This window comes from Geotrypetes seraphini, chromosome 15 (assembly GCF_902459505.1).
Source record: "Geotrypetes seraphini chromosome 15, aGeoSer1.1, whole genome shotgun sequence".
Classification (NCBI taxonomy): Eukaryota; Metazoa; Chordata; class Amphibia; order Gymnophiona; family Dermophiidae; genus Geotrypetes; species Geotrypetes seraphini.
This window is the reverse complement of record NC_047098.1, coordinates 6,166,204-6,237,680: the sequence shown is the minus strand read 5'-3', so window position 1 is coordinate 6,237,680 and position 71,477 is coordinate 6,166,204. Positions and strand designations below refer to the sequence as shown.

Below are 71,477 nucleotides of genomic sequence, written 5' to 3'. Positions count from 1 at the left end.
AGACGTTTACAATATTCATCCTTAGCTGCAGTAGATGAGAAGAGAGGGACTGGATGGAAGAAATTTGGGGTAAAGAAACCCAACCAAAAGAAGAAGTGGAACATTGCGAACTTACTGCATCTAAAGTCTTCAGTGGTGAAGTTGCAGGACTGCTGGGCACTGCCCATCAGGACCAGGACAGCGCCTGAGAAAGAGGGTCACTCAAATTCCAGGATCTGTAGCCTCGGCCTGCGAAAGATCTGAAATCAGGTGGGGTGACAGCCTTGTCCTCGGATGAGAAGACATCGAGAACCTAGATACCAACAGATGTGATGACAAAACCCCCCAAAGTTCTCCACAAAGAACTACAGTGAAACGTACAAAGGGATGCACTAATGTACTATCTTCAATCGTATGCAAAATATCTTTCTTAATAATTTTTATAAAGTATGTCCTCAGTGTGAAGTCATAAGCTATGACAGTAGCGGACTGAAGGTTACTTTGCATAGCTTCTTTAACCGAATACCACACGCCATCTTAGGTACACACGCGTGTGAATAAATGAAACGTAATATATAGTACATGACCCCTACAGGAAGATTACAATCAATTTTTTTAAAAAAGTGGAGAAAAAGAGACCTCAGAAAACTGACCCCACATTGAATCGTCAATGGGTTTCAGGGGGGGGTCCGTGAAGCTCAGATAACAATTAACATTCGTATTCACTATACAGCCCAGTAGTGTTGATTTTTCTCGCAGATAACGAGAGAATAGACGTACACTTCTCCCTCCGCGGGGGATGCGGGCAGAACATAGCCGTGGATATTGAAAAACCATGAATAACTTTTTGCATGTTACTCGCGGGTTTTCGATAAAATAGACCTGAACAAGACAGTAAACCCGACCTGTGATTTGCTCCTTACAACGCCGGGAGCAGCGATTTCCAATGTGAAACGTCAGGTTCAGTGATGAAAATAAGGGGGCGGAGTCAGCAGCCGAAAAATCGCAAATAAGCGAATCCGTAGATACGGAAACCGTGGATATGGAGGGAGAAGTGTAGTAGTCGTAATAGTGGTCGAAAACATAGTAGGTGGCGAGAGTGACGTAGGTCCTTCCTGTGATTTAATGGATTTCTTTTCAATTTTTTGTATTATTTTTGGTCTTATTTTATGTAAATTAATTGTAAACCCCTTAGGTCTTATCAAAGGTAAGCAGCATATAAAATTTCAAATAAACATCAACATTTCATGAGGGGAGGTTTTTTTAAAAAAATTGTTTCACTATCACCTTCTACCAGTCTCAGCGAACTGGAATTACTCACGCCAAGGATTATTCAAAGTTGCAGACTTGTTCGTTCGGTGCACTTAAGTAACCCGAGCAAAGTGATAACAATCATAAAACTCCATTCTTGGAAAGAGCCCATTCTTCCTGGGGGAGAGTCCTGCCGTCTCCAGCAGGGTTCACTGCCCTAGAATGATCTCAGACCTTTGACCTCCACATGCCTACTAGGTCACCATGAGAAGGGATTCTTCACTGGGCAGTTGGCAGAGCTTGGGGAAAAGAGAGGTAATAGGTGAGGGAGGGGTGAGGGGGGGGGTTTCCATCTAATCCAAGTATGGTTCCGTCCCATGAACAAAACTCCAAAGAATTCACTGTCCAGGGAGGTGCAGTAACCTAAGAAAACAAATAGGCTTTATACAGATTGATAGCTGTATCCTTTCTGTAAAAGGGGTGGGTGGGAGGTGCAGCAAGGGTGATCAGTAGTGAAAGATCAGTTTATAAAGGCAGAAAAAGAGGCGGGGAAGCCCCCAGGGAAAATCGCTTGAATGACAAGATGGATTTATTTGTTTTTAATGAATATACAGAAGGTCAGTTTGTAGACGCTGGCGATCCAGTACCTGCGCGTTTATCTTAAGCACGGGGGAAGGGGAGGGGTGTCCCAAGGTCAGGTCTGTGGTCCTAATTTAAGGGCTCCTTTTACTAAGCTGTGCTAGCATTTTTAGCGCCCGCTAATCCCGCGCTACATGCCAAAAACTAATGCCAGCTCAATGGTGGCATTGGCGTCTAGCGTGGGGGGCAATTTAGCGCACGCTAAGTGCGTGCTAAAACCGCTATCACAGCTTAGTAAAAGGAGCCTTAAGTTGGTATAACGCTTATTATAGATTTTAACGCCTTTTTTTTAAACCCTGCTTCTTTTCTCTCTTTCCGGGTTCTAATTCTACATTCCCGCTAGATGTTGCTTCTGGTGTTTTGGCATTATGTTTATTTGTATTTATATACCGCTGTTCATTATACACTCCTCCCTCTGTATTCGCGGTGGTTAGGGGCGGAACATGACTGTGAATTCGGAAAAACTGTGAATAACTTTTTATATGCTATTCGCGGGTTTTTTTTGTAACAGCCGTCCTTTAATATATTAAAATCGCAAATAATAACAGTGATTGTGCAAGCTGAGAAGCAGCGATTTTCAGGGTGAAAGCTGGTAAGCGCCAAACTTTTTATTGGTACAGTACTTTATTCATGATGTAATTGGGGGAGGAGTCAGCATGCGAAAAATCGCGACTAAGCGAAACCGTGAGCGCTGAAACCAAGAATACAGAGGGAGAAGTGTAACATCAGTGTGGTATACATCAATTAAAAAAAGGAAAAGAACGCCAAATAATCATGATACAGGAATAGAAAGAAGGGGAAAAAAGTCATTTAGTTGCTGTACTGAGAGATGCCTAATTGAGAATTAAAACCAAATCTATGACCTCACAATGCAGATGTAAAGAGCCTTAGCCTATAGGAAGAGGAGATGCAAATGTTAAGAGCCTTAGCCAATAGGGAGAGGAGGAGATAGTGGATGCTGCGGATGGGCCGTTTGGCCTTTATCTGCCATCATGTTTCTATAACCATAAAGCTCTATGACCTCACAATGCAGTTGTAAAGAGCCTTAGCCTATAGGGAGAGGAGATGCAAATGTTAAGAGCCTTAGCCAATAGGGAGGAGGAGTTAGTGGATGCTGTGGATGGGCCATTTGGCCTTTATCTGCCATTATGTTTCTAAAACCATAAAGTTCAATGACATCACAATGCAGGTGTAAAGAGCCTTAGCCTATAGGGAGAGGAGATGCAAATGTTAAGAGCCTTAGCCAATAGGGAGAGGAGGAGATAGTGGATGCTGCGGATGGGCCGTTTGGCCTTTATCTGCCATCATGTTTCTATAACCATAAAGCTCTATGACCTCACAATGCAGTTGTAAAGAGCCTTAGCCTATAGGGAGAGGAGATGCAAATGTTAAGAGCCTTAGCCAATAGGGAGGAGGAGTTAGTGGATGCTGTGGATGGGCCATTTGGCCTTTATCTGCCATTATGTTTCTAAAACCATAAAGTTCAATGACATCACAATGCAGGTGTAAAGAGCCTTAGCCTATAGGGAGAGGAGATGCAAATGTTAATAGCCTTAGCCAATAGGGAGAGGAGGGGATAGTGGATGCTGCGGATGGGCCATTTGGCCTTTATCTGCCATCAGGTTTCTATAACCATAAAGCTCTATGACCTCACAATGCAGGTGGAAAGAGCCTTAGCCTATAGGAAGAGGAGATGCAAATGTTAAGAGCCTTAGCCAATAGGGAGAGGAGGAGATAGTGGATTGTGCGGATGGGCCATTTGGTCTTTATCTGCTGTCATGTATCTATGTTTTTAAGCGTGCAAACTCTGTGGGACCCCCTGGTGCCCTTTCACATGGCCGCTGAACTGCACCAGGAAGCTATTTAAGAACATAAGAATAGCCTTACTGGGTCAGACCAATGGTCCATCAAGCTAACTAGCCCGTTCTCTTGGTGGCCAATCCAGGTCTCTAGTACCTGGCCAAAGCCCAAGGAGTAGCAACGTTCCATGCTAGCGATCCAGGGCAAGCAGTGGCTTCCCCCATGTCTTTCTCAATAACCGACTATGGACTTTTCCTCCAGGAACTTGTCCAAACCCTTCTTAAAATCAGCTACGCTATCCGCTCTTATCACAACCTCTAGCAATGCGTTCCAGAGCTTAACTATTCTCTGCGTGAAATTTTTTTTCCTCCTATTGGTTTTAAAAGTATTTCCCTGTAACTTCATCGAGTGTCCCCTGATCTTTGTAATTTTTGACAGAGTGAAAAATCGATCCACTTGTCCCCGTTCTACTCCACTCAGGATTTTGTAGACTTCGATCCTATCTCCCCTCAGCCGTCTCTTTTCCAAGCTGAAGAGCTCTAACCTTTTTATAAACCTATTTATAACTGGTTTATGATCCTGTTGGCAGAGTGTGTCCTCGTCTCCTTCCTTATCGTGCCTCTGTTTATATTTTGCTTGCCTGTTCCAATTTGGAGCTCTTTGCTGGAGTTCCTGTTTCACAGCATTCGTCATCTGTTCATCTTCCATCCCTTTCTTCATACTCTGTACAGAATTAGCAAATTAAATACCAGCAATGGTTTTATTGATTTATTCAATTTTCTATACCGTTCTCCCTGGGGAGCTCAGAACGGTTTACATGCATTCATTCAGGTACTCAAGCAGTTTTCCCTGTCTGGCCCGGCAGGCTCACAATTTATCTAACGTACCTGGGACAATGGGGGGATTAAGTAACTTGCCCAGGGTTACAAGGAGCAGCCGGGGTTTGAACCCACAACCTCAGGGTGCTGAGGCTGTAGCTTTAACCACTGCGCCACACTCTTCTAGTTGTAACTTAATTTACTTAAAGCAGGGGTGTCCAATGTCGGTCCTCGAGGGCCGCAGTCCAGTCGGGTTTTCAGGATTTCCCCAATGAATATGCATGAGATCTATTAGCATACAATGAAAGCAGTGCATGCAAATAGATCTCATGTATATTCATTGGGGAAATCCTGAAAACCCGACTGGACTGCGGCCCTCGAGGACCGACATTGGACACCCCTGAAAAGCTTTCCCTCTGCTCCTTTGGGCTTGAGGTTCATTTATAACCAGGGCTGGAATCAGACTCCATGAGCCTTCCTTGGAAACTATGCAGGGGTTCCCTCCCACTTTATTACAGACACTCCTCACTTCACCCAGCCCAATCGTCACAGCTACAAATCTCAGGTGTAAAACCTGTCAACACAAAGGGTAGTTTTATAACAGATCAGGGTATCTGGAGAACCACTAGCCAGCCGGGTTTTCAGGCTAGCCCTAATGAATATGCATGAGAGAGATTTGCATTTAGTGGAGGTGATAGGCATGCAAATCTGCCTTATGCATATTCCTTAGGGCTAGCCTGAAAACCTGACTGGCTGGTGGACCTCCAGGACAGGGTTGGGAACCGCTCATCTCGACCAAATAAGACAGTGTCCTTCAATGCAAGGCCCAGGGGCCTAGAGGCGGCCCCTGAAGACCTCTGGGATCTTTCTGTTTTTGCTTCACTCTCTCTGTCTCTCTTCCCAAGCTCATGACAGAAAGCAGGAGTAGATGGGAGGAAGAGTTGCATTCTAGAACAGTGGTAGGGAACTCCGCTCCTCGAGAGCCGTATTCCAGTCGGGTTTTCAGGATTTCCGCAATGAATATGCATTGAAAGCAGTGCATGCACATAGATCTCATGCATATTCATTGGGGAAATCCTGAAAACCCGACTGGAATACGGCTCTCGAGGACCGGAGTTCCCTACCCCTGTTCTAGAAGAACAAAGCATTTCTCAATACAATGAAGAGAGTGCCTTTAGCAAGGTCTGCTTCCTTGAGCAGGGTTAACAGACGTCCGGATTTCCCCAGATGGGTTTTCAAAACCCGGCACTTTATCTAAGGAAGATATGGACATAATTGGTTTTATTTTTGGAAAGTTATTTCTTTGGTCTTTTTTTTTTCTTCTTCTTCTCTGTATTGCTTGAACAATATTTGTGCAATTTTTTGTTAAAAACCGCATAATTATAAAATAAAATACAGTAAATGGTATTGCCCGTGCTCCACACGTGTTTACACCTCTTGCATTCATGCGCTATGTAGATGAACCCTTAGACAGTACACACCCTGCTGGCGCTTGGGACTCACCCAGCCTGTCAAGTTTTCCGAATATCCCCAATGAATGCTTTGCGAATTGAAGAACAGGATCATTGCGAGGACTGAGGGGTTTGCCAGAGGCGCTTAAGGTGATTTCCATTTGTTAGACTACTGTGCAATCTCCGGTCTGAAGTAGAGGTCTGCACGGGAACGGGGATATCAGGAATCCCACAGGTCCTGTGGGGGTCCCGTGGGAATCCTCCCTAATCCACAGGACTCCCACGGGGACCCCCCTCTAGCCAACGGGACTCCCACGGGGATGGAAGGCTTTGGAAGCAGAGTTCGTCCATATAAAATAATGGACACGTCAGCCTTAGTAAAAGAGGGGGTTTATAAGTTAATTACCTGAACAGAAAACAAAAAAAGGGTTCCACCAGATTCCACAAGGAAAACAGCAGCGCAAACACAAAAGAAACTGTGGAATTGATGATCCTGTCAGAAGTAATTGCTGCTTTTTATGGGGACGGGCGGGGATGGAGGTAATTCCTTGCGGGAATGGGTGGGGACGGAGAGGATCCTGACGGGGACGGGTGGGGACGGAGAGGATCCTGGTGGGGACAGAGAGGATCCTGACAGGGACGGGTGGTGATGGAGAGGATCCTGGCAGAGATGGGTGGGGACAGAGAGGATCCTGGAGGGGATGGGCGGGGATGGGTGGCATTTCTGTCCCCATGCAACTCTCTAGTCTGAAGCCTCTCTGATCTGATGATTACGGACTAATGAACTAAGATCCATTTTTGGAGAAAAGTAATCACAATGTCTGTAGTATGTGTGTGAATGTTGAAAAGTGACTATGAGTTGATGGGAATTAGGTTCACTAATTAAATTTTTATAATATTAATTATTGGTACCTTGTGAAAGAATTATATATTAAATATGAAATGAAATATGGTTGATAATATCAAAATAACTGACTTGATTAAGATAATACTTGTTTGTATTTAATAGCTGTTTTAAAGTTTGAGCAATGAATATACATGAGATAAATTTGCATACACTACTTCCTTTCTATGCAAATACCTTTCATGCATATTCATTCTGGGCATTCTGAAAACCTGACAAGGAGGAGGGGTATAAATATGAGCAACTAGATTATAGTTTGTCTGTCTTGGCTGTTTAGATTGTAAGCTCTTTCGAGCAGGGACTGCTTTCTTCTTCTTTGCGACTCTGTGCAGCGTGGCGTGCGTCTGGTAAACATAGAAACATAGAAATTGACGGCAGAAAAGGGCTATAGCCCATCGAGTCTGCCCATACCAATGACCCACTCCCTGATTCTTACTCTCCTAGAGATCCCACATGAATATAGAAATAATTAATAGCAGTAGTAGTGGAACTGACCTTATAGAGGCCGCCAAATGGGAGATGAAAGAGTTAACGCACTCACCTGTCCAGTATCCGTAGCTTTGGCCATACCATACCTCCGAAATCAGGGCTGGCTGAATCCAACAATGGAAACCATATCCGTCAGAGCAGCAGATCCAAGGCACAACCAGGAAACGTGGCCGCGATTAGTGGCCAAATGCAGTTCTGGCAACTGCAAGACAGTCCAAGACTCTTGGCAATAATTTCCATCCAATTAGACAGCAACTGGTATGCAACAAACCATCTTTGGGGAACGGGAGATCTCCTCGCTCTCAGCGCCTTATTCCGATTTCCAAGCCCTGCGTTCTCTGAATGAAAGGCGCCCAACGCCTTTCTCTCCACCTGCCCCTTGTTTGAGCAGAGTTCAAGTCTGCAACACACGTCACCTGATTCACCCTTATCTCATCCTTTCTCCCAGCCTCCAAAGGAGAAACAGCAGAAAAAGTCAACAACTCAGGAGAGCGATAAAACCTGCACGCCAGGAGTGCAGCCCTAACGCTTATTGGACAGGAATCGTTTACACTCTGTTCCGACTATAAATGGTTAAGCTTGGTCCCTTGAGTCCAGGTTTCAAATCTATGTGAACCACTCTTTGGGCAACAACATTTTATGACTTTAATAAAGTTTTCACATCTTGTATATCACTTCTGCAGGGTTTTGGGGTTCGACTTGGATTTTTCTTCGTTTCGCCTTAAGCTTGGTCCCTGCCCTTATATACAAGGACAGATAGGTTCCTATACTTAATATATAGGGTCTGTGTTCTTATAATACATAGATGGCCTGGGTCTGAATTTAGTTTGCAGGTGCAGCTTGGTTCCTGTCCTTATTATACAGAGGCAGCTAGATCGCAGTTTTTAGCGTTGGGAGCAGCACGGGCCATTCAGCGCGGCTCCCCGCGCTAAAAACTGCTATCACAGTTTGATAGAAGAGGCCTTAGTATTTTCCCTATCTGCCCTGGTGGGCTCACAATCTAATTAAGGTACCTAGGACGATGGAGGGTTAAGTGACTAGCACAGGGTCACAAGGAGTGGCACTGGGATTGAACCTGCCACCTCATGGTGCTGAGACAACAGCTCTAGCCACCAGGCCACATCTCCACTCTTTATCTGTATATGTGAATTGCACAAATAAATATTTTAAATAAATGTTTTAAATTATGGTACACAAATATACCAGAGCATCTTCACAAGAAATTTGAGGAGGTACTGAAAACTCTGCCCAATCAACTTCCTATATCTGAGCCTTATTTTATTTTGCAAAGTGCCAATTTGCAGAATCATAATGCTATGCTTTGACATCGTTTCAGATCATTGATTGAGCCATGTCAACAAAAAGCGTGGAATTCTTAGGTGTGGAACTCTGTCATGAAGTTCCTATTCCTGCAGAAGAAAACTCCAAAGGAAATCCCTGAATGTATGATGCACACATTCAGTGACAAATGCGTGCAAACTTTCAGCGTGGAGATTTCGAGACCAAAGTTGCAGCAAGGTCTGGGAGGCCTTAAACGGAGTCAACTCCTGAACGTGTTAACCGTGTCCATGTCCTGATTTTGGCAGATCGGCAAATATTAGCTAAAACAATTGCTGAGAAATGACTAGTTACACTTGTTGAAACATGGTCGCACCACTACAATCCTGAGACAAAATAGTCTATGCCAGGGGTGTCAAAGCCGGTCCTCGAGGGCCGCAATCCAGTTGGGTTTTCAGAATTTCCGCAATGAATATGCAAGAGATCTATTAGCATACAATTAAAGCAGTGCATGCAAATAGATCTCATGCATATTAATTGGGGAAATCCTGAAAATCTGACTGGATTGCGGCTCTCGAGGAACGACTTTGACACCCCTGGTCTATGCAATGGCGGCACTCAGGTTCTCCAAGGCCAAGGAAATTCAAGATCCAAACATCAGCAGGAAATCAGGTCACAGTGTTTTGGCATCAAGAAAGTGTTGCAATGACTGACTCTTCCAAAGGGCCAAATAGTTAATGCAGAATACTACTGTAATTTGTTGGGCCAATTAAAGGAGCCATTGAAAGAAGAAAGGAGAGGGAAGCTGCAGAATGGAGCTTTCTTTTTGCAAGACAATGCATCTGCTCACAAGGCAGGCAAAACGATGGATATTTTGACGCAGTTGGGGCTTCAGTGTATAGACCATCCACCCTACTCATCGGATTTTGCTCCATCTGATTATTTTCTGTTTCCAAACCTTAAAAAGAGTTTGAAAGGGTGACAATTTTCGAGTGATTTAGGGACGATTGCAGCATACTTAGATTTCCAAAAAGCCTTTGACAAGGTACCCCATGAACGCCTACTACGGAAACTGAAGAACCATGGGGTGGAAGGAGTCAAAAATTGGTTGGCGGGTAGGAAGCAAAGGGTAGACTACTGTGACTGGAGTAGGGTCACGAGTGGTGTTCTGCAGGGGTCGGTACTCGGGCTGCTGCTGTTCAATGTATTTATAAATGATCTAGAAACAGGGACGAAGTAATAAAATTCGCAGACGACACCAAACTATTTAGTGGAGTTGGGACTACAGAGGACTGTGAGGATTTACAAAGGGACCTGAACAAGCTAGAAGAGTGGGCGATGAGATGGCAGATGAAGTTTAATGTAGAAAAATGTAAAGTCTTGCATGTAGGAAACGGAAACCCGAAGTACAGCTATACGATGGGAGGGTTGGTAATGGGTGAAAGTCCTGGACCTGTTGGGCCGCCGCGTGAGCGGACTGCTGGGCATGATGGACCTCAGGTCTGACCCAGCAGAGGCATTGCTTATGTTCTTATGTTCTTAAAAGGATTTGGGGGTAATAGTGGACAAGACAATGAAGCCGTCGGCACAGTGCGCTGCGGCCTCTAAGAAGGCGAATAGAATGCTAGGTATTATTAAGAAAGGTATTACAACCAAAACGAAAGAGGTCATCCTGCCGTTGTATCAGATGATGGTGCGTCCACATCTGGAGTACTGCGTCCAATATTGGTCGCCGTACCTTAAGAAGGATATGACGATACTCGAGAGGGTTCAGAAAAGAGCGACGCGATTGATAAAAGGTATGGAAAACCTTTCATATGCTGAAAGATTGGAGAAACTGGGGCTCTTTTCCCTGGAAAAGCGGAGGCTTAGGGGGGACATGATAGAGAATTACAAGATCTTGAAGAGGGCATAGAGAAAGTAGAGAGGGACAGATTCTTCAAACTTTTGAAGACTACAAGAACGAGAGGGCATTCGGATAAATTAAGAAGAGACAGATTCAGAACCAATGCTAGGAAGTTCTTCTTCATACAAAGGGTGGTGGACACCTGGAATGCGCTTCCGCAGGGTGTGATAGGACAGAGTACGGTTTCGGGGTTCAAGAAGGGATTGGATGATTTCCTGAAGGAAAAGGGGATAGAAGGGTATAGATAGAGGATTACTATACAGGTCCTGGACCTGATGGGCCGCCACGTGAGCGGACTGCTGGGCACGATGGACCTCTGGTCTGACCCAGCAGAGGCACTGCTTATGTTCTTATGTTCAGTGACCAGACATCAAGAGTATTTTTTTGGAAGGGTTACAGAAACTTCAGACACAATGTGCCAATTGTGTTGAACTTAGGGATGAATATGTGGAATAACTTGTAAGTTTCATGGCTCTACGTCCTTCCCTTCTTGGTTTGGCTGAGAACATTTGAGCAGCTCCCTCGTAAATTCGTTTTCATTGACAAAACAGGAGACTGAGTCAGATTCACAAGTGGGTTACATCATTTGATGGTGCCCAACAGAATTGCTCTCCGACAGCTCAGAGCTTAGTGTAAACACAAAGCGTGTGACTCCAGCCCAGTCAAAGCAACAGCCCTACTTTTGGCCATATACTATTATTTCTAGAGCGCTACCAGACGCACGGAGCGCTGTACAGAGTCACAAAGAAGGCAGTCCCTGCTGGAAAGAGCTTACAATCTAAACAGCCAAGACAGACAAACGGGATGTCATGGATACAGTTAAGGGGAAGGGTTAATCTGCTGGCTGGGTTGGAGGACAGAGGGGAGTCCAGGACAATGAAACCATTGTGACATCACTGATGAGGTTGGCTCTTATTGGTGGAATGAGGCATTATGACATCACAAGCTGAGCTCTGCTTCCCAAAGACTGAAACTCTTCACACTATTACTATGAATTATTTCTATAGCGCTACCAGACGCACGCAGCACTGTACTGAGTCACAAAGAAGACAGTCCCTGCTCCAAAGAGCTTACAATCTAAAAAGACAAACGGGATGTCATGGATACAGTTAAGGGGAATGGTTAATCTGCTGGCTGGGTTGGAGGACAGAGGGGAGTACAGGACAATCAAGCCATTGTGACATCACTGATGAGGTTGGCTCTTATTGGTGGAATGAGGCATTATGACGTCACAAGCTCAGCTCTGCTTCCCAAAGACTGAAACTCTTCACACTATTACTATGAATTATTTCTATAGCGCTACCAGACGCACGCAGCACTGTACTGAGTCACAAAGAAGACAGTCCCTGCTCCAAAGAGCTTACAATCTAAAAAGACAAACGGGATGTCATGGATACAGTTAAGGGGAACGGTTAATCTGCTGGCTGGGTTGGAGGGCAGAGGAGTAGCGTTAAGGATTGAAGGCTATATCAAAAAGGTGGGTTTCAGTCTGCTTTTAAACAAGGGAAGAGAAGGGGCTTGGCAGACAAACTTGGGTGATTTATTCCAGGCTTAGGGGCAGCTAGATGAAAGGAACAAAGTCTGGAATTGGCAGTGGAGGAGAAGGGTAAAGCTAAGGGCGGCTTATCTGAGGAGCGGGGAGGTGTATAAGGAGAGAGACGAGAGGAGAGATTTTGAGGGGCAGTAATAGGAGCTTGAACTGTATGCAATGGCGGATAGGGAGCCAGTGAAGTGACTTAAGGAGAGGGGTGACATGTACGTGGCGAGGTTGGTAGAAGATGAGTCGTGCAGGGGGGAGAGGCGGCACTGCGGCACCATTTAGAAGTAGTTTGCAGTAATCTAAGCATGAGCTTACGAGAGTGTGGACAAGGATCCAGTTTCTAGCATTTCTCCAGATGGAACAAGCTACCATCTCCAGTCACTAGAGGGAGCTCTTAACATGTGGTAAGTCCTAGCAGGACTCAAAACATTTTTTTTTTTTTTTTAAAGATCCAGGAGTGGTGCATAGTTGAAGGATGATACAGAGGCCCCCACCCAGGCAGACAGAACAATGTAAACAACCAGAGCAACAAAGTACTACGTTTTAAAATAATCAGCAACATAATAAAAGAGGTCAAAATATAGCCACGGTTGCCCAGAAAGTAGGCAATAAATAGAAATAAAGAACATAAGAATGGGTCAGAACAATGGTCCATCAAGCCCAGAAGCCTGTTCTCACGGTGGCTAATCCAGGTCACTAGTACCTGCCCAAAACTCAAGGAGTAGCAATATTCCATGCTACTGATCCAGGGCAAGTAGTGGCTTCCCCCCTGTCTGTCTCAATAACAGACTATGGACTTTTCCTCCAGGAACTTGTTCAAACCTTTCTTAAAACCAACGACGCTATCCACTCTTACCACATCCTCTGGCAACGCATTCCAGAGCTTAACTATGCTCTGAGTGAAAAAATATTTCCTCCTATTGGTTTTAAGAGCACTTCCCTGTAACTTCATCGAGTGTCCCCTAGTCGTAGTAATTTTTGACGGAGTAGAAGGAGTGAAAAATCGATCCACTTGTACCCATTCTACACCACTCAGGAGTTTGTAGACTTCAATCATATCCTCCCCTCCGCCGTCTCTTTTCCAAGCTGAAGAGCCTTAACCGTTTTAGTCTTTCCTCATACGAGAGGAGTTCCATCCCTTTATCATCTTGGTCGCTCTTCTTTGAACCTTTTCTAGTGAAGCTATATCTTTCTTGAGCTAAGGAGACCAGAATTGAACGCAATACTCCAGGTGAGGTCGAACCATGGAGCGATACAGAGGCATTTTAACATTCTTGGTCTTGTTAACCATCCCTTTTTTAATAATTCCTAGCATCCTGTTTGCTTTTTTGGCCACTGCCACACATTGGGCGGAATGTTTCATCAATTTGTCTACAATGACACCCAGATCTTTTTCTTGGGCGCTGACCCCCAAGATGGACCCTAGCATCTGGGAACTGTGATTTGGGTTATTCTTCCCAATGGGCATCACTTTGTATTTGCCAATTTAAACCACACCCCTCCCCCTTCTTTTACAAAACTCCAAAAGCGTTTTTTAGCGTAGGCCGGCATGCTGAATACTCTGCGCTGCTCCCGACACTCATAGAGTTCCTATGAGCGTCGGGAGCAGCGCATTCAGTGTGCCGGCCTGCGCTACAAACCACTTCCGCGGTTTTGTAAAAGGTGGGGGTAAATTTCCTCTGCCGTTTGGACACCCTGTCTTCCAATTTCCTAAGGTCTGCCTGCAATTTCTCACAGTCTGCATGCCAGACTGTGTCCCATTAAATCGTGTTAGTCAAGATCTCCCTCGGCTGAACCCATGCCGACTCCGTCTCATTAAATCATGTTTGCCTACATGTTCCACAATTTTATTTTTTTATTTTATATAGTTCTCTTTAGTTGTATTTTGCTTGTTACAAAAATTCAATCAAATGTTTGAACTGGAAAAAATAGAATAAAGAAATCCTGACTGGTGATCCAGTTTCATAGGGAGCTGCATTAGTTCGTCCTGACGTTTCCCTCCACTTTCCTGATTCTGGTGCCATCAGTGCCAACCCTACTTGGACGGAGGACCACAGATTCCACCACAGCACCCTGGGAGATATAAGTTACAAAAAAAATTAGGTCTGGACGCTTATCTTCCTGTAGAAATGCTGTTACTTAGCAGCAAGGTTGATGTACTTGCTACTAACCCCAGGAGACAGATCCAGGCCTGGTTTAGTCTCCTTGTCTAAGAACTCCAACTCTGTCCAAGTGGAGCCAAAGCAGATTGGTACCGGCCTGTTGGAATTGGCCTGGATCAGGTGGTCACCCTACTTTGCAGCTCTGCTGTGTTTACAGCAGTGGTTCCCAGGCCAGTTGGGTTTTCAGAACAGCCCTAATGAATATGCATGGAGGAGATTTGCATATGCAGATCTCTCTTATGCATTTTCATTAGGCATATCCTGGACAGGGTTGGGAACCAGTGGTTTACAGCATACAAATTATTTAGAACAGATTTAACTCCAATTATACAAATCTGGCTTATCGATGGCTCCCAATTTCACCTCATTAGAACTTCGTGCCCCTACAGAATACAGGAAAACCTTGGATTGTGAGTAACTCGGTGTCCGAGTGTTTTGCAAGACGAGCAAAACGTTTTATTAAATTTTAACTTGATAACCGAGCGAGGTCTTGCAATATGAGTAGGTATACGCGCGTCACGTCATCACAACTGAGCCGATGGTTTCTCTCTCTCTGACGCTGCAGGAGTGTCGTGACTGTTCAATAGTTTTTTTTTGTTTTACAGTTTTGGGATTGTGGAACGAATCGCCGGAGTTTCCATTATTTCTTATGGGGAAATTCGCTTCGATACGAGTGCTTTGGATTTCAAGCATGTTTCCGGGACGAATTATTCTCGCAAACCAAGGTTTGATTTTAGTTCCTTATAGCTTTCAAATTGCGTAGCTACCCAGGGTAGAAAAGGAGCTCGTTATTACCATCACATTTTCGAGCAAAGATGTCTGCTCTTGTGATTGTGAGCCCTGCTACGCCCATGTCTGCACACAACCTTCCAACCCAGAGCATCGGGTTTCTAGCAATGACACCACAGACTAAATGTGGCCTTCTAACAGCCGTGCCCCACCCCAGCCTCCCTCCCCATCACGCAGAAACACACAGCATCCTGACCCCCTCGGAGAGACCCTTCCTTCCCTCCTCACCCATATGTGCATCATCCTTCCTGTCTCCCACCCTGCCCCCTTGCCTTCCCCTCCCCCCAAACGTATGTACTGTTTTTGGACTGCACCAAGATACCCTGGCAGGGTACCAGCTTTTCTGATCTACCAGCTCATTTTACTTACTGTCATTCTTTAGGGGGTTTTTGACCACAACTGGCCAATATTTGGCTTCTTTTTCACTTTTACAAAACTTTTCAGGTTTGTTGCAATTTAATCTATTTGCCCTAGAGTTAGACTTTCAGGGCAGTTTACATTAAAAATAGAAAGAAATGTCTTCCTTCGAGCTGAGGGGAGGGAACACACTGCACAATACTGAAAGCAGGGTGCCTCTGCCTGGCAGTCACAGGCTTCTTTGCACAAGAATTTGTGGGGGCACTGAAAGTGTACCCCACCCATCCCCCTACTAGTGCCTGCATCGAATGCTCCAGTGGGCATAACAGAAAGAAAGAGGGATGCCCAAAAAAAGCTCCGGCAATAGGTAAAGTCCTTGAAATCGTGTAGGGAGGGGGAGGCAAACAATCCCCCCCCCCCTTTACAGTCCACACGCCTATCAGTTTTGGCTTGTGGCAAAACATTTTCCATGCAACAAACTTCCTGTTTTCACAGTAAAGATATTCCTCTAACTTTCCAACTTTCTAACACATTCATCTTGGGGGGGGGGAGCAATTTAGCATTTGGGAGGGGGCACCCCCCACCCTATGCTCGTACCAGATTAGGTCTAATGCTGAAGAGAAGGGGGCCTAGGACACAACTCATGTCCTTCTGCTTTGGAAACTAAAACTTCCCAAACTCCAAAGATCTGTTTTCTTCTGCAGTGCTGGCTAAGAAAAAGCAGTGCAGTGTTTTTCCACTCAGACCCCTGGCTCTGCGGCGGAGGAATTTCAGCCAGGCTGGCACACACCCAAGTGCCCTCCCTGCCTGCTGGCTCTGCTCTGCTCCTGGCAGGAGCTGCCTTGCAAACACAGTGGGGGGATGTGCAGCAGTCGCTTTAACCGGCTACAGGGCCAGGGATCCCCCAAATCAGTACCTGAGCCCCAGCAGAGAAGACTGTACCTTATTATCTATCATTGTCCATCCCAAACTGTCCCCAGGAAAGCAGAAGGGCGTGATCAACTGGCAGGGACCCAAGTTTTGTCAAAAGCCTGGCAGGAGAATGTAAATTCTTTTCTGCAAGGAGGTAATCTCAAGGGTGTAACATTTGCTAAAAGGATCCACATAAAGTGTTTCGTAAGACCCTACTCAGCTGGGCAAGAAAGACAGTGACAATAATGATTAAAACTAGAAAAATAAATGGGGGGGCTAGAGAAAATGTTTATTGCATTCTCTGAACAAAACAGCGAGTTTTCTTACAGCTTATTTTAAGGGTCTCCGTTCGGTTACAAATCATCTTACCCTCTTCTCCCTTCCCTGAGCACACGGTGGGTTTTTACTTACATCGTTTGCACCTGGGAAACCTCAAAATATTTAGCAAGCTCTTATTTCGTCATTATCTTATCTATGGCTAGTTTACATAGAGCTAAAAAGAAAAATACTTTTTTTTCCCCAAATTTTCCAAAGAGTCACTAGAGGCAGTTAGGGAAGAGATCACCAGGGTCCTGTAGAGAAGACGCCCTCAGCCAGGCCCGAAGGATGCTCCAAGTCCAGACTCGCCTCCCACCTTTTGGACAATGTCTCAGGAATACATGGTCAATTCCAACCACTGCTGGATGTTCATGGACACCTCTCCGCTCCCAGCCCTGTCCAGAGCTTTGAAGGAGCGGAACATGGCGTCCAGGCGGACCAAGCTACTGATGAAGCAGTCAAAGTCGACGTTGCCCTCACCGTCGGTGTAGCGTCGGATCAGCATGACCTGTAGTTGCTCGTTGAGCTGGAAGCCTGCGGCGTGGAAGGCTGAAGGCAACTGGAGGGCGCTGATGCTGCCCGTCTTGCTGGTATCGAACTCCTTGTAGATGCACTGCCATTTCTTGATGTTGGTCCACAGATACTTGAATTCCCCAAAGCTCAATTTACCTGTGCCGTCGCTGTCCATGACCGCGACCATGCTTCTGCAGGTGTCCAAGGTGAAGCCTTCGGTCTTCAGGTCTTGGTGTCTGGCGAGCACCTTGTTGAGAATTCCCATCAGCTCAGTGGGGCATACTTCCATGTCTTCTCCAGCCAGCTGCCGGAAGAGGCGTCGGAATGCGCGTTCCTCCTCACTCTCGCTGGCCTCCAAGTTAGCAAAGTTGTTTCTGGGGGGTGGGGCTGGTTGTGGGGTATACTGAGCTGTCTTTCCGATAAAATTAATAATTCCACCCAGGATATTAGCAGCACCACCGCCTCCGCCGCCTCCGCCGCCTCCACCACCACCGCCTTTTGCCAGGCCTCCAAGAACGCCTCCAAGAATGTCACCAACCCCTCCGCCACCTCCACTGCCGCCTCCACCGCCTCCTCCTCCAAGAACACCTCCAATAATGTTACCAAGGCTTGCTCCTCCACCACCTCCACCACCTCCTCCTCCGCCGCCGCCACCGCTGCCACGAAGAACTCCTCCAATAAGGTTACCAAGACCTCCGCCGCCACCACTGCCATGGCTGCTGCCACCGCCACCGCCACCAAGAACTCCTTCAAGGATGTTCCCACCTTTTTGTAAAAGGAACATTATGCAGCAGGATGAGAGCGACCGGGACGTGCAGAGAGGCAGGCGGCGCCCTTCAGATAGAGATGGCGGATTAGGCTGAGCTGCAGGATCTGCCTCTTCTTTCTTGCAGAGCGGAGGGAGCAGCTAATCCCTGTCAGCTGCAAAGCTTGCTCTCTCTTGAATAAGAAATTTGTCTGGGCAGGAAGAGAGCTGTGAGTCATCGGCAGTGCCCCGCCCAAAGCAGAGCGGCAAAGCCTGGAAAAAAAAAAAGGTACAAGAGCAACAGATGTTATTTAAAGCAGATGTGAGAGCAGACTGTTGCCTAGAGAAAAGAATAAAGCTGTGAAATACAGGCCATGAGAAGAAGAAGAAGATCTCGGTATATCTTAGGACAATAAATGGGAAACAAACCTCCCTCTTTCCCTGCTTCTGCTCCCTAAACCCATAAAACAGACAGGCCGTATCAGTGGCATAGCTGGGACTGAATTTTAAGATGGGCTTTCCAAAGAGTAGGGCGCATTATTCAGAGCTGCAGTCAAGGATTTTAAACAGGTTTGGATCATTTCTTAAAAGAGAAGTCCATAGGCCATTCCAGAGATGGACTTGGGGAGATCCACTGCTCATTCCTAGGATAAGCAGCATAGAATCTGTTTTGCTACTTGGGATCCTGCCGGGTACTTGTGACCTGAGTTGGCCACTGTTGGAAACAGGATTCTGGGCTTGATGGACCTTCGGTCTGTCCCAGTTCAGCAATTCTTATGTGAGCCAAGTCTAGGACAATCAAGCCATTGTGACATCACTGCTGAGGTTGGCTCTTAGGCATTGGTGGAATGAGGCATTATGACATCACAATCTCAGCTCTGGAATGTTGCTACTCTTTGAGTTTCTAATAAGTACTTATGACCTGGGTTGGCCACTGTTGGAAACAGGATTCTGGGCTTGATGGACCTTCGGTCTGTCCCAGTTCAGCAATTCTTATGTGAGCCAAGTATAGGACAATCAAGCCATTGTGACATCACTGCTGAGGTTGGCTCTTAGGCATTGGTGGAATGAGGCATTATGACATCACAATCTCAGCTCTGGAATGTTGCTACTCTTTGAGTTTCTAATAAGTACTTATGACCTGGGTTGGCCACTGTTGGAAACAGGATTCTGGGCTTGATGGACTTTCGGTCTGTCCCAGTATGGTATGGCAGCTCTTATGAATCGAGATTGGGGGACATGTGTGGAGATTGAGGGCTGTCTGGGACAGAGTGTGTTTGGGTGGATATCGTCCTGGGTTTTCAGGGTTCGTGTGTAGGGGGTACCTAAGGTAGAGATATATGGGGGGAGTCTGCTATGGGTGAAATGTCAGATGTGTGGGAGTAAAGGCTTGTGTACTTTGGAAGCACAATGGGGGTATGTGAATGTGTGTGTCCATGGGGTGTCCAGGGCAATGGTAGTATCTGAGATGTGCTTGTGAATAAGGAAGCAAGCTGACGGGTGTCAGGTCTACAGTGAGAATGGGTGTGTGGTGCCCATTCAACTGACAACCCCTCCCCCTCTTCAGTGGGAGAGATGCCCAACCTCTCCCACCCAACCTACACACACCCCATCCTGCACCGGGAGAGAAGCCCAATCTCTCCCGCCCAACCGACATCCCCTCAACTCCCCTCGGTAGTGGGAGAGCTGCCCACGCTCTCCTGCCACCATGCAACCCACTTCCCGTGCCGCCGATGACCCCCCCCCCTTACCTTATTTTCAGATGGCTGGCTGTAGGGATACCTACTCCTTCCAGCCAGCTGGCCCACCTCTTCAAAATGGATTTATGAGAATCTAACCCTTAATCCTCCACTGCTCCAAGTACATTAAATAGATTCTGAGCCTGCGAGCACAGACAGGGAAAATGAATAAATATTTAAAACTGTCCACTATAGTTTTTCAGTCACACATGCAACTTTGGGTGGGCCTGAGCCCAAACATTTTCCTCCACCTCTGCCCCTTCTCTCTGCCCTCCCCCTCCCCCCAGCAACCCCTGCTCAAATATATAAATACCTGAGTGTGGGGGGGGGGGATCTCCAAGCCCCACTAGCTGAAGACGTCCTCCCTCTGTTATGCTCAGCGCTGTCCATGGGCCAACGCCACGAAGGATAACGCACCGCCCTTCCCCAGAACACCACAGCGCTGGTTGTCGTAGTGAAAAGTCCACCTGTCACTGTGCAAAAGAAAAGGGATTAATCGTCTACCTACAGAGCAGAGCCTGATGGACAGGATTCGCTGATACACCTCCCTCAGATCGGTCCCTAATGCTTCTCCCCAAGCCAGCCTGAAAATTTGCACGTGTCTGGTGTCCCCATCCACTGACCACCTGGCTCCTGTACCTCTGAAAATCCTGACACCAAAGCACCGGGCCAAAAAAGCCACAAGCCCCCTCCTCCCTCATGGAAGTGCAGTGGGAGAGGAGGGGGTCTGTTTATCACGAATTCCAGCCTAGAGAATGAACTACATGTATTGTCTTGCTTTAGGGATGGGTTGTCCTTTGCAACTTTAAGAAGAGTCCCCACTATGTATGAAAGAGAGGACACACCTATGGGCCGGATACAAGAAACGGTATTCAATTAAACCTATATAAGAAAGAGTGGAGGAGTGGCCTAGTGGTTAGGGCTGCAGCCTGAGCACCCTGAGGTTACAGGTTCAAGCCCAGCGCTGCTCCTTGTGACCTTGGGCAAGTCATTGCCCCAAGAATGTAAACCGCTTAGGCTATATGCAGTATATAAAAAATAAGATCATGTGAACTGAGTGCTCTGTTCATCCAATCACAGGACTTGAGACCATCGGTTTGGGAACCCACACAGTGTTCCCACAAATCACTGCCAGCATCTCACAGCCAAATCAATTATCTAAATTCTATAATGTTAATACAGTCGATGCAGTTAAGGATCCCAACCAAGTATTGTGATTTAAAGTGAAAGCTGGTTTTAAGAAAGGTTTGGACAAGTTCCTGGAGGAAAAGTCCATAGACTTGTTATTGAGAAAGACATGGGGGAAACCATTGCTTGCCCTGGATCGGTAGCATGGACTGTTGCTACTTTTTGGGATTCTAGGAATCTTTTGTCACTCTTTGGGATTCCAGAACCTTGCTATTCTTTAGGATTCTGCCTGGAATCTTGATCCTCTTTGGGGTTCTAGAATCTTTTGTTACTCTTTGGGATTCTGGAATGTTGCTACTCTTTGGATTTTGGCCAGGTACTGGGGACCTGGATTTGCCACCGTGAGAACGGGCTACTGGGCTTGATGGACCAGTGGTCTGACCCAGGAAGTCTATTCTTATGTTCTTAAGCTTCCAAACACCAAGTATCCAATTCTCGTGGCTATTCCTTTCCCTCAACTCGGCCTGAGTTTCGCTAATCTGCTTCTTCAGGGGGAAGAACTCTTTCTCTATAATTGACTTACAGTTGATTTCTAATTGATTTATTGACAGTGAGACGCTGGTAGTGGTTTATGGGAATGCTGTGTTGATGAGATGGTTCCCAAACTGATGGCCTCAGGTACTGTGACTGGGTGGATGGAGCACTCAGCGCACAATTCACATTTTGTTATATATGTCTAATTGAGTACTATATTTATTTATTGGGATTCTATTAACTGCCTTATCATGAAGAGATTCGCCCAAAGTGGCTTACAGAACATTGACTAGAAGTCAGGTACTCTCGCGTATTTCCTCTGTCGCCCTCGCCTTGTCAACCTGTTTGGCCACCTTAAGAACATGACATACTGTCCCACCCAAGGCCTTGCTCCTCTTTCATAAACAAAAGGAGTGGCCCAGTGGTTAGAGAGGCTGTCTCAGCACCCTGAGGTTGCGAGTTGACTCCCTGCCTGTTCCCTGAGACTTTGGGCAAGCCATTGCCTCGTATTGATTGAATTTAAGTTTTAGTTATTTCAATTTCCCCACCGTTTTAAGTGTTACGATGTCAACCGAAAGTTAGGCCCCAGGAAAAGTTTGAACTCGGTATTATTCCATAGAGTTGTTATCTCTCAAACTGTGCGCCATGGCACAGTGCTGTGCCACGAGAGATTCCAGAATTTTACAGAATTTTTAAAAACTCTCTTCATAACTATACACTAGAATAGACGACACGTACGCAAGAGTCTGTCAATGTTGTGAGCGTCTGTGTGTTTGAGGATACAATCGCCCAAACAAGCATCATTCTTTGATGTGTTGGTCCTTGAAAACTAACAGCAAGTAATTTTAGTTACCATTTGGATCGTCTTATCTTTGCCAACTTAAGAACATAAGAATTGCTGCTGCTGGGTCAGACTGGTGGTCCATCCCACCCAACAGTCCGCTCACGTGGTCAAAGGCCAATGCTCTAAATGAGTCCAGCCTCACCTGCGTACGTTCTGGTTCAGCAGGAACTTGTCTAACTTTGTCTTGAATCCCTGGAGGGTATTTTCCCCTATAACAGACTCCGGAAGAGCGTTCCAGTTTTCTACCACTCTTTGGGTGAAGAAGAACTTCCTTACGTTCGTACAGAATCTATCCCCTTTCGATTTTAGAGAGTGCCCTCTCGTTCTCTCTACCTTGGAGAATGTGAACAGTCTGTCTTTATCTACTTTGTCTTGAGTCCCTGGAGGGTGTTTTCCCCTATAACAGACTCCGGAAGAGCGTTCCAGTTTTCTACCACTCTTTGGGTGAAGAAGAACTTCCTTACGCTGGATTTTCAGCTCTGACAGAAAATAAATCGGAAAAAAGACGATGACTGCAGATGGTGTTTGCTTGTCGACTATCGAGCCGCGTTTTGAGTTAATTTGCAGTCAAGAACAAGCCCATCCATCACATTGATTAGCAATTCTATTCCAACTACTTTAGTTTCACTGTTGTTACAATTACCCACTTATAGTTTAAAGAATTTTAAATAAACTCTCAAGTTTAATTTTTTGTTGGCTTTGCAGTTTTACAATTTCAATTATAATGTGTCTTGAAAAACATTTGCTCCATTTAGTGTACCGGAGCTATTAAAAAGTTCGAGAGACCCTGCTACACTCCTTACAGAACACAACGTAGCACATATTTGGGCACGAGGACTTACAACCACCAAAATCTGGTGTAAATCATGCAATGCATCTTGGATACACAGCTGCGTGTAATTCTTTGGAACGCCCCCGACCTGCTCATGCTCCTCCCATAGACACGCCCTGTTCTGAGTTGCACCTGAGAGGATTTGGGCTCAGATTCTTTATAGAATCACCCACAACTTCTTAACAAATCTTGGAGCACAATTGATACTTTCCTGTGATAATACTTACATGTTCAACCAATACAGGATACGCTTATTCAGCACTTGATCTCATAGCCGCCTTCCTCACATAAACAATTAAAAATACACAAATTATAATGATAAGTGCTCGGACCCACAACCTAAGTGCTCTAATAGTGATATTAAGTAGTGGTTGTACAAGGGACCATCAAAGCTTTTTATCAGTCCTTGACCACTCCTATTATTATTAATAATGGCAATGAAGTTGAAAGCAATTTTACTTAACTGTACACTGGAGCGGGTGTTCTTTCATGCGCACCTCTCTGTTTCTCTAGTCCCAACAAATATTATAATACCACTTGTGAATCTCTATATCCATTACATCCCTCTACGCGAGTTTTGCAAAAAAGACGCTTCCTCAGGAGGGATATAACTCAGCCAAGCACATATAGGCAACAGTCTGTTTTCCCAAGGCCTTTCTCCGCCTATCTCTAAGGGAAACTTGAGAGTTCCTCTTTCTCCCGAGGTTCCTGAGGAAGAAAGAGGAACTCTCAAGTTTTCCTTAGAGATAGGAGGAGGCAGGCCTTGGGAAAACAGACTGTGAAAACTGGAGTAGTGGTGATCGTTGACTTTAGTGCATCTAGCAGAGGATGTCAGTTGAGTCCTCGTGTAGATCAAGTAACAAATTGCTAGATTTGGAGCACCGTTCAGTGATAACATTTCTCACAAAGGAAGGGAAAAAGCCAAAGGAGATCCTTGAACCCATGACTGCAGTTTATGGTGAGTCTGCCCAATCATCCTACAAAGTAAAATTTTGGAGCAAGCAGTTTAAGTGGGGTAGAGGGTCCATTGAAGATGACCCTCACATTGGATGGCCTGTAGAAGCAACTTCCACAGAAATGTGCAAGAAAGTTGAGGATTTAATTTTGTCAGACTTACAAATGAAAAGTTCCCAAATAGCTGAAGAAATAAGCATCTCGGCAGGTACAATTTCGAAAATAATTCATGAAAAGTTGGGCATGTCCAAGGTAGCGCATGATGGGTTCCAAGAATGCTGACGCCATGTCAGAAGGCCATGAGGCACCAGTGCTGTTAGGAGAACTTGGAGATGCTCCACGAAGACCAAGTGAATTTTTTTCATTGTTTGGTGACTAGAGATAAGACTTGGGTCTATCACAGAGATCTTGAGTCTAAAATGGAGTCAATGCAGTGGAAGCACAAGTCACCCCCACCCCAAAAAAGTTCAAGACAGAAAAATCTGCAAGCAAAATCCGACAACTGTTTTCTGGGATGATGGAGGACTTGTGCTTCTGGAGTTCATGCCACACAAAACAACCATAACTGGGGAGAGTTACGTCAACACAATAATCGCTTTGCGGGAGCCAATCAAGGAGATAAGATGAGGAAAGCTCACAGCAGGCATGCTGCTTCTTCACGACAATCACAGGCTGCCATCCGAGAAAGTGGGTTTCAGCAGCTGAACCATACATCCTACAGTCCGAACTTGGCTCCCTCGGATTATTTCCTGTTCTGCGTCTTGAATAAATTCTTGTGGATAGTGGTTTTTGTGGTTTTGTGGAATGTTTTTTGTTTCATATTATAATTGAAATGATAAAATTGCAAAGCCAACAAAAAATTAAATTTAAGAGTTATTTATTTGAAGTTCTTTAAGCTATGTCTGGGTAATTGTAACAACAATGAAACTAAAGTAGATAGAATTGCTAATCAATGCGACGGATGTGCGTGTTTTTGACTGCAAATTAACTCAAAATGCGGCTCGACAGTTGACAAGCAATCACAGCATTTCATCATCCACCATCTGCAGTCGTTCTCTTTTTTTGGATTTAATTTCTGTCAGAACTGAAAATCCCAAGTTGGCAAAGATAAGACGATCCAAAGGGTAACAAAGCCTTGATTGCTCAAGCCGGGATAACTACTGCATAAAAAAATAAAGCTAAAATGACTTGTCGGTAGTTTTCAAGGACCAATCACGTCAAAGAGTGACGCTTGTCTGGGTGGTTGTGTCTTTAAGTGCACAGATGCTCATAACCTTGACAGACTCTTGCAATCTAGTCTAGTGGAGGAGTGTGTGGCGCAGCTTCAGGACCCTGGGGTTGTGGGTTCAAACCCCACACTGCTCCTCGTGAACCTGGGCAAGTCGCTCAGTCTTCCATAGCCCCAGTTACGTTAGATAGATTCTGAGCCCACCGGGACAGAGAGGGAAAATGCTTTTGAGTACCTGATTGTAAAACCGCTTAGATAAGACATCAAGGAAGCTGTGACGTGCTGGTTTGATGGTCAAACAGAAGAATTATTTTCAAAGGGGTTAAAGTCATTGCAGGAAAAATGGATGAAGTGTATGGAGCTAACAAGGAATTATATTGAAAAAAATATATATATTTTTGAAAACTCTTTTATTTCCTACTAAGGTAGATAAATTATTGAATATCCCTTGTACGATCACACTTTGAGTATTGTTTGCAGATTTGGTCTCCCCTTCTAAAGAAAGATGAAGCAGAAGTAAAGAGCAAAAGAAGAAGAAAAAAAAAAGATTCCCTTGCAAAAAGCAAGTAAACAGGTTAGGGCTCTTCACTTCTGAGAAGGGATTAGAGAAGGTCTGTAGAACGGTGGGAGGGTGGAACAATAGAGCAAGTTAGCTACTCTTTCAACTAGTACCGAGGGACACTCCAGCAAACCAACCAGTGGCACGTTTCCAGGTCCAGAGGACTCTCCTGGCAACCACACCATGAGGGACCTTCCCTTGTGCCTTTCTCGGCACCACACACCGGAACGACTTGCCTTTGCTTTCTGAAACATGGATGAGTGAACTTGCTCAAGGCCACAAGGAACCATTGTGAGATTTCCCAGGTCCTGGTCTGCTGCTTTGATTATTAGGACCTACCTCCTCCACTCTGGCAATAAGTTTAAGAAGGTATTGTTTTTGGCAACACATAATTAAGCATAGTAACATAGTAACATAGTAGATGACGGCAGATAAAGACCTGAATGGTCCATCCAGTCTGCCCAACCTGATTCAATTTAAATTTTTTTTTTTTTTTTAATGTGGAGTTGATGCCATCGAGGCCTGACTAATGTTCCAAAAACAAATGGTATCGGGTCCTTCTCCTCCAGCTGCAATAGGGAAAAGAAAGAAATTCAAAAAGGTTCCAAGTTGGGCACCCGGGTCCTCACCAGGAGGAAAAATAACCCCAGGGCTGGGCTGAAAATACATTTGTTCTGGAGAACAGGCCCCGCCACCAGTCATTAGCCAGGTAGATCCAGAATCATCACCTTTTACATCTGGGAAGGAACGACAGGGAATGAATCTCTCCTTTACAACTGCTGGTTACTGCCAAATGACCCAGACTGGCCAGTGATACTGGACTTGGTGAGCTGGTCAGTATATCTTAGTTAAATTCCTGCATAGCCCTCAGGGTAATGTATAATGTTTGAAAAACCCAGCCCTGACAGAGTCCGCCATCCCTCCAGCTGCAGCTAGGGTTACCATAGGGCTCCCGAAAAAGGAGGACGGATTGTGACATCCGGGTTTTACTTCCATCAAAAAAATCTGTCCTCCTTTTTCGGGAGCCATATGGTAACCCTAGCTGCAGCAGTCAGAGACTGAGTTAATTGTTTCCTGAAGATTAATCCGTGACCTACCTATATTGCTTGGCTTTGTCTCTGTTTGTTTGGGCCAGTTCAGGTGGCCTTTTGCTTATGAGACGGTATAAAGCATTTCTCTCTTACCAAAACAAATCACTCTAAATTAAATTCTCAGCCCTGCTTCTTTTATTTCTGATTTTACAACCCAACCCCTGTCTAGGAAGGATAATAGAAAGGGCGTTTACAGAATGAGGTGGGTGGGGCACAGAGAAAAAGCTGAACTGGCTATCCTTGGGAAGGCTGCCCTCGGGCAGGTAGGCTGGGCCTAGGAGCACCCCTGAAGCATCTTTCACACCTGCTACTCACGCATTGATGCTGGTTTCAACAAGCCCCGCAGCCCCGCCTGTCACAGAGGCTCGCCATACCTGCTCCTGTTCTGGCTTCTGCACTAGGCTCTTGTGGAAACTTTTAAGAATAAATCTCTATTTCTGTCTCTTAATGCTGCCATGGAAGAGTAGCCTAATGGTTAGAGCACCAGGGTTCAAATCCCACCGACACGCCTTGTGACCTTGGGGCAGTCACTGAACCCTCTTTTGCCCCAGATTTAACTGGAATCTGGGCTTAACATGGGATTTTTCTAGGGTCACCAGATTTTCCATCTGGTATAAGAGGATGTGTGGCACCGTTCCCCTGGGAGAGGCCATAGGTGCCTGAGCCAATGCTCAATTAAACTCCACCTGTTAACTCAAATTCTGAAAACTTTAAATTCCACACCTATTTCTCTTCCTAAAGTATTTTGCCTTTGATTCCATCCAGATCCTTTGTAAATCTGCATTTCTCATTCATCTCCTCTGCGTTCTGAAGAAAAAAAAAAAGCCATTTTCTTACAGGAAGGGTGAAGGATCACAGGACGAAGCAGATCCCAGTGACATTTGTCCCTGGGGGAGTCTTCCTGATGTTTATTGATTATTGAATAGACTACAAATTCCATCCCCTTCACCACCACCCAGATTTTGGGATGTAAATTCAAAACCAGGATCTGCCTAACCTGCCAACTAGCGAGCCGTGTGGTGCAGTGGTTACAGCCTTAGCACACTGAGGTTCTGGGTTCAAATCCCTCACAGCTCCTTGTGACCCTGGGCAAGTCACTTAATCTCCTCATTGCTCCAGGTACACTAGATAAGAGTTTGAGCCTGCTGGGACTGACAGGGACATATGATAAAGTACCTGAATGTAAACCACTTAGACTATAAGTGGTATAAATAATATAAACCTCCCATCATCCCCAAAATGTATTGTTACAACATAAGAAATAAGAGAACAGGAAAGATAAAGAAAGGAGACACAGGGAAAATAAAGAAAAGCACAGTGCCACAAAACAAACCGCAGATGTTTTTGAAGAACCGCGGCTGCAAGAAAGACAAAGCTTTTTTTGTAACATAGCAGCCGAATGTAGCACTCGTCAGAAGATCTGCCAGACAGAAATTGTCTCAAGGAGGAATGCTGCATTCCGGCTTTTAATTCCCAGGAGCCAGGAATGACTGAAGCTTGTGATCGCCCCCCTCCTCATTTACTCATTCACATCAGTGAAGTAAAGCAGCCCTCAATGGAAACCAGGAATCCCTGCGGCGATCAGACACACCCAATATGGGAATACAGCACAAACAGCTGAAGAGAGCACTCAGGCGAGGAAACATCAGAGACCAGATGCTCCTAATGTGTGTGTGTGTGTGTGTGTGTGTGTATACAGCACAAACGGCTGAAGAGAGCCCTCAAGAGAGGCGGTGGCAGCGATCAGACACACCCAATTTTACACGCCACACAAACAGCTTTAAGGGAACAGGGACGGAGACAGGAGCGACTCACAAACAGGTTTATAAGAGCATTTAGGAAAGGAGGCAGCAGTGAGCAAATACACCCAATGGGGCTCATAATCGAAACGGAAATACGTCTAAAAACCCACCCAGGTCGTCCACGCGCTGATAATCGAAACGGCTATTTAATGAGGAGGGGGCGATCGCAAGCTTCAGTCATTCCTGGCTCCTGGGAATTAAAAGCCGGAATGCAGCATTTCCGTCTGGCAGATCGTCTGACGAGTTGCTCCACTCGGCTGCTATGCTGGAAAAAAAAGCTTTGTCTTCTTGCGGCCGCGGTTCTTGGTGGTTTATTTATATCCCACCCTTACCCAGGGCAGGTTGAAATTTTACACACAAAACTATAAAATTACACATTCAACAGTAAATACTCCCGCAGGATGGAGCAAAAAAATGCAAACGATAAAATACATAGGCGACCAGCACCAACATCTTTTGTATCCAGGGACATTTTAGGCCTCTGAATGCCGCTGTGCAGCCAGAGCTGAAAGGGGCGTTTTTGGAGGAGTGGTGAGGGCAGGATGTGGGCCGACCTAGACTTAGTCATACTGCAGGGATAATCGAAAGTTTTATGAGGCTGCCTAGATGGAACTTATACGTTGTGACTTAGGCGATCTAAAACCAGGTCTAAGTGCCCAGAAAACCACTGCAGGTGCTAAGTACAGACCCCCCCCCCCCCCACACACACACTCCCCCCAGTCATCACTGACCCCCTCACACCGCCATAAAAATCGGAATAAAATACTGTCTCTGGAACATCAGCACCTGCTATAGGAAAGCCTAGTAGAGCTGCACAGAGGTGGCTTAAGTAGTCTGGGCTTAATGAACCATAGAGAGGAGGACCCAGGCCCATAAGCCACTCTAACCACTACATTCATGATGGAAAATGTGAGCCTACCAAAAAAAACAAACCCAAAACCCTACTCTACTGCCATATAGATGCCACCAGCAACCTACTCCTTCCTGCCACCAGATGCTTCCTGGCCCTCCCCACACACCTCAAATCTCTCCTGTACCTGAAAATTAGGTCGACAGCAGGAGGGATGCCCAGTCCCTCCTGCTCCTCAGGCCTACCACTCCAAAATGGCAGGCTTTCCCATTGCGTCCAGAAGGGACAGGGACACCAAGTAAAGATGGATAGTGGACAAGAGAGAGAAGACCTATCAACAGGACAGGAGACCCTGAAAAGAGGCTTAAAAAGAAACAAGAAGAGTGGAAAAGAGACACTGGGACCAATTTCTGAATGTCTGTTCTATGTCAGTTTTGGGAAATGTGCCCAATACCTTGCATTTCAGTTTCTCCATGGACAAACAGGATGAGTCAGCCATGCATTGATGACGCCATCTGATAAGCCCAGATCGGAATCCCCACTACCATAAGAGAGATGGCATTATAGGGGATCCCATCTTAATAGTTCTGCCCAGGGCTCATCCTTTTCACTCAGCCGGGAGTTAAAGCCTTGCTCTTCACCCTTTTTATCCATCAAGAAGTTGAAAACCTGCTCTTGTTAAACAGATGGATTTAACGCTCTGCTCTTATCTTACAGTATAAGCCTCAGTTCAGTAAGTATGAGGACCCAAGATTGTTCTCTGCGCTCAGATTTTCTAAAAAGGCAGTTCCTCTTGTGATACACAGGAAACATCTGCTATAGTGTACAGACAGCCCTTGGAAAATGTTCTAGGGCAGCATAGAAACATGACAGCAGATAAGGCAAAATGGCCCATCCAGTCTGCCCATCCGCAGAATCCACTGTCTCCTCCTCTCCCCAAGAGATCCCACATGCCAGGCCCATGTTTTCTTGAATTCAGACACAGTCTCCATAGAAATGTAGAAACACGATGGCTTCACTAATCAATGGTTAGAAAGAAAAGCTTATCAGGTTCCCGGCAGGAATCCACAGATCAAACACTGGTCCACTGTGATGAGAAGAAATCTCGGTGACTGAAAAAAAAGCTCTCTCTGCTTATGGGACAGTTGCCGATGGAGCCACTCACGGCCCCTTCCCATACATTTTTAAAAACAGCATCTCAGCTTCCAGAGGTTATGGGAACATAGAAATTCATGAGATCGCAATGGACAAGCACTGCAGTTCGGGGTTTGTAGTCTTCCTCACCTTGAGAGGCAGATGGATCCAGTTCTGAGTTTGCCCCACTGCATGCAGGGACATGGAGTTCTGATTTCCCTACAGGAGTCCCTGGAAAAGGCAAAAACTACAAGTTCGAGCATGCAGTGGAGCAAACTCAGGACTGCAGCAGTGTGTTGGGTAAATTTGGAGCTAGGGGGCAGCCCTTCTGTGCCTAAACCAGAGCAATCCATCTTGTTAAGTGGTTTGGCTGGAGCAAGCACCTAAAAAGAAGTCACGGTTCAGTATACCTCTCTCTAGAGCTGCAAGAGGCAGCACAGGAAGGAAAAGGCAAGCTGCCACCGCCAGGATCCCAAGCCCTGCAGTACAGGAAGAAACGTAAAGAAAAACAGCCCAGGGGAGAGGAAGAGCTGGCTTCCAAAAAGTACAGGGTGGAGTGAATGGATGGTTAGAGGGGGGGAAAAGGAAAGGTAGTGGGAACAGGAACAGCTCCGTACACCTCCATCCCCCCAACCCCTTCCACACCCTGTAAAGGGCACCCACACTCACACTCCCCCCCCCACCCGAGCCTCTGAAAGAAGGGGAACCACTGGGTTGCACCCAGTGTGCACTCTCAATTTTGCTTGGAAGGTGTTCAAAACCATGTTCTTCCCTGTTTTGCTTGGAAGGTGCACAAATTCCATGTTCTTCCCTGTTGAAGATTCCTTAAAAATTCCTGGGAGTGGCTCTGGACCGCCACCTTACCCTAAATATATTTACTGGTTAGAAAATGCTTCTCGATATTATGGAAACTCAGAACCATCAGAAAATATTTTGACGCCGTCTCATTCCGCTTACTGGTTCAATCTTCCATTCTTAGCACACTTGACTACTGTAACATCATTTATTTGGGAACCTTCAAAAAAAAAACCTCCAAAGACTCCGAATCATTCAAAATTCGGCAGTTCGTCTGATTTTGGGGCTGAGAAAAATGGCAACACGTTAGCCCCTACTACCAGAAACTTCTCTGGCTGCCCCTGGAAGCACGAGTTTTGTTCAAGTTTTTCTGCCTTTGTTATAAATCAATTTTTGGCCTGGCCCCTACGTACCTGGTTTCTCTTTATCCTGGTTAATCTGACTCTGCATCTTCGCTGTAAATGTACAGTCTCTTCTCCTGTAAACCGTTCTGAACTGTTTTATGGTATTGCGGTAGACAAAAATATAGTTAATATTATTATTATTAGGCCCACACGCAGAATTCACATGTTCTCCTTCCCATCCTTAAAGGACTGCCACTACAAAAGATTCCTGGACAGAACTCTTGCCTCCAGGCAGGTAAATGGAATGACTGGCTAGGTAACATTATCATGCATTCCTCATCCTACTTCAGTTTTAGAAAAGCAATAAAAACAAATTTGTTCACTCGATTGTAACCTAATTATCTTATAATGTATCACTGTACCTCAAATACGATGACTTTGCATTGTACCACTTCGCTGTTTGGCCAGCACCTCTTATTGTAAACCGCCTCGAACTATCATGGCTTTGGCGATATATAAAAAAATAAATTATTATTATTATTTTTATTATTAATTACGGAATATCACATGGCCGAGATTAGAAGTGCTGCAGTTTGAAGAAGAAATACCAGACTTTGGAAGGCCTACACGGCCAAAGATCTTCACTGGTGCAGCAGCCATCACGTTTTGGCAATTCCTCTGTCCTCCTGAGACCAACGTAAGTGGCACAGCAATGGGTGCTTGGTTCAAAATACTGACGGGAATAGACTTAGCAGATAAAGACAGGTTGTTCACCCTCTCCAAGGTAGGGAGAACGAGAGGGCACTCTCTAAAGTTGAAAGGGGAATAGATTCCGTACAAACATAAGGAAGTTCTTCACCCAGAGAATGGTAGAAAACTGGAACGCTCTTCCGGAGGCTGTTGTAGGGGAAAACACCCTCCAGGGACTCAAGACAAAGTAGATAAAGACAGACTGTTCACACTCTCCAAGATAGAAAGAACAAGAGGACACTCTCTAAAGCTGAAAGGTGATGGATTCCGTACAAACCTAAGGAAGTTCTTCTTCACCCAGAGAGTGGTGGAAAACTGGAACGCTCTTCCGGATTCTGTCATAGGGGAAAACACCCTCCAGGGATTCAAAGACAAAGTTAGACAAGTTCCTGCTGAACCAGAACGTACGCAGGTAGGGCTAATCTCAGTTAGGGCACTGGTCTTTGACCAAAGGGCCACCGTGTGAGCGGACTGCTGGGCACGATGGACCACTGGTCTGACCCAGCAGCAACAATTCTTATGTTCTTACCACTTGGGTAACCAAGCTACTGTGTCCATGGCCAAACCCAGAAGACGGGGAACTGCTAACCAGAATGTATCCAACTGATGAAGCAGAGAAGATAAGTGGGCAGTATGGATGGGCCAAATGGTCTTTATCTGCCCTTATCTGTTTTCCATTTATTGTAGGTAATGTGAGCTAGGAATGAACTGTGGCCTAGAGGTAGAACCGCTGCCTCTGCACCCAGAGGTTGTGGGATCAAATCCCAGCACTGCTGCTTGTGACCTCCATTGTCCCAGGTACAAAATGTGTACCTGTATATATGTGAACTGCTTTCAATTTGGTTGTATAATTACAAAAAGGCAGTACAGTACTCCCCCGAAATTTGCAGTTCCATTCCAGGAACCCCCGCGAATTTAAAAAAAACCGCAAATGCGGTTTTTTGCCTTTTCAAAAGGCAGGGGAGGATTGAAAAGACAGGAGAGGGCAGCTGGAGCGCCGGCGGGTGAAGAAAATCACTCGCGGTCTGCTCCAATCGCCTCTTCCTATAGTAAAGTCGGGCTACACCAATCAGGAGCTGCTTGGATACGCAGCTCCTGATTGGTGTAGCCCGACTTTACTACAAGAAGAGGCGGTCAGAGAAAACCACGAGTGAGTGAGACCGCAAATTCGCAGGGGAACACTCTATACAAGTCCCAATTCCTTCCTATTACTTAAGACTCTGGTGCAATGACAGTCTGATGAATGGAGAGAGAGGCAGATATTAATGACCGGGTTGTATATACATTTCCAAAGTACAGTTTCTATTTAAACCAGTTCTCTGGTACAGGAAGGCTGTGATTTGTCTCTGCTCTAACATAAGCATACATACTCCAGGTCCACATTGCAGCAGGCTTAAAAGAAAAATCTCTGATTTGGATTTGTTTGCTGCCATCTGGTGTCATAACTAGGTACTACCCAATCAGGTTAAACTAGATCCATTTACTGTTTTAAAAACAGCATCACCTACTTCTCTCTCCATTCTCCAGACCAGGAGCAACAGAACACTTTTTTTTGGTTAAAGAAGCCAAACCAATAGCCCCCCCACCCCCCACCTAAGCTTTCTAGTTGAACAAAATATTGGTTGGGTCATGACTAGGGTTACCAAACGTCCGGATTTCTCTAGACATGTCCCCCTTTTAAGGACCGCTTTTCAAAACCCGGCACTTTGTCCAGGCTTTGAAAAGCTACTAAGAAATTGCCGAGAGGCGGGTCTAAGGGTCTGGATTTTCCAAACGCTTGTGTTGAGACCGTTACTGTAAAGTCCTAATAAAGAGCAATTCATTTTACTCTGTCACCTCTGCGCGTGCCTTGCTTCGATTCCCACTCATTTCGATTGCTTGTTTGCTTTTTGTGGGCTTTCTGTATCTTCTCCGTGTTATCAACATAAAGGAATACCAGACCATATCTCTTAAAATAAAATTACACATGTAATTCAACTCATTACATCAACCCAGTAATCATCCAAAACCCAAACATAAATACAGCAATAACAGACAGTGCATCAAGACAGACAAGCACAAACGCCCAAAACAGAGCTATATTTTCCCACTGGCAGCAGCAGCAAATTTTTGGCCAAGCCCTGGTGTTTTAACTCCCATCCCCACATCTGCAGTCTCCAGGATCAATGCTGGTACTGGAATAGAGACCAGATCTGAAGGGGCTCCAGCAAGGCAGGCTCACAGCTGAAGACTTGGGAGAGTGGAGGGGATCCGGTGTCGAGGCAGTAGGAGTGGGTTGCATGACGCCGATAATGGAGCATTATATTAATGATCGCATTGTGTTATTTCTTTGGTCCCAGTCCCAATCACCAATTTGCTTCATTTGAAAGCGCTCTTTCTCACCACCCACAGGGATGGCAGTGCCCCCCCCACCCCGACACCTCCCCTACCTTATTAATAACAAAATCAGCCTAGAGCAATGGCGTCAGAATCCAGTTCTCAAGAATCGCCAGCTCTTCTGGTTCTTGGGCACATTTGCATTGAATAATTTATGAGATATATTTGCATACATTCAAGCTAATTATTTGGCATCATTTTGGTTCCTCTAAAAACAAGGCCCATTTGGGGATCTCAAAGATCTAGAACTGGGGAACTTCTGCATCTACAGAGAGAACTGGAAGTCACACGGTCTCTCTCCGCAGCGGGTCAGGGGTCTCAAGAGGTAAGAATGGGCCACAGCATGGATGGGGGTTGCATTAACAGGAAAAGAGGCAGCAGATCAAATGGAGATGGGAGTTAGGACCACTGCAAGGAGTTAGGTTGGCAAGGGCTGGCATCCACAGTAGAGGTCTCCTAGATGCGGACCGTGTTGATCCTCAAGGGTTGAACGTTCTTCCCGTTGGCATGACTCTGGCCAGGACTGAAGTAAGAGTGCAGGTTGCCTGGGAACTTCTCTCGGAAGGTGTACAGCCAGGACATATCGTCAGCATTGTAGAATATGAGCAGGCCCTTGTCATAGTCCAGGAAGACGCCCACTTTCTCCAGCTTGCTTTTGACATTGAGTCGAGTCCAGGGTTCGGTGCAGGCGCTGTACTGGTTGCCATCATGCATGACGATGCAGAAGAAGCCGCGGCTTGGTTGGATCTGGATGCTCCCTTTGCGGCTCACAGCCTCATGGGCCAGGCCGATCATCCACTGAGTCTTCTCGGAAACCACCACCTCCCAGTAATGCACCCCGCCATCAAAGGCCTGAGAGCCCAGCACGGAGACCTCCACGTCAAAGCGCTTTGGGGAGTCCTGCAGGGGCTGTGGGTGCAGATTGCCATATGCCACAATGGTGCAATCATCGGAGAGAATCAGGCGGTGATGGGCAGTGACAGGATCAAGCATAAGAGCGGCCGGCACTGGGGGGGAAGAAAGGACATGAAAAAGTATTAGGAGCATAGAAGGAGATAAATATGATGACATCGCCACCCAATCTCTGCCTGAATGTCATGATGGATAGAAAATGAAGCTTGTCAGGAGACAGAAATAGGGGAATTCAACAAGTGACACTTAAAACTGTGCACGCAAACTTGGGCGTGCATCCAATTTGCATGCACAATTTGAATAATTAGTATACACTACAATAGGTGATGTGCACGTCGTGTACACAAGAGTCTGCCAATGTTATGAGCGAGATACAAGTTCATTTAATCATATATTTTTAATGGATATAACCAATGGGCAGACTGGATGGACCATTCAGGTCTTTATCTGCCAACATTTACTATGTAAGTTACTATGTCTGCGTGCGTAAGGATTCAACTGCCCAGACAAGCATCATTCTTTGACGTGATTGGTCCATGAAAAGTAACGGCGTCTCATTTTATTTTTTATGCAGTATTTCTCCTAATCCGAGCACCTGGAGGGGCCTCCAAGCATGCGCTGACGAGACGCGATGTCGCATGCATGCGTGTGATGTCATCACGTCGCATCCACGTATGCTCGGAGGTCTTCCGGAAACAGCCTGGACTCAGGGAAGAAGAGGCAAGGTTTGTGGGGTGGGGGGGGGGGCAGGGCGGAGCCATATGTCCTATTTTTTTCATGAAGAAATCTGGTAACCTCACTCTTAGCTCTTCCGACTCTCTGGAAGTCTGAGGGAACATAGTAACATAGTAAATGACGGCAGATAAATACCTGAACGGTCCATCCAGTCTGCCCATATGTGATACTCATTAAAAAATACATGATTAGATTAACTTGCCTCTTCTTTGATATTTCTGGGCCGTAGACTGTAAAGTCTTGTACTGTCCTAGGTGCCAATTGCTGAAGTTCCATCTAATCAAGCCATTGTGACATCACTGCTGAGATTGGCTCTTAGGGATTGGTGGAATGAGGCATTATGACATCACAATCTCAGCTCTGGAATGTTGCTACTCTTTGGGTTTCTACCATTGTGACATCACTGCTGAGATTGGCTCTTAAGGATTGGTGGAATGAGGCATTATGACATCACAATCTCAGCTCTGGAATGGTGCTACTCTTTGGGTTTCTGCCAGATAACATAGTAGCATTGTAGATGATGGCAGATAAAGAGCTGAACGGTCCATCCAGTCTGCCCATTAAAAATCAACTTGTCTCTTCTTTGATATTTCTGGGTTCTAGACTGTAAAATCCACCTGGTTTTGTCCTGGGATCCAAATGCTGAAGTTGCCATCCAAGCTCACTCCAGCCTATCCAACCATCCCGTTGTTTGCAGGACATCTACCGTAAAGTCTGGCCAGTAACATCCTCCTGTTCCATATGAGTGGAGTTCACACTGATGCCCACCCTACACCGAATCACCATGTATGGAGCGCAGACCGTGCAGACCTTAGTTCTTTACTTTACATCCTTCATTTTCAAGATTCAATGCACTGGTCTGGGGAAATGGAGAACAGGGTGCAATTCTCTCTCCAAACCGCCCTCTCTCCTCCTTGCAAGACAGGGAAAGTTATCATAAGGATGTCCAAGCAAGATGCTCACTGTACTTCCCTTCGAGTTGCTGATCCCAGGGTTACAATAACAGATCAAACGCAGCGAACTAGCGAGAATAACCATTTTCTGGAGGGGGGGGGGACGAGGGGGGCAGAGAAGAGTGCGGGGGAGGGGCGCCACTGCCTCAGGCACCTCTCATCCTCGCTGCACCACCGACTCCATCTCCCATTGCTCTCGGTATCATGAGCTCCCCTTTCAGCTTTTTTAACGGGAGCACAGAGAAAGTTCTGGAATAATCCTTACCAGGATGGATGTCTTGGAAGAGGGACTTCCAGATGGTGTACTGCAGTGGGCCCATGTACTTGGATGTGGGGAAGTCCTCGTAGGTTAAGTTGGTTTCATGGATCTTCCCCTTTAACCTGATGGGAAAGAAGCTCTGGTTATTAGCAAGTCCTTCCCGACATCCCACCCACCAAAGCATTTTCAGTTAATCCTGTTCGCCTCCCCCAGTTTTTTCATGAGCCCCCTTTATTTAAACCTGAACCCTTCTTCCTGTCATAGCCTGATTTAATTTGAGATGCGTCTTTTGACAACTGCAAAGATCAGCAGACTGGATTCATTTAAATGATATACAGAAGTGGGTAACAATGCAGAAAACACAGTACAAAGAACATTTTTAAAAATTATAAAATGTCACTTCAAAACAATAAACAAAAAACCGATAAACAAAAAAAAACGATAAATGATAAACAAAAACGATAAACAAAAAAAAAGATAAACAAAAACGATAAACAAAAAAACCAATAAACAAAACGATAAACAAAAATGATTAAAAAAAAAATCACAATAAAAAGTGTAACACTGAAGGTGGTCATGAAGAGAAAAGCAACAAGAAAAACTTAGGACTCCTTTTACTAAGCTGTGATAGCGTTTTTATTGCGTGCTTAATGCTTAACGTGCGCAGAATTGTCGCGTGTGCTAGAAGGTAACGCCAGCATTGAGCTGGCATTAGTTCTAGCCGCGTAGCGCGGGTTTAGTGCGCGGGGCAATTCTGCGCTCGCTAAAAACGCTATCGCAGCCTAGTAAAAGGAGCCCTTAAAATCAACGAATAACGCTGCCTCTGCCACATGCAAATTTATTCATGCATATTCATTGTGGATCTCCTGAATGGGGACAGACTGTGCAACGGAGCAGAGTCTGCTTCCATCATTCCACTAAGAGATTCAACTGGTTCTAAGCACTATCATTCCTATGGTACCTTCACATTAGAGCTGACAGATTTTATGACTCCCGAGACACAGCCCTGTGTCAGGTCCTTGTCAAAATTACATGTCATGCTTTTTTAAAGAAATGTGTCTGGGCTGTACCCCTGGCGTCCCCTTTTGAGTGATCAGTGGAGGGTCAGTCTTCATCCCTACACTTCTATTTTGAGGGTGGTCCAGGGGCGATACGTGGTTAAATTGGATCTCGTAAAAGTCAGTCCTATTTTTACGAGATGCTACTTAGGCGGTTCAGTTCTGAACGTGCTCTTGACTACATAAGAAACAGCTGATCATGCAAACTCCAGTGCTCAATGCTGGTGCCTGGATGTGGTCCGACATTGAAAATCTTGGAAAAATGCTACTGGCGGCTAAAAAAAAACCCCAAAACTAAAACTTAGTCATCAACCAATTTGGAGCTCGACTTGGTTAGCATTAAGAATAGAGTAATTTTTGGCGAACAAGACTGTCTTCAGAGCCTTCCTGAAAGATAAGAAGGGGCCTGAGTTTCTTAGCGAGAGTGGCAAGTGATTCCAAAGCTCGGTTGGTTTGTAGGAGAAAGATTGGCTGATGTGACTTTGCCCCTAAGGAAAGTTTTAATCTCCGAGAGCTCCGAGCCCGATGAGATCTGCGCACATTCCAGTCCAAAGGGACAAGAGTGACACAGAGGCCGAATAAGATCTTGAAATGAATGAAATACTCACCACTGCTGGCTAAATATTGATCCCTATCTCTGTTCTTCTTCTGACTTGTCTGGTTGTTTCTTCTCCCTCCTTTAGGGAGCTTACAGGCCAGCATGGCAATGCCACATCTGCTTGTCCTGTAATCAGAGCTTATAACCCCTGGGGTTAGCCTATATCTATGGCTAGAAGAGGGGGATCACGCAGCTTATTTACCCTAAAAGTCAGACTTTTTTGTGGCCAGGAGGGAGTGAACTAGTCAGACCCTGCTACCTAAGCTTGATACTTCAAGGGCACATTTGTCCCCTCTGCTCACATCTTGGTACAGAAGCGTAGATATGCCCAGTCCTCTGGGCCTACGGGCTGGGCAAATTGTTCTCCGACGAGCAGCCTTACAGGTTGCGCTTCGTTAACTTCTCAATTATGCACCTCTTAATTCATCAAGAGATTAATTTGACTCTTGTCCTTGGTTGCGCTTCCTGGGTGCAGCTGCTTTGCTTATACGCGTCAGCAGGTTTCCTTGCTCTTGGGAGCTGGGCGAATTGCGACATGGTGACAGACAGCCTGGACCGAATCTCTAACAGCCACAGTGACTGCAGAACTACAGTACCCTTGAAGAATAATGCAAGCGTACATCAGAAAGGAATCGCGCACAGATGGCAGGGCCCCATATTAGCTCGAGTCGGAAGAGTATAAAACTGTGCATTTCATTTGAGAAAGCTGAGACTTCATTTTGCAGTGAATGAGAAGTTCCTAGTGAGAGCTGCAGAATAAGCGGTTGCATAACTGCCAGCTTTTTTGATTTTATGCCGCGCTGCTGCGTGCTGGGGTTACTGCCGTAATAACAGAGCAGAGGGTGGTATAAATCTTTGCAAACAGAGAGGAGCCTTCACATACCGTCAGACACCTGCAGCACCACACACGGCACCTGGATTTCAAGCGCGCAGAAGGTGAGCTGTGCATTAGAGAATGACACGGTGACAAAATTCATCACCGTTCCCGTCCCCGCGGATAACCACAGGAAACCATCTTCATGTCATTTTTTCAGGAGAGAGGGAACAATCAGAGTATGAAAGGCCACAACCACTGACCCGCAAGCTTTGCTTTGAAGAATGCTGGTGTAGAAGGACCGAGGTTGAAATAGACACTAGAAAATGACATGGGATTATTTCCCGCAGTTATCCGCGGGGATGGGAACGGTGATGAATTTTGTCACCGTGTCATTCTCTACTGTGCATGGATTTGGCACTGAACGCGGGATTGCTTTCCATCCAGGAAAGGTTTTCCAGCAAGGCGCGACAGCAGTGGCTGCCGCATGCTCCCATGAACTGCGCCCGAGACACAACGCCCTTGGAATTCCAACTCAACCGTGCGGTTTTAAAGCTGCGACCGAGCCAATAGGAGGCTAAAATGCCCCGCTGCTGGTTTTCTAAATTGGGTGCCCTGGCATGACACTTTAGCTGTTGATCTCCTGCTGCTTTCCAAGACCAATCGGGAAGGTTGCAAAACGCAAACAAAGCACACAGAGACAGTTTGTATACAGATGTGTCCCTTCAACAGCTGGAATAGCGTGTGAAGACCCGTGAACTTACAGATGGGGGAGGGGAAGGGGTGAGGAACTACAGTAGCGGTGGACGGGAAGGACCAGACAGAAGAGTAACTAATTATTAGTAACAGTTAACCTTACATCTGTGTTTTAAATCAGAATTTTCCAGCCCTCTCCTGGATGCACCAGGAGAAAGACGAGTGTACAGGCTTGCTCCAATTAATATGCATGAGACAGATTTGCATACACTGAAGACTCCCGTGCATATCCTGAAACCCAGGCCAGTTAGGTGGAAAAGACTGGTTTACATTAGAAGCATTTCTATCCTGTTCATCCTCCGTGGCCTGTTTATATAATTACAGGTGTAACGATTACATGTTAAAACTGGAAAAATCAAAAAAATAACCAACAAATATTCAGAATAAAGCTGCTAATAGTGGAAGGAAACAGGCTGAAAGGCAAGTAACTAACATGGAGAAAAAGACCTCAGTGTTTCAAGGAAACAACCAAGAAACTATATGTTCAGTTATAAACTGCCATACAAAACACATCCCAGGTCAAAAAACTCCATGGAAAAGATTCATAAAGATACAGTTTAAAATACACAAGTTAAACTGCAAAAAACCAGCAAAAAACTGTAAAAACTTGCACTTATCTTCCATTCATCTCCCACAAGCAGTGGAAAGAAATATCCGTTGCTCCAATACGGAACCAGACACACTTTTCAAAGAATGAACTCAGTATTCCCGACAGGCCCTGTTTCGCCAAGTGGCTGCATCAGGGGAATATCTTTAGAAAGAGAGCAACTGCATTTTCCCGTGGAAGATTTTTTGAAGCAGTTGCTCTCTTTCTAAAGATATTCCCCTGACGCAGCCACTTGGCGAAACAGGGCCTGTCGGGAATACTGAGTTCATTCTTTGAAAAGTGTGTCTGGTTCCGTATTGGAGCAACGGATATTTCTTTCCACTGCTTGTGGGAGATGAATGGAAGATAAGTGCAAGTTTTTACAGTTTTTTGCTGTTTTTTTTTGCAGTTTAACTTGTGTATTTTAAACTGTATCTTTATGAATCTTTTCCATGGAGTTTTTTGACCTGGGATGTGTTTTGTATGGCAGTTTATAACTGAACATATGGTTTCTTGGTTGTTTCCTTGAAACACTGAGGTCTTTTTCTCCATGTTAGTTATTTGCCTTTCAGCCTGTTTCCTTCCACTATTAGCAGCTCTATTCTGAATATTTGTTGGTTATTTTTTTTTATTTTTTTGGATATTCAGCTTGTATACTTTTTGATAAAATGTTAAAACTGGAACCATTTCCTTCAGCAAGCTGAGATTCTTTTCTGGAGCTCACAAACAGGCCAGACCAGAGCTTTCAAAGCCATCAGAATCGCTGCCTACACGGTTCTTCATTATATATCCTGCAGCCATTCATACCACCTCCCCCAGTGAGAAATGAAGGTGGAGCGGGCACTTGTGGCCTGCCACGGGAGAAGTCAAGCCACAAACATCTTCGACGTCTCACAAGTCAGCCCGAAACTAGGGCCCGTTTCTCAGATGTGGTCAAGCACACACGCAGACCATCTCATAAGAACACGAGAATTGTCATACTTGGACAGACCAAAGGTCCGTCAAGCCCGGCATCCTGTTTCTAACGGTGGCCAACCCAGGTCCCAAGTGCCCAGCTAGATCTTCTCCTAGGAATAAGCAGTGGATATTCCCAACGCCGTCTCAATAATGGCCTATGGACTTCCCTTTTAGGAATTAAACCCCTGGCTTCATCCTGGAAAGATACAGCTACCATAACCCTATGCTACAGGTCCTGGAAAAACATGACATATTACATGGAGGTCCCCGGTTGTTGAGCTGATTGGCATGCATGGCTATCGCATCTTTTGGGCACCATGCGTATCAGGCGACTGGCATTTTGCCACGCTTGGTAAACTCCTTATGGCAAGATGATTTTATTTATTCTGCTATACAAACTTCTTTTTTCATGACATCCTGCACTAGGATTACCAGTTGAAAAGCATTTTCAGCTCCTGAGTTATATAGACCAGTGTTTTTCATCCTTTTTATACCTATGGACCGGCAGAAATAAAAGAATTATTCTGTGGACCGGCAGTTGAAGAACACTGGGCTAAGTCGTGGGCCAGACCCCGCCCATCTCTACTCAATCTCCACCCCAGACCCCGCCCCATAATAGTACTAATTGCACCTTGAACGTCCCGTGCCTCATCTGGAAGCCTTCCCTCTGACGTTGCGACGCCAGAGAGAATGCTTCCGATTCAGGCGCAGGACGCCCGTAGGAGCCACTGCCCGTGGCTTTGTGCACTGAATCAGTTAGGAAGAGGGAGCTGGCTCGAAGATAACGCCGCATCGATCGCACCGTGGACCGGTGGTTGAAGAACACTGTTTTGGGCCTGATGCACGTGCCGGCCCTGTGGACCGGCAGGCAATTTCTGTGGACCAGCACCGGCCCACAGACCGGTGGTTGAAGAACACTGATATAGACCATCAAGGAATACAAGAAGTTCTCACTTATTTGCCTATCCTAAGCCAAATGGTGTCAGATATAATACCTTTTTTGATAAGACCTTAGTGTTTCAGGCAGGTAAATTACAGTCCTGGCTTGGTGAATGTATTCATCAAGCCATATCTTACTGTGCTTTTTGAAAATTAGTTAAGTCTTTGATAAATTTATTACTTAGTTGGGTATTTTTAAGATTGCAATTATATTTTTAACTTTATATAATGATTTTATCTCTATGGTATGAATGTATTTTGCCGATTGTCCAGTTTCTTATGGTGTAAACTGCCTAGAACTTTTGGTAATGGTGGTATAAAAGAATACCTTTATTATTATTATTATTATTGGGGAGGGGGGGAACCTACTGGGAGTGAGGGGTTACTTTTGGAAGGGGAACAGGCATTGGGAGATGCCAGGAGGACATTGTAATTGGAAACTTTTCATCTCCTTATACAGGACCTGACTGAAAACTGGCCGGGACGTGTCTAGTGAGATCGTCAATATCAATGCCTGGACGTGGCCCAGATTTGAATATCCGGGTCAAATTTAGCCAGCGACAGACAGTCAGCGCTTAAAAAAGCTGCTGCCAGCAGAACAACGAGTAATAAATTTTTTTTTTTTTTTTTTTGCTTGGTGATGAATGAAAATGAAAACACAGCATGACAGCGGAACTATTCGCAGCCTGGTTGGCTCTGCAGTAGCCCTGGAAGCCCCAGGCAGTATTAGGGAAAGACCTCCGGTACCTCTCAGAGAGGGAAGCGATGCCTTCTAGAAAGGAGTGCTGCTCCACCTCGCTCAGCTTCTCCTGAAGGATCAGCATCCCCTCCTGCACTTTGCGCAGCTGCTGGCTGTACCGCTGGATCTTCTGCTCGATGTCATTCAAGGTGCGAGCCGTGTCAGCCTCCAGCTCCTCCAGCATGGACTTCTGGCGCTCCCGCAAGAGCCGGTGCAGCCGCTCAAAGGCTTCCCCAATGGTGGCTCTTAGGCTCTTTGCTGATGACTACATGGAAAAAAAAGGGTGGGGACCAAAGAATTTGTCATGAGTAACACATGGACCGCTTTTATTTAGACGCAAAACAGTGTCGCAGTTTTTCCCCGGGTCAGCTTGGACGAGTCAGAGTCTCTTTATCTATCCCTCCACCCCACTTCTGTACATTGTCGCTGGGGAAGTCTTTTTCTCTCCCTGTGCCCCAGTAACCAACTCTCTCTGCGTGACCCCAGGGGAGTGACTTTAACCAGAGCCGGCTCTAGGTTAATCTAGGCCTTGGGCAAATGCTGAAACTGCCACCTCGTTCAGTAAAAGGGGGGGGGGGGCAACTCGACACAGCCCTTTATTGACTCCAGCACATCATTCAGTTTTCCCTCCCCTCAACATTATTCCCCTTGGGTGCCCTTATCAGGAAGTGGAAGTTACTTCATCTTTAACAGAAGTAAATTTACACAGCTCAATGGGAAATAGGATTGGGGGGGTCTTCAAGCCTCATCTTTATTTCTTAAGTTCTATGGAATAATGTAGCTCAGCTCCTTTTCCCAAAATTGTGGACTATATTATACTCTGATTTAATTAATATATTTCCTGGAAACTTTGAATGGAGAACATTAGCTCTTATTATTTAGATATTTTCTGTTCATTGTAGTTTTTCTTATTTTTGACGGATGTTTTATTGTCAAAAATTTTAAAAACTATAAATAATTTTTTTTTTTAAAGCAAAACATTATTCCCCAAACTCCTCCTTGCCAGTGGCCAAAAGAGGTGGAAGGGGGTAAGTGGCCTCGTGCATACAGGTCGCATCTCCCCCAAAAGCCAGCCCTGGCTTAACCTCCCTGCAGCTCCATCACAGACACTCTATGTCATAAGAACACAAAGAATTGCCGCTGCTGGGTCAGTCCACTCACGCAGCGGCTCTTAGGCCAAAGACCAGTGCTCTAAATGAGTCCAGTCTCACCTGCGTACGTTCCGGTTCAGCAGGAACTTGTCTAACTTTATCTTGAATCCCTGGAGGGTGTTTTCCCCTATATTAGACTCCGGAAGAGCGTTCCAGTTTTCTACAACTCTCTGGGTGAAGAATAATTTCCTTACGTTCGTACAGAATCTATCCCCTTTTAACTTTAGGGAGTGCCCTCTCGTTCTCTCTACCTTGGAGAGGTTGAACAACCTGTCTTTATCTACTTTGTCTTGAATCCCTGGAGGGTGTTTTCCCCTATTTAGACTCTGGAAGAGCGTTCCAGTTTTCCACCACTCTCTGGGTGAAGAAGAACTTCCTTACGTTTGTACGGAATCTATCCCCTTTTAACTTTAGCGAGTGCCCTCTCGTACTCCCTACCTTGGATAGGGTGAACAACCTATCTTAATCTACTGAGTCTATTCCCTTCAGTACCTTGAATGTTTCGATCATGTCCCCTCTCAATCTCCTCTTTTCAAGGGAGAAGAGGCCCAGTTTCTCTAATCTCTCACTGTACGGCAACTCCTCCAGCCCCTTAACCATTTTAGTCGCTCTCCTCTGGACCCTTTCGAGTACTACTGTGTCTTTCTTCATGTACGGCGACCCTATTTGAGTCTAGCCTTACCTGCATACGTTCTAGTTCAGCAGGAACTTGTCTAACTTTGTCTTGAATCCCTGGAGGGTATTTTCCCCTAAGATAGACTCCGGAAGAGCGTTCCAGTTTTCTACCACTCTCTGGGTGAAGAAGAACTTCCTTATGTTTGTACGGAATCCATCCCCTTTTAACTTTAGAGAGTTCCCTCTCGTTCTCTCTACCTTGGAGAGGGTGAACAACCTGTCCTTGTCTAAATCTTTTCACATATCCCACCTTGGGGCTCCTTTTGCTAAGGTGCGCTAGCATTTTTAGCGCACGCACAAAATTATCGTGTGCTACACCACGCGGTACGCTTCTAGAATAACGCCAGCTCAATACTGGCATTAAGGTCTAGCAGGCGCTATTCCCGCGTTAAGGCCCTAACGCACCTTAGTAAAAGGAGCCCTTGGTGTAAGCCTCCAGGTACTTAAATGTTTGTAGTTTTTTACTCCTTAAATTCTGTGTGTCTCAAGTTCGGGCTGCTTTTTCTTTTTGCTGTTTTTTTTTACAAAGTGAGTTGTATACATAGTGCAAAACGAAAAGACAAGCTGTGATTCTTCAGCGCAAGTTTTGGCTGCTTAAAATTAGTCTCTCTCTTTATTAACTGCTTTGTTTTCTATTCTTGTTAATGGGATCGTCTGATTAACCCCCTCATTTACAAAAGCCCTCTCTAGAGATCTTAGCGCCATCCAGCGTGGCAACAGCTCCTATGCTCGTAGAATTCCTATGAGCGTCCGAGTTCTTACTGGCCCTAACAACGCTAGCACGGCTTTGTAAAGGAGAAGGTAAGTTTGATTTTTTAAATGGGTTTTTTTTTAAACCAAATAGCTCTTTTTCCAACTTGCAAAACTGCTTAGCAGACTATAGAGTTTTGTGTTGCTTTGTAGAATATATAAGCAATTAAAAATGTATGTATTTGTTAAAGCTTTTTACTAGTTTTTGGTGTTAAGCCTATTTTATAGCTTGTGATTGTGCAAACCTTTTATTCGCTGTACGCTGGGGTTTTTTTGAGTTGGGGGGAGCTGGAAGAGATAACCTTTGCTATTATAATATGTTTAAGTGAATTGGATTATGTATCCTAAGACCTCTTATGCCCGACCTCTTGTTTCCCAAGATCCCTGATGCCTTCCTCTGTATCCTGCTCACCTATATATATTGTACCTATATATTGTACCTGTATCCTGCTTACCTATATAAATTGTATCTATATTCGCTGATTGTCCAGCCCTTCTTTGCTGTAAACCACCTCGAACTACTACGGCTTTGGCGGTATATAAGAATAAAATTATTATTATTATTATTAAACGGAGAAGAAATTTTTAAAAAATCAATCAATCTAGCTTTTCTAGCTGTGAGTAATCAGTAGGTGTACAAAAAGGTCCTATTCCAACCTTTGCTATTAAATGGCTTTAAAGAAACAACTTTGACCTGTACTTCTTAATAGCCAGGGCTGGATGGACTCAGATGCCCTTCGGACTATGAATTGAAATTTCTAGCTTGTTACCGTTTTTTGGTGTTAATGTTTTGATGGTATAAGCAGATTTTTCACTTATACTCCCTCGCAGCTCATCCTTCACTTACCCACCTCTTGCTTTTCCAATATAGTCTTCCCAATACAAAAAAAAAAATCGGTATTCTTCCATCAACTGACAATCAAGTATTCTTGGTCTTTATATTCATTATCAAAGCACAGCTGTTCTAATTCATTCTGACCAATCAGCAAGCTTTTCATTCAGTGCAATAACTATTGTGCCTTAGTGCAAAGGCAGACACCAGCTGGAGACTTAGAGCTTGCCCCATCTGCTTCCAGCTCTCTGCGCAAGAAGAGGAGCTCACCAAAGTCAAACAGGAATCGGGTGCAATTAAAGGAACTTCCACTGCCACAAAGAATTTAACAATCCAAGAATAGGTGGGCTCCCGAAGGCTCATGTAGAGCATGGCTTGCAACCCCCCTCCCCTCCCCCTCCCCAAATGCTACCAAATTCTTTTGCTGCACTGGAGCATTACAATGTTCATGAAAGAAAAGGATATCCCCAAAACACTAACAAAAACAGCTCAGAGTGTTTTTACGTCATAATTGTCTTCAATGCCCTGTTTGTTGAAATTTTTTTTTATTATTTTACCTACTTTTAACTTTGTAAATCGCATTGGATTTGGATATTGCGATTATATCAAATATTTTAATAAACTTGAAACTAGAGTCATAAGTTCTGGCTGCTAAGGGACTCCCCTATCAGACGTATTAACTTGGGGGCACAATCCATAGATCCTAACAAAGTGAAATGCATTCCAGGAACCAAAAGGCCTGACATTTTCTCAGTCGTAGCCCCTCAACTTTGGAATACCCTACCAGTTCTTGTTAGAGAAGAAGCTAATCTTGAATGTTTCAAAAGCCTACTCAAGAGTCATTTATTTAAAGAAGCTTTTAACATTTGATTTAAATTTTACAGTATCCTTTTTAACTCCCTTAAGGAATTAAGCAGCAACGAGCCCTTTCCTTTTGTTTTTTTCCTTATTCGTCTTTCATTCCTATCCTATTTCCTTTTGTCTCCTGTCTGTCTGTCTCATTTATCCCTTTATAATATGCCAATTATTAGTTGATGTTTCTTTGTAATTTTTTTTTGTTTTTTTGTAAGTATTAATGGTATTGTTAATGGCATTTTTATTATGTTCATGCTTATTTTTATATATATTGTAAACTCGCTTAGAAATTAGATAAGCGATTAAATCAAATTTTAGTAAAACCTTGAAACCTCAGTTAGCAGGAATATAAACCAAATGCAGCCAGATGCACAAAGCTTCGGCAACTCGGTAGAAAAATACCGGGTTGGGAGCGATTTTTCCACAGCGGGTGACGCTCAGCACAAATCATATGCATATTTGTACAGAGTAGCCCGGTAAAAGGGGGGAGAAACTGTGCCTGGTGCCTGCTCAGGAGAGCAAATTCTGAGCAGGCCCAGTAGTTTCCTGGCTCCCCTATCTCTTGCCCGCTGCCCAAATCTGTTGTGAAATTTCTTGCCAGCAGTGCCACTGCTCTCTCTCTGTCCACAATCAGCTGAGCCAGCACTGGGGCCATGATCAGCTGAGCCGGCAGGGGGGAGAGCAGAGCTGCGATCAACTGATCGCAGCTCCAGTGCTGGCTCAGCTGACTGCAGCTCATTCCCGCTTTTTTGTTGTTGTTTTTGGGTGCAGCTGTTGTGCAAGTGTGTGACCCTTACCTAGGCGTGGGACATACACTCACACAACACAAGCAGAAACAGCGACCGGCAGCTCCAGACTTAGCACTACAGTTTGCTGAAGCTCATGCAAACCGCTCAGAATTGACTCCAGTTTCCAATAAACAATGTTGGAGATGAAGGGGCTGCTCCCTTGCAATTACCTTGGTTTCAGCCAGCTGATGCTTGAGAAGGTGCAGGGCCTCTGTATGCCCAGATTCACTGTCCTGCAGAGCTTGAAGCTGTTCCTTCAGTTCCCTCTGTAAGGGGAAAAAAAACAACAACAGAAAAATAACCTATTAGTTCCCTTCCTGACCGTCTCCTGCAAAAAGGGGGATCACAGGAAGGCTACAGGATCGAAGGGCATCATGACAAAACCTTCACATGCAATTTTTTTTTTTTTTAATTATATTCCTTCACCCCTCACTCAAGTGTCAGAGAGAGCAGCACTCTTTTGGCTGAGAAGATAACAGAACTGCCATCAAGAGGCCATGGAATTCTCAAACCGAACAGCAGGTGGCACTACAACGTGGTCTTTGGATCCAATCCTCATGCCCTCAAAATCCTCAAATGTACTTCTTTATTTATTCCTAAAATTTTTAAACCGCCTATAACTAAGCAGTTAACAATTAAAGCATTCACAGTAGTTCGAGGACAGTACATTCACCAAACACTTTCAAATTACATAATAATTTAGTCCACTTAAAATAATACCAAAAGCTCAACGAATTTACGCATCAAACATCCCCACTAAATAAAGCGCAACAATCACAGTTCAGGATTCTTATTGCATATGCTGTACCTACCAACATAATTTCAGAGAAAAGCCTCCACAAACAGTTGTGTCTTTCAACATCTTTCTAAACTGTAAAACGGTCAGAACAGGTCCTCAGGATGCCAGGAAAGGAGTTCCCCGGACAACATGGCCGTCTAGATTTAGCATACCGGACAGTTTTCTCCATCATGGAAGTTAATCTCATAGTACCCTCAGACCTTAAGATTCCTCCTCGGCTGATACACCTCACACAGAGATTGAAAGTTCAAAGGAACAGAGCCATCCAAGCTCTGATGCATCACAAACCCTTTGCGACACTGGAAGTGTTCAGAACCAAGAGTCTACAGGTATATTTACAGAGTTTGGTTACTTTGAAAAGTAGATCTAACTAGGGATTGAAGGATGCGATCTTCAGAACCGATTGGTCGTGATTTTCTTAAACCCAGAACGACCAATACACCTGACGGCTTCCAAAAGTGTATTTCTCAGCTGTGAATGCTGGTTAGAGATGTGCCAGAAAGATTCTTGTGAAAGACTTTTGAAGCCATCATTTGTGGTGCTTTACTACATGTTAAACCTTCTTTGGATCGTAATAAAAGCCGGCTTTTCTTAATAATGACGGGAATAGCAATGCAGATGATTGCATGCAATTGGAAGAGATACCATAGGCTTAATTATACTTTTTGGTGGGCGAACTTATGTTACAGTTACAAATATGAAAGAATGAACGCTGAATTTTTGGGATATAGTAATGCATTTGGAAGGGTGTGGAGCCCGTTGACATCATTTGTTGAATCACATTAGTTGTCATGTACCTTTTCTTTTTAGTTAATTTCTTATACATCCAGGGTGGGAGGGAGGGAGGTGGGAAGGCATCATTATTTCTTGTATTTAGTTTATTGAAACTCTATATGTGGTTATACTTTTATGGCTGAATGGGAGGAAGGCGGGAGAAAAAGCAATGTTACTTACCGTAACAGTTGTTATCCAGGGACAGCAGGCAGATATTCTCACTAGTGGGTGACGTCATCCAACGGAGCCCCGATACGGACATCTCGCAAGCATACTTGCTTGTAGAAACTTTTAGAAGTTTCGAGTTGCCCACACCGCGCATGCGCGAGTGCCTTCCCGCCCGATGCACCGCGTCTCCTCAGTTCAGATAGCTAGCAGAGAAGCCAACCCAGGGGAGGTGGGTGGGACGTGAGAATAGCTGCCTGCTGTCCCTCGATAACAACTGTTACGGTAAGTAACATTGCTTTATCCCAGGACAAGCAGGCAGGTATTCTCACTAGTGGGTGACCTCCAAGCTAACCACAATGGCATGGTGGGAGAATTGGCAATTTAGGAGAATAAATTTTGTAATACTATTTGTTAAACTGTCCATCCTGTCTGGAGAAAGTATCCAGACAATAATGAGAAGTGAAGGTATGAACCGAGGACCAAGTAGCAGCCTTACAAATCTCCTCAATCAGTGTCGATCTGAGGAAGGCTACAGAGGCCGCCATTGCTCTTACCTTATGGGCTGTGACTTTACGAGGAAGGGGTAATCCAGCCTGGGCATAGCAGAAAGAGATACAAGCCGCCATCCAGTTGGAGATGGTGCGCTTAGAGATAGGGCGTCCCAACTTGTTCGGATCGAAGGAGATGAAAAGTTGAGGAGCAGTTCTGTGAGGCTTGGTGCGTTCCAGGTAGAAAGCCAAAGCACGTTTACAGTCCAGAGTGTGAAGAGCTGATTCTCCAGGATGAGAATGAGGCTTTGGAAAAAACACAGGAAGAACAATGGATTGATTCAGATGAAATTCCGAGATCACCTTGGGGAGGAATTTGGGATGAGTGCGAAGGACCACCTTGTCATGATGAAACACTGTAAAGGGCGGATCCGCAACCAATGCTTGAAGCTCACTCACTCAACGAGCAGAAGTGAGGCCAATGAGAAACACCACTTTCCAAGTGAGATATTTCAGAGGAGCCTTGTTAAGAGGTTCAAATGGAGGCTTCATAAGCTGGGAAAGGACAACATTGAGGTCCCAAACCACTGGAGGCGGTTTGAGGGGAGGATTGACTTGGAAAAAGTTCTTTCATGAATCTGGAAACCACAGGATGCGCGGAAAGAGGTTTCCGCTGAAGAGGCTGATGGAAAGCAGCAATTGCACTAAGATGGACTCTGATCGATGTAGACTTGAGGCCAGAATGAGGCAATTGCAAAAGGTAGTCCAAAACAGAGGACAAGGAGGCATGTTGAGGTTCCTTGTGATGAGAAAAACACCAAGTAGAGAATCTAGTCCATTTCTGGGAATAGCATTGTCTAGTAGCAGGCTTCCTGGAAGCTTCCAAAACATCCCGCACAGCTGGTGAAAACTGAAGGGGAGTTACGCTGAGAGAAACCAAGCTGTCAGGTGTAGCGACTGCAGGTTGGGATGAAGCAGAGATCCCTGATGCTGCGTAAGCAGAGATGGAAACACTGGCAGAAGGAAAGGCTTCCTGCTGCTGAATTGCAGAAGAAGGGAGTACCAAGGTTGCCTGGGCCACCGAGGAGCAATCAGAATCATGGTGGCCTGGTCGGACTTGAGCTTGACCAGAGTCTTTTGAATGAGAGGAAACGGAGGAAACGCATACAGAAAGAGATTCCCCTAGTCCAGAAGAAAAGCATCTGCCTCGAGACGATGAAGAGTGTAGATCCTGGAGAAGAACTGAGGCAGTTTGAAGTTGTGGGGAGCTGCAAGAGGTCTATCTGCAGCGTTCCCCACAGGGAGAAGATGTGATGAAGGGGCGTGGAATGGAGAGTCCATTCGTGAGGTTTCAGAAGACGACTCAAGTTGTCCGCCAAGGCATTGTCCGCCCCCTGAATGTAGACAGCTTTGAGGAAGGTGTTGTGGCGAATCGCCCAATCCCAAACTTTCTGAGCTTCCTGACAGAGGAAAGCTGATCCCGTGCCTCCCTGTTTGTTGACATAATACATGGCGACCTGATTGTCCGTGTGAATGAGGACCACCATGTCGTGAAGCAGATGCTGAAAAGCAGTGAGAGCATTGAAAATCGCCCTGAGTTCCAGTAGATTGATATGGCACAGACGATCCACACTCGTCCAATAGTCCTAGGCATCCATAAGCATCCCCATGTGTCTCCGTAGGTGAGAGACAGACGCCTACATTATAGGTATCATTCGATGCATCCATTTTTTTTTTTTTTTTAAACATACTGGCGAGACGGCAGTACGATGCCAACCAGTGCCTACAATCGAGACGCCGTTTGTAGAATCAGCTCCAAAGAGTCTTCCTCTTCAGATTCACACATGCACGCAGTCTCTCTTCAGCGTGCGCTCCTCCTGTGACTTCTCAGATTGGCAAACACATGCTCTCGCTCTCTCGTGATGTTCTGCTGGTGTTGATTAGGTGCATTCAATCAGTGCTCCAATCGGCTCTGCCTGCCGTCACGTAAATTTGGCTAGTCGTCCCCAATTAGAGTGCCAGCATCTGTGGCTTAGGGACGCCGACGCTGCTGCCTGCCAAGCTTGGTAAGAAGAATTTTTGGCACATTCACAGCAAGTCTTCAGTTTACCTAGCTGGAGGGTCCTTATCAGCTGGAGCATTTATATTTACATTGGAGACCCATTTACAAAAGAGCACATTCTTCCCAATTAATCATTTCCAAATTAATAAAATGTCTTTGGTTATTTGCCAATACATCTCGACCAGAGTCTCTATTTCAATAGCATAATTAAATGAAATAACTAGAAATCTTCCACATCCTATACCCAGAGGCCTTAAGGGTTTTCCTCGACGGGCGATTCTCTCGGGCCTGAAGGGTCTTCTTTTTCTTTGGGTGGGTCCCCTGAGCCCTACTTATGGCCGCTGGCGCTCGCGTATGCTACACCTCTTGACTATGGGAACCCTGCATCTGTCTGACTGGGATAATATTTGGCAGCTCTTTTCGGATACCATAACCCCACCTGCGCAGCCGTGTCTTACTTGGTTGCCCCTGACTTGAGGTTTTGGTTGTTTTTTCCCCTCACATTCCTGGGATTGGGGGGGGAGGAGGGTGATGGGTTTAGGGATGGATAGTTACTTAAATTATTGACCTTTGTGACACCGTCTTTGCTGTTTGTTTTGTTGAATTTGGCAGCTTTGCTTCTGTATTTCATTCTTGTCCTTAATTGTATTTTCTTGAAAATTTAATAAATTTGATTGCAAAAAAAAAAAATAAAATAATAATAATAATGAAATAACTACTTTTAGGGCTCCTTTTTTCAAGCCACGCTAGCGGTTTAACCGACGGCCGCACTAGCCGCTAACGCCTGCCTTGAGCAGGTGGTAGTTTTTTGGCCAGCGCAGGGGTTAGCGCGTGATTAAGTCATGTGCGCTAACTCCGCTAGCGCGGCTTGATAAAAGGAGCCCTTAAAGTTTATGGGGATGGACAGGGACAGATTCAATTCCGGTGGGGATGCGTTCGATTTCTGACCTCGCGCAACTCTCGACTCCGAAGGTGGACGCCTAGGGGCCCTTTAACTAGTGCGTCTTAGTGCTCGCTAAATGCTAACGCTTGGCAACGCGTTCATAGGATATAATGGAGGCGTTAGCATCTAGCGCGCACTAGCAAAAGGACCCCATAGCATCAGATAACACAACGGTGATTTGGATTCTTCTTCCCAATTTGCATTGGTCCACATTAAATTTCATCTGCCATTCGGATGCCCACTTTCCCTATTTCCTAAGGTCTTCCTGCAATTTTTCGCAGACCGCGTGCGTTTTGACAGCTCCGATTAGTTTTGTGTCATCTGCAAATTTAATTACCTCGCTTGTCATTTCAATTTCCAGATCACTGATGTGTTAAATAGTCCCAGTACACTGTTTACCATCCTCCATTGAGAAAATGGATGTTTAACCCTATGTTCTGTTTTTCTGTCTCCAACAGCTACAGCAATTCCGAATCTACAATGGAACGTTGCTTTTTCAGGAAAAGGCCCTCAACTTTGGAACTTTAACCTATGAATCTTCGATAAGAACATAAGAATTGCCTCTGTCGGGTCAGACCGGAGGTCCATCGTGCCCGGCAGTCCGCTCACACGGTGACCCCTCAGGTCCAGGACCTGATAGTGCTCATACCCTAAAACTGTCATACGCTTTTCGCTTATGTCCTGTAGAGTGACCTTCTATCTATACCCTGTAATCCCCTTCGCTTCCAGGAAGTCATCCAATCCCTTTTTGAAACCCAGTATTGTACTCTGTCCTATTACCTCCTTTGGAAGCGTTGTTCCAGGTGTCCACCACCCTCTGAGTGAAGAAAAACTTCCTTGCATTCGTTTTGAATCTGTCCCCTCTCAGCTTTTCTGAATGACCTCTTGCTTTTGTTGTCCCCGCTAGTCTGAAGAATCTGTCCCTCTCCACTCTCTCTATGCCTTTCATGATTTTATACGTCTGTATCATGTCTCCTCTCAGTCTCCGCTTTTTCCAGGGTAATAGAGCCCCAGTTTGTCTAACCTTTCGGCATATGAAAGGTTCTCCATTCCTTTTATCAATCCTAGTTGCTCTCCTCTGGACCCTCTCAAGTATCGCCCTGTCTTTCTTAAGGTACGGTGACCAGTACTGGACAACAGTATTCCAGATGTGGTCGCACCCATTGCTCGATACAATGGCAGGATAACCTCCCTTCGTTCTGGTAGTGATACCTTTTCTGATAATGCCCAGCATTCTGTTCGCTTTCTTTGAGGCCGCTGCACATTGCGCCGCTGGATTCATTGTCGTATCCACCAATACTCCTAGGTCTTTTTCTAGGGTGCCTTTCCCCATCACCCTTCCTCCCATCGTATAGCTGTACATGGGGTTCCCTTTCCCCATGTGCAAGACGAGTACAGTAGATAAGTTTAAAACATTATGTTTTACAGATGCTTACTGTAAAAGGTAGTTGTTTCGGCTCCTGGGAGTATTCTACAAGACATGGAAAGTTTGACCCTAATTGTATTCCCCCCACTAATTTTTCTATTATAATTGCATTTCGACTTCTAACCTTATATGTTTGATGCAATGTGATCCGATTGGATCCCAATTTTAAATTGCAAGCTGCTTAGATGGTTTTTACCCTCAGTGCGGGATAGAAAGATATTAATAAACTTGGATTTATAAAGTTCTAAAAACATGCATTCGTGTCTTCCGAACCTCGGCCTTTGCATTATGTATTCCTAAAATGTTGAGGGACCTGTTTTTTTGTGTATGGAAGATGCTCCAGTGTTTCCTTACTTGACGTCGGTCCTCGTCCGTCTGCTTACGCTGTTTTCAAATCGTATTGAACGTTAAAAACACCACAAACAGAACTACAATTAAAATAAAAAGTATCAGACTCGATATTCACACAACGATCCAAACAAACAAAATAAAAAGGAAATGCAAATACCATATATGCCATTAAGGACTTGCCCTCGGTGCAACTGGAAATCTGTTCCACAGACTAGATCCTAGCCAATAAAATGCCCTTTTAATCACCTCCGATGCACATCTCTGAACTGGGAGAGCGCCATGCGATGGTCAGTCACTATCTCGAGATCCAATCCTGGAACATATCACTGGCAATTAGGCTAAACGGACAATTTTTGACTGTATTTGTATTGAACTGGCAGCCAATTATATCAGCAGTAGCCGGATGAGATTCCTGTGCATTGCCCAGGAACTGCATGGCAGCATTCTGGGAAATGAGTAGTCTACTGATGTTACAACCCAACATTATAGCAACCTAATCACGATACCAGAAGTGCATCGAGTAATGAATGCAAAGTAGCCTCTTCCAAAATACGAGTATACGTCATTGAATGCAGTTGACGAAGAACCGAAAAACTCTAACTACGACTGAAATACGTTCTGTAAAACATAACCAATAATCCGATATTACCCACTACAATCCAAGATGTCTGGAAGGGATTGATGTTGAATTCTTCTTTATCCAATGAATCGATTGACATATTTGCTTGTTGTTTTTTCACAGCTTGACGATTTTCAAACACTCTGTCGTTGTAAAGTAGTATTTTGGAATATCACAGGTTGTATGTGATTTTTATATGTTTTACATTTAATTATTTCTCTATTTATACTATTTTATTTACCCCACTCCATTACAAAGCCACACTAGTGTTTTTTAGCATCACAGGAATTCTATGAGCATTGGAGATGTTACCGCCACTAGAAGCACTAGTACAGCTATGTAAAGGACGGGGTTATTTATTGGGCTGTATTAACCGCCTTTACGACGAGATTCACCCAAGCTACAATTCAACATAAAACTTACGATTTTGTTAACAGCATAACTGTAGTAAAAAGCCCCAAAATAAGAATTCCTCCTAAAATCACTGATATTGACTGTATAATTTAAAAACAAAAAAATCCCACTGATAGCTAAATTATGCGTAGGCTGGGTATCTTTATTCCTTTCTCATTCACACATATGCAGTTACTTTTCAGACACTTGTGCGCCCCACACTTTTTCCATATATGCAAACCCTCCCAGAAGGGTTTTCCTAAGTCATTTATGAGGGTTGATGACTTTTAGAAAGCTGCCTATTCTCATTCTGGTTATAAGCTGGCACATGTGGGACGAACAAAAAACAAAAGGAACTGACCCCAAAATATCCACAAAGAAGAAAATCCAGAGAAAACCAAAAAAAAAAACTCTGTGGAGTGACGATGTTCCGAAATGGACTTTATTTGAAAGTGTCAAAGTTCCAAAGGTCCACTGAAATCATCCACATAAAATAATTCCATCCACATAAGATGCTTAAAGGACCTAGTCCGCTAGGGATACAGGACCCAACACGGTCCACGTTTCAACAAAAGATCTTCTTCAGGGGTCCTGGGGGTCCTATAAAGGTGAGTACGTGGGAAACAATTGTATGGTGAGCTTTCCATTGCAAATGCAAGCAGTGTCTCACTCTTCCGGCTCACCACCACAATTGTTTCCCACGTACTCACTTTATAGGACCCCCCAGGGACCCCTGAAGAAGACTTTTTGTCGAAACGCAGACCGTGTTGGGTACTGTATCCCTAGCGGACTAGGTCCCTTTAAGGCTCTTATGTGGATGATTTATTTTTTATGTGGATGGAACTATTTTATGTGGATGATTTCAGTGTACCTTTGGAACGTTGACACTTTCAAATAAAGTCCATTTAGGAACATCGTCACTCCGCAGAGTTTTTTTGGGGGGGGTTTTGGTTTGTTTGCTTTTTTTTTTTGGTTTTACATGTGGGACGAAGGCAGCAAAAATGCACATAGGTGTCATTTTCAAAAAATAAGACTATTGTTTGGAAGGGGGGAAAAAAGTATCCATCCAAACAAAAAAAAAGCAAATGTCTCTAGGCAACGTTCAAAGGGAATCACGAGCACAGTTTCCTTTGAGACCTCGAGCAAAGTTTAGGGTCAAAGTCTCTAGGAATAAAATCCAGCTCTGTGGGTGGTTGGAGCAGCCCCAGCACTGAGCAAACCGTGTACGGAGAAGTGGCTCTCGTGTCCACAGGTCTTGTAACCATGTGGGCTCTTTTGAAAGCCTCCTAAGGCCTGGATTCTCAAACCAGCGCCGATTCTGTAGGCGCCGAAGCTCAGTAAAAAAACACCATTTCAACAACCTTTTTTTACTAGGTGCCTAAAAATCCGCGCCGGAATTTCACCTCCCATAGGCCCTTTAGGCAGCCGAACACTGCTGTGGGCATGGCTAAACACTGGAAGTGGCGTAAGGTGGCCTAAAGAGCCTTTGAAGGCGCGATTCACATCGCTGGTAGGCGCTTACCTTTGCCGGAGGTGCGATTCTGTACCTGGCGTTGTTGAGTGATTGATACGCAATCAGCAGCCACCGACAATGGCGCCGGTTATATAATCCGGGCCTAAATCCACAGACCCTTTTTATGTATTCAAACCCCCATCACAAGTTCATGCAACTCTGAATACCCAGGACAGTAGGGAGATCCAAATCCCATACAGACACATTAGCAAGCATGAGTCATCAATATTGAAGCACCATTAGGTGTTATGAGTCATCATAATATCCAACTGCACCTGCAGTTTATACAGGCTTCTCCCTCATGCCACGTACAGAGGGACATTCAGGGGGGTGGGACATGGGGGGGGGACATGTGGGAGTGGGACATTTTGGGATAAATAAACATCCGGGCAACGCCAGGTAATCAGCTAGTTTTTTATACTATTAAAGATGATTTTTCCATAATAACACTTACAAGAGTAACAAGGAGCACCATCCTCCAGGTTCTGGGTCACCGAAAAAGTCAGCTTTAGGTTCGATGAACAAGCGTGCTTACTCCGCAGCTTCTCTGTCTGAAATCAGCCAGCCAATAACAAATTCATGTTATGAGCGCAGCACAAGACCATAGTAGACTGTAATCATGACCACAGTAAAGGAATATCCTAGTGGTTAGAGAAGCAGGCTATAATTAAATGCTGGAATTTGCTGCCAAAGAATGTGAAGAAAGCAATTAGCTTAGCAGGGTTTAAAAAAAAAAAAAAGTTAGGGATCATTTCCTAAAAGAAAAGTCCATAAGCTATTATTAAGATGGACTCAGGGGAAAATCTACTGCTTATTTCCAGGATAAGCAGCACAAAATCTGTTTTTACTCTTGGGATCTTACCAGGTACTTGGGACCTGGACTGGCTGCTGTTAGAAACAGGATACTGGGCTTGATGCACCTTCGGTTTATCTCAGTCTAGCAACTCTTATGTTAGCTTATGAAATGAGCCCTTCAAAAGCTGGCTATGCCAACTTTTTGCATTATTTCAGCTATGCACCGATTCATAGGCTAAAGCCCGACATGTAGAAAAACTGGGCCATATTATATCTAACCAGTTTTGCCATCCAACAGCAGAATTAGGGGTCCTTTTTATTAAGGCACGCTAACCGATTCTGCATGCATTAAATGCTAAGGGACCCATAGAATATAATAAAAGGACCCCTTAGTTAGGTACGGATATGGCCTGTTTTGCTCTGAACAGCTCAAATTCACTCTCTTTGAAGACAGGGCCTCTTTCGAACTTCCCCTCCCAGCTACACACTGTGAAACGAAAGTCTTGTCTCTCTGAGGTCTGCCATAGGTCCCTTCAGCTACCCAGGCTGTTAACTAGAGCCTTGGCAGGTGTCTGCACACTAAAGAGAGATTCGCAGCAAACGTGAGACGGAGCGGATGAGATAGGGGAAGAGGGCAAAGTGCCCTGTCGTCAGCTTTCATGCAACATGACACGATTCTCAGCTCGAGCGGGCAAAAAAAGGCTGAAGCTCTGTGTGTGCTGCTTCCGACGGCCAGCTGTAATGAATAGACATCCCCCGTGTGAGTGACAGGCCGTTCCGAGAACAAGATATGCCAAAAAGAAGCGGGTCTGCCATCCAACTGGCTTTCATCTCTTACCTCGTTCTGGTACCTACAGAGCAAATTGGAGGTTTGTGCGGAAAGACTCAGCCGTTAAACCAACTGTGAAATCATTCCTAGTGTCCTCAGGCACTGACAACCTGGTTATAGCTTAGAGCAGGGGTGTCCAATGTCGGTCCTCGAGGGCCGCAATCCAGTCGGGTTTTCATGATTTCCCTAATGAATATGCATTTAAAGCAGTGCATGCACATAGATCTCATGCATATTCATTGGGGAAATCCTGAAAACCCGACTGGATTGCGGCCCTCAAGGACCGACATTGGACACCCCTGGCTTAGAGAATCAGAGTTCCAACCAGCACAAATTGTAAAATATTTCCTGTGTGAGCATGCTTACGGGTTTCGCCTCTAATGCTGTTAAAAAATTTTTTATAGATTTTTCAATTATATACAATAAAATCTTGGTTCGCGAGCATAATTTGTTCCGAAAACATGCTTGTAATCCATAACACTTGTATATCAAAGCAAATTTCCCCAGAAGAAATAGTGGAAACTCAAGACGATTTGTTCCACAACCCAAAAACTTTAATACAAAATACTGTATGTACTCGTATTGCAAGACCTCGCTCGTTTAGAGCAGTCACTACACTCCCGCAGCGTCAGAGAGAGAAGAACCATCGGCTCAGTCGCGATGATGCGACGCGGGTATAATGAATGTACTCGTATTGCAAGACCTCGCTTGTATATCAAGTTAAAATTTAATAAAATGTTTTGCTCGTCTGGCAAAACACTTGCAAACCAAATTACTTGCAATTCAAGGTTTTACTGTATTTTTTGGCTTGTTTATTTGGCTCATGAGCCAAAAAGAAGTGCTGATATGTGGCTTTCAAATAATGTATACTCAGCCTTTTGGCAGAGTCCCTGACGTGTCACAGTAGGCAGAGTCGGTGCAGTTTCAGGGCAGATTTATTGTCGGACCTTTTAAGCCAAGTTTAGTGCTGCCCTAGCTTAACTTTGATTCACTTTAAAATATTAAATTACTCTTTTGCATTAAAACAACAAACCTGCCTAGAAAATAGGACTCAGATTTTGGATGTTACACGCCGAGAAGTAAATATGGAAACAAACAAACAGATGGTGGACTAATATTGGTTTTTTTGTATTTATTGCATGGCTGTGTTCTTTTTATGGTTTTAATGCTGTGGCTTTTATGTATTGCATTTATGGTTGTTGGGGTTTTTTGTGCACTGCTGTGGGTAGAATCTGCCTCCTAGGAATGGAGCTCATATATATATTTCAAATAAACAGAGTCTGCAATCTACTTCTAACAGGTCTCCCGCTGAACCGCTCTCCCCTCCCCCCTGCAGAAGGTACAAAATTCAGCTGCATGCCTTACCCCCCTCTTCACTTCACTGGTTCCCTATCCACCTCCACAGACAGTTCAGACTCATTTATTACTAACCTACAAGTGTGTTCATGCCACAGCCCCTCAATGTCTCTCCTCACCTCGTTCTTCAGATCAGCTGCTCTTAGCTGTACCCTTCTCCTCCACTGCCAATTCCAGACTTCGTTCCTTTCATCTAGCTGGACCCCCACGCCTGGAATAAATACCCGAGATTGTCTGTCAAGCCCCTTCCCTTGGCAACAAGTGTTTCTATGGCTCTTATGGGAGATCTCGGCATCTCCAAATGCCCGTTTTCTTGGCACTGTTGCTCTCGTTCAACGTCAAGTGACGTAAAGCGGTTGTTTCACCATCTGCCAAATTAAAGGGTTAAAAGCAGACGAAAAACCCGCCTTTTTGATATAGCCTTCAAACCTCAACCTTACTCCCCACTGCTCACCACCCTACCCTGCAGATTAACCTTCCCCCCCTAACTGTATCCCTCCACCCTACCATCCTGATGGTCTTGTGTTTAGACTGTAAGCTCTTTCAAGCAGGGACTGTCTCCACCATGACTCTGCACAGTGCTGCACAAGGCTGGTAGCGCTCTAGAAATATTCGTAATTAACAGTAGCAGTCGTGGCGGAAACTTCTACCGTGGCTTCTGTAAACGGGGGTTAAATGTTTGGAAATGCTTCAGTCAGTATTTTTAATCACAAGTACAGTAAATTGCAAGTATTTCGCAAGACAAGCAAAATATTTTATTAAATTTTAACTTGATATACAAGCGAGGTCTTGCAATACAAGTACATACGGTATACCCGCGTTTCCTCATCACAACTGAGCCGATGGTTCCTCTCTCTCTGACGCTGCGGGAGTGTAGTGACTGTTCTAAACGAGCGAGGTCTTGCAATACGAGTACATACAGTATTTTGTATTAAAGTTTTTGGGTTGTGGAGTTTCCATTATTTCCTATGGGGGAAATTCGCTTTGATATACGAGTGCTTTGGATTACAAGCATGCTCCTGGAACGAATTATGCTCGCAAACCAAGGTTTTACTGTATTTGTTTACGAGACTTCCATGACTCAGCTTGAAGTGAAGGGGAATTTATGGTTGTTGACCGACACCTTGTAACGGTTCATAGACAATTGCGCGCAAGACAAGAACTGAAAATGTAAATATCAACATACCCTATATAAACTTCATAATCAATTGCGCTGAGTTTTATGATCATACCCTCCCTTTTCTTGCGCGTGAAGGGGAAATATAAACATACCTGTAAATGAAGAAATGTGGACGTTCGCTCTCACCAGAGGCGAGAAAAATCCGCGCAAGACAAATATTCGTTATAGATCAAGTACCAGCAAAACCAGATCTTTACCTATAACGGACACGGTCAGGCAGCGAAAGGAAGGCGGGAAAGGAAGGAGGACATATATAATGTGGAAACGTAACCATAGTAACGAAAATGCATTCACGTGACTTGTATTTAAATGCTGTTCGGAGAATATATATCATGAGATAACGTAACCATGGTAACGAAAATGCATTCACGTGATTTATGTTGAAAACGCAAAGAGTCAAGGGAATCATACTGAACACACGTCGACGTGATGACGTGTTCACGTGCTGTACGTGCGCGTGTCCTCCGATATGGGCAAGCGGCCTCTAGTGGCGCGCTCAGTTGTCTTGCGCTGAGTTGTCTTGCGCTCAATTGTCTTGCGCTGAGTTGTCGGTGCGCTGAATTGTCTTGCGCGCAATTGTCTTAGCGCTTATTTGTCTGCGCGATTTTGTCTGCGTGCGATTGTCTTGCGCGTTTTTGACCTGTCACCCCTTGTAACAATGAAGATAAAGATTTTTCAGTTCTTCATTTCGAATTTATTGATCTAGCACTGTGACGGACACACACGTATAAGAAAAATAATTTTGGTGCATTTCCCTGAAGGGAATGTTGACGTAAATTCATCCAGAAGGTTTCAGCTCTGGAGGTCATTTGGAAAACCATATATAATCGGCCTGAAGTTGGTTGATGGGAATTTCTGCTTGAAAGTGATTAGAATACCGACATAAGTGCGCAAATACCCAAATTCTGGCCATTCGTTATTATTTTATTAATTTTAAAAATGTATCGTTTGCGTACACCTATGCAGGTTACATCATTACATATATATTTTAAAATGGTGGCCCGTCATTCCTGCGCCGGACAAAAGCGCGCCAACAATCCTGCGCAGGATTTAAGCACGCCGGCTAAAAACAGTTACTGTTAGCGCTGTGAGGGGGGGAACCCCCTCACTAAACTTACAAGGGTTCGCATTCCTGTTATGGGGAACCCCCCCCACTACCGAATACCCAAAAAACTAAGCAAAATGGCAGTGTTCAGTGGGGGGGGGGGTTTCCACCCCCTCCAACGGGAGCGCGAACACTTGTAGGTTTAGTGGGGGGTTCCCCCCCCCCACACACCCTCACAGCGCTAACAGTAACTGTTTAAGCCGGCGCAAACAAGTCCTGCGTGGGATTGTCGGCGCACTTTTCTCCAGCGCGTTTCTGCTATGGTTCCCTTTAAAAACAATACAATGCACTAACCTCCGACAGAACAGAGTTACGGCATACACTCGTGCATAAAAGCTTGTACAAATATTGGACTGAAAATGACATGGCGAGGGTGAGAGGCCCCCGGGGCAGTGGCACCCCACCTCCCCCGCTCCCCCCTGACACATGCGCACCCCCCTTCCCTTCTCCTATACCTCTCGCTGTTCACCGCCACGAGTAACGTGACCCCAGCGGCTCTCCCTCCGATGTCACTTCCTATACGCGGCACCCGGAAGCGACACCAGTGGGAGAGCCAACGCGGTCGCGAGGAACACATTGAAGTTGCTGCTCACGGCAGTCATCAAGTAGAGGTATGGGGAAATGAAAAGGTGGGGCGCTTGCGAGGGGAGGGGCCCCGGCACCCCCACCATCATGGCACCACTTCATCTAAATGCAATAGGAAAAGGGAAAGCAATTTGATATGCTGCCTTTCTGTGGTATAATCAAAGTGGTATATATATTATATACTCCTAGGAGAATTTTGCACGTGCAGAACTCCTCCCCTCCCTCCCTCAGGGCACAGAGAATTCTACACATGCTGTACAGACACAGGCAGTGGAGGAGGAAGTGACCCGCTACACAACAGGTCACTTCCTCCTCCTGTGCTGGCTTAGACCCATAAGAACATAAGAATTACTGCTGCTGGGTCAGACCAATGGACCATCGCGCCCAGCAGTCTGCTCACGTGGCAGCCCCCAGGTCAAAGACCAGTGCCCTAACCGGGACTAGCCTTACCTGCATTAGTTCTGGTTCAGCGGGAACTTGTCCAACTTTGTTTTGAATCTCTGGAGGGTGTTTTCCCCTATGACAGACTCCGGAAGAGCGTTCCAGTTTTCCACCACTCTGGGTGAAGAAGAATTTCCTTACGTTTGTACAGAATCTATCCCCTTTTAACTTTAGAGAGTTCCCTCTTGTTCTCTCCACCTTGGAGAGGGTGAACAACCTGTCCTTATCTACCAAGTCTATTCCCTTCAGTACCTTGAATGTTTCGATCATGTCCCCTCTCAGTCTCCTCTTTTCAAGGGAGAAGAGGCCCAGTTTCTCCAATCTCTCACTGTACAGCAACTCCTCCAGCCCCTTTACCATTTTAGTCGCTCTTCTCTGGACCCTTTCGAGTAGTACCGTGTCCTTCTTCATGTACGGCGACCAGTGCTGGATGCAGTATTCCGGGTGAGGGCGTACCATGGCCCGGTACAGCGGCATGATAACCTTCTCCGGCTGCTTATGTGAACCACTCTCTCGCACGCTCAGAATTCCACCGGGAGTAATATTATATAAAGGTACTTTTTTTGTACCAATAGCACGCAGTTGAAAATGCGTGCCCACCTGTGGCATTTGAGCGGGTGAACATGGGCAGAGCATTCAGCTACGAGCACTTTTGGCGTGAGCCCAGACACCTCTTCTCAGGCACCTGGAAACGATCTAAAGCTTTAAATGAATATTTTAGAAAAATAGCAGGAAATCCTTAGGAAACTGAAAGGCTGGGTGTCTTAAAAAGCAGGTAAAATTTATATTGGACAAATGCAAAGTGATACACATTGGAAAGAATAACCCAAATCGTAGTTACAGATGCTAGGGTCCACCTTGGGGGTTAGCGCCCAATGTGCGGCAGTGGCCAAAAAAGCAAACAAGACGCTAGGAATTATTTTTTTAAAAATGGATGGTTAACAAGACTAAGAATGTTATAATGCTCCTCTGTCGCTCCATGGTGTGACCTCACCTCGAGTATTGCGTTCAAAATTGGTCGCCTTATCTCAAGAAAGATATAGTGGAACTAGGAAAGGTTCAGAGAAGAATGGCCAAGAGACGGCTGAGGGGAGATAGGATTGAAGTCTACAAAATCCTGAGTGGAGTAGAACGGGGACAAGTGGATCGATTTTTCGCTCCGTCAAAAATGACAAAGGGGGGGAGGGGGATTCTTTATGTCATAAATTGATTTTTGAATATTTATAATTGGGATAGGTGAGTAGATATCATTATTCAGAACAGATAGGATATTTATGATAATATATGTTTGTGTTATACAGAATAATAATTGTTTGGGTGGATGGGGGGGCGGGAAATGGATGATTATGCTTTTATTGTATTACTGTGAGTTGCATTGGTTGTAGTTTTGAAAATTAATAAAGAATTAATTAAATAAAATCAATTACAAAGACTAGGGGCCACTCAATGAAGTTACAGGGAAATACAGGAAATGTTGCTACTCCTTGGGTTTTGGCCAGCTACTACTGACCTGGATTGGCCATTGTGGGCTACTGGGCTAGATGGACCATTGATCTGATCCAGTAAGGCTATTCTTATGTTCTTAAAGTCTGCCCATCCACCTGTCTGCTACCCTGTGTAGTTCCTTTTGCTGCCACATGTGGCACTGTGAGCTAAGCTTATGGTAGTTTACCAGTGTTGGTCTCACCTCTTTGTTGGACTGCTGGAAGATGGGAAAGATTAGCACCATACAGTGCTTGTTTCCTAGCAACAAAGGTGTCTGTATTCTAATGCAGGACCATCCACGCCCCCCACAGGCAGTTAAACCCCTTCTTAGAAGGCATACTGGGAAAAGAGAGCAAGCCAGAGGGCTACAAATCCCTACACAGAAACTACAAGCTCAAAGTACTTCACATTGGTCACATATGCAAGATATAGATAAAAAATAAAACCATAAGACCAATGGTTCATCTAGCCCAGTCTCCTGTTTCCAACAGTGACCAATCCAGGTCACAGTACTTGGCAGAAACCCAAAGAGTAAGAACATTCCATGCGCAATCCCTAAAGAGTAACAACATTCCACGTGCAATCCTCAAATAGTAGCAACATTCCATGCTACCAATCCACGGCAATCAGTGGCTTCCCTCATGTCTGTCTCCAAAGCAGACTATGGACTTTTCCTCCAGGAACTTGTCCAAAACTTTTTTAAAAACCAGCTACGTTAACCGCCGTTACCACAACCTCTGGCAACGCGTTTCAGAGCTTAACTATTCTGAGTGAAAAAAAAAATATTTCCTCCGGTTGGTTTTAAAAGTATCTCCCTGTAACGTCATCGATTTGCCCGAGAAAGCCTGAACCCAACACGCTCTTGCTTTTCTGTGCTAGAGTTCTGAGCGAGAAGAGTGAGGGGGTTTCTTATATGCTATCGAAAGAACATTTAGAGAAGTGGAGTGGGGAACGTAAGGGCTGTTCTGTATGAACAGTGATATAAATTCAAATACGAATAACCTGGAGCTCTATTGTGGTAAATCCCACTGAAATAAACTCTGACTTCATGTTTTCTTTTATTTGTTATGTTAAAGCTCAGTGCCCATTATTTGTAGTCAAATGAATATTTCTCATTATTCGTATAACACTTTATTTTTATTCCGTAAAACCTTCTAGTTCTATGCGGATAACAAAATAAGAAAAAACGCGCAAACCCGGTGAGCGACATAAGCAAAACATATCAACCGGCCAAGAAATTTTGGAAGCAAATAAGTCTTCAGGAATTTTCTAAACTGAAAATGCAAAACAGAGACAAGTATTAATGGACGAAACCTCCGATTCCCAGCTAGCGGCCTGATGAGAAAGCAATCGCCCACGATGCGTCTCGTAAACGCAGCCTTTGGGTGAGGGGAATGTAAAAAAGACCAATTTACGTTCTGAAGGTACAGGAGTGAAAAAATAAATAAATAAATAAGCCGATCTATTAGATCAGGGGTGTCCAACCTTTTGACTTACCTGGGCCGCATTGGCCAGAAAAAAAAATTTCTGGGGCCGCGCACAGAGGAGGGAGCCGGCAAGACAGTAAACACCCGGGGGCAGCAGAGGAAAACACTGCATCGCCCTCGACCGGGGCCACAGTTTGGACACCCCTGTATTAGATAATTTGGTAGCAAACCATACAACACTTTGTAACACACTTGTGTGGCACAGTGGTTAAGAGCTACAGCTCCAGAACCCTGAAGTTGTGGGTTCAAATCCCATACTGCTCCTTGTGACCTTGGGCAAGTCACTTAATTCCTATTGCCCCAGGTACATTAGATAGAGTGTGAGCCACCAGGACAGGCAGGGAAAAATGCTTGAGTACCTGAATAAATTCATGTAAACTGTCCTGAGCTCCCCTGGGAAAATGGTAAAGAAAATTGAATAAATAGATAGTGTGAAAAGTTTCAGCCTCTGATAACCAGAGCTGAGATTGTGACGTCATAATGCCTCATTCCACCAATAAGAGCCAACCTCAGCAGTGATGTCACAATGGCTTGATTGTCCTAGACTTGGCTCACTTTTACTACATTTTGATTTCTAGAGTGGCGCAGTGGTTAAAGCTACAGCCTCAGCACCCTGAGGTTGTGGGTTCAAATCCCATGCTGCTCCTTGTGACCCTGGGCAAGTCACTTAATCCCCCCATTGTCCCAGGTACATTAGATAAGAGTGTGAGCCCAGCAGGACAGACAGGGGAAATGCTTGAGTACCTGAATGTCAACCACTTAGGCTATAAGTGGTATATAAGTACTTTAAAAATTTTTAAATAACCTGCCAATAAGTCAAATATGTTCTTTGGTACAGCTCTAGTGGGAACAATAGATCTCTCACAAAACCCAAGTGACAAATAAGGGAGAGAGAGCAAGAAATAATTTCAAAATAAGGAACTCTCCCACCACCTGCAGGACAGGAGGGTCACCTTGGAAGGATTATCTTATTTTGTAAACTAACTTGGTCGAAGGCAGCATATGAACAACACAAACCTCCCCATCTCAGGTGGCTCCAGGGAATCTAGGTCAGGTCCTCCTGAGAGAAAGAAATATCAGATGATGCATGAAAACCCTAATTCAGGGTTTCTCAACTCAGTCCTGGAGTACCCCCCTCCCCCCCTTTCCAGTCAGGTTTTCAGGATATCCACAATGAATACACCTAAACTTGATTTGCATCCAGTACCTTCATTATATGCACATTTCTTTCATGCATATTCATTGTGGATATCCTGAAAACCCGACTGGCAAGGGGGGGGGGGACTCCAGTTGAGAAACACTGCCCTAATTCTCCTCCCTTTTGCAATATTACTGACCCTGCTTCCAGTATGGCTTCGCTAGAAGGTTGCTCTATGCACCCAACTAGAGAATGACATGGGGACAGATTATTTTCCCGTCCCATCCTGGAGAGTTCTTTTCCTATCCCTGCCCCATTCATGCAAGCTCCGTCCTCATCCACACAAGCCTCAAACACTTTGAAATCCTAAATAGCAACATTCTAGAGCTCGGATTGTGATGTCATAATGCTTCATTCCACCAATGCCTAAACTCCGTCCCTCAAACACTTTAAAATCCTAAGTAGCAACATTCTAGAGCTGAGATTGTGATGTCATAATGCCTCATTCCACCAATGCCTAAGCTCCGTCCTCATCCACACAAGCCTCAGACACTTTAACATCATAAGTAGCAACATTCTAGAGCTCAGCTTGTGATGTCATAATGCCTCATTCCACCAATGCCTAAGCTCCGTCCTCATCCACACAAGCCTCAGACACTTTAAAATCATAAGTGTTCGAGGCTTGTGTGGTTAAGGCAGAGCTTACGGGAATGGGACAGGGAGTAAACTCGTGGGGACGGAAAAACTGAGGTCCTGCGGGGAGGGGGGAAAATGTGTTCCTGTGTGCCCTCTGTCGCATTTCTAGTCATGCTCCCAAGTCCATCCCTGCTTCTGGATTCGTAAGAGCTATGAAAAGAAGCCTTTTTCTCTTTCGCTAGCCTTCCCAGCCCGACCCACTCAGCCAGAAGTCCAGAAATTACCTGCAACTCCTCGAAGGCCTCGTCCATGTTGGTGACCTGGTGTTGCTCGTGCAAGGCCGGTTCATCGCAGAAGAAACAGACGATGGTCCTGTCGGTGAGGCAGAAGAGCTTCACCTTCTCGTGGTCCTTGCAGGGGAAGGGGCTCCTCTGGGCACTGAGGATGGCGTCCAGCGGGAAAGCCGAGTAGCGCTCCACGATGTTGGACAGCTTCAAGCTGGGGGAAAGCGTGGGGTCCGAGAAGGTCCTACGGCACTCCGGGCAGTCCCGGGCGGTCTGGTGCTCCTGCCGGCACCAGTGTTCGGTGATGCACTTCCTACAGAAGTAATGCTCGCAGCCAAAGCTGACGGGGTCCTGATAGATGCTCAGGCAGATGGAGCAGAGCAGTTCATCCTTAAGACAGCACGCCATCATCTAGGCACCGTCCGCGCTCTTCTACGCCTTCAATGCTGAATGCCACCTATGGCCACCATCCAACCTTTCTAGAGACTAGACCCACACGCCCCCTTCCCAGAACCAACCTAGACCCCCCCACACACATCAACCCCAAATCCTCTTACCAGCTGGCCATTCACTCCCCCACTTGCCACAACAGCTGGGCAAATGGGGCAGCAGCTTTGATGCCCCTGCCCTGCGCTTTCTGGGGGGGAGCCTTCCTTTACCCCGGGTGCATCCAATGCATGCATCAGCTGCAGCAGCAACGCAGATCGCTTTGGCCAACAGCGCCCCCGGTCCCTGCTGGGTTGAGCTGACTCTCAGATCCCCCTGCCGGGTAGATGCAGGTGGGGGGCGTGGAGGGAGAATCGGTAGAGGTGACCGACTGCACCCCGGCCCAGGACGTCTTCCGGATCCCAAACCCTCAGTCCAGCACCCCGGGACCCCCGGCAGCTTCTCCCCATTCAGGAAGCGGAGTGGACTGAGAGCCCGGACCCAACCAAGTGCAGGTCGGAGGGGGGGGGGACCGCGGGGGGTTTACCGCGGTTGCGAGCCCAGCGACCCCCCCAAGAGGCCACTGCAAGGTAAACGTGGACCTTACACCCCCCGGGTGAAGAAGGGCTGCGCTGCCCGGTAGGACAAGACCGAAATCTTGCAAATCGCGTCCCCCCCTCGGAGCAAAGTGGTATCGACTTAATTGCCTCATTGTTCAGTCTGTGCAGAGCTGGTTGGGGGGGGAGGGAAGGGGGAGAATTGCGATTTAAAGGGATCGGGAACAGCTTCCAGAGCAGTGATTCCCGACCCTGCATGAATATTCATGAGCGACATTTGCATGCACTGCCTCCTTGAGATGCAAATCTCATTCATGGATGGCTGGGGGTGGTAGAGAGAGGGGCACCCCCAATATTGAGCAAACTCCTTGAATGTGTCCAGGGAAAGGGGGGTCATTTTGAAAAGTTGGCTCCTATGGAGAAAATTGAGATAGCCAAGAGAGAAAGCTAAGGGGGGGCTAAAACTAGC

The 71,477-nt window shown here is 45.3% G+C and overlaps 3 protein-coding genes across 5 annotated transcripts in view; all 3 read right to left on the bottom strand.

Annotated features, from left to right (window-relative positions):
- LOC117349212 (tyrosine-protein kinase STYK1-like) overlaps positions 1 to 9,054 on the bottom strand; it is a 23,930-nt gene extending 14,876 nt beyond the window's left edge. Inside the window, exons 1-2 of the mRNA XM_033922405.1 lie at positions 7,384 to 9,054; positions 116 to 292 (exon numbers count right to left, since the gene is read on the bottom strand). Coding sequence (XP_033778296.1) covers positions 116 to 167 — 52 coding nt within the window. The 5' untranslated portion in view covers positions 168 to 292; positions 7,384 to 9,054. The remainder of the gene's footprint in view (positions 1 to 115; positions 293 to 7,383) is intronic.
- Positions 9,055 to 16,543: 7,489 nt separating this feature from the next.
- On the bottom strand, positions 16,544 to 17,917 carry LOC117348882 (calpain small subunit 1-like). Its single transcript, XM_033921486.1, has one exon. The coding sequence runs from the start codon at positions 17,888 to 17,890 to the stop codon at positions 16,925 to 16,927; it is 966 nt and encodes a 321-aa protein (XP_033777377.1). The 5' UTR covers positions 17,891 to 17,917; the 3' UTR covers positions 16,544 to 16,924.
- Positions 17,854 to 71,079, bottom strand: TRIM62 (tripartite motif containing 62). 3 transcript variants are annotated; one of them, XM_033921477.1, is made up of 6 exons: positions 70,026 to 71,072; positions 49,339 to 49,434; positions 44,126 to 44,382; positions 37,677 to 37,792; positions 19,904 to 20,063; positions 17,854 to 18,124 (listed from the first exon to the last, which is right to left on the bottom strand). In XM_033921477.1, the coding sequence occupies exons 1-6, from the start codon at positions 70,434 to 70,436 to the stop codon at positions 17,890 to 17,892; spliced, it is 1,275 nt and encodes a 424-aa protein (XP_033777368.1). In that variant the 5' UTR covers positions 70,437 to 71,072; the 3' UTR covers positions 17,854 to 17,889. The 3 variants fall into 3 exon arrangements, with proteins under 3 accessions (XP_033777368.1, XP_033777369.1, XP_033777367.1); XM_033921478.1 differs by lacking the exons at positions 17,854 to 18,124; positions 19,904 to 20,063 and adding an exon at positions 34,381 to 35,818 and having other exon boundaries at positions 70,583 to 71,079; XM_033921476.1 differs by lacking the exons at positions 17,854 to 18,124; positions 19,904 to 20,063 and adding an exon at positions 34,381 to 35,818 and having other exon boundaries at positions 70,026 to 71,077.
- Positions 71,080 to 71,477: the final 398 nt, after the last annotated feature.

Coding starts and splice junctions, on each gene's coding strand:
- TRIM62 (XM_033921476.1), bottom strand. CDS start 70,436: ATGATGGCGTGCTGTCTTAAGGATGAACTGCTCTGCTCCATCTGCCTG. Junction 49,435..70,025: donor AGGCCTTCGAGGAGTTGCAG/GTAATTTCTGGA, acceptor TTCCCCTTACAG/AGGGAACTGAAGGAACAGCT. Junction 44,383..49,338: donor ATCAGCTGGCTGAAACCAAG/GTAATTGCAAGG, acceptor TTTTCCATGTAG/TCATCAGCAAAGAGCCTAAG.
- LOC117348882 (XM_033921486.1), bottom strand. CDS start 17,890: ATGTTCCTTTTACAAAAAGGTGGGAACATCCTTGAAGGAGTTCTTGGT.